At 43.0% G+C, this 52,830-nt stretch overlaps 2 protein-coding genes and 1 long non-coding RNA gene across 4 annotated transcripts; 2 read left to right on the plus strand and 1 right to left on the minus strand.

Annotated features, from left to right (window-relative positions):
• The first annotated feature begins 24,059 nt into the window (after positions 1–24,059).
• On the plus strand, positions 24,060–29,218 carry GTF3A (general transcription factor IIIA). Its single transcript, XM_067290713.1, has 9 exons — positions 24,060–24,322; positions 24,491–24,591; positions 25,149–25,245; positions 25,423–25,511; positions 26,457–26,530; positions 27,845–27,928; positions 28,296–28,525; positions 28,606–28,665; positions 28,932–29,218. Exons 1-9 carry the CDS (start codon positions 24,158–24,160, stop codon positions 29,091–29,093), a joined length of 1,062 nt encoding a protein of 353 aa, XP_067146814.1. The 5' UTR covers positions 24,060–24,157; the 3' UTR covers positions 29,094–29,218.
• On the minus strand, positions 29,146–36,880 carry MTIF3 (mitochondrial translational initiation factor 3). 2 transcript variants are annotated; one of them, XM_067290721.1, is made up of 4 exons: positions 36,778–36,880; positions 32,231–32,703; positions 30,777–30,922; positions 29,146–29,415 (listed from the first exon to the last, which is right to left on the minus strand). In XM_067290721.1, the coding sequence occupies exons 2-4, from the start codon at positions 32,691–32,693 to the stop codon at positions 29,203–29,205; spliced, it is 822 nt and encodes a 273-aa protein (XP_067146822.1). In that variant the 5' UTR covers positions 32,694–32,703; positions 36,778–36,880; the 3' UTR covers positions 29,146–29,202. The 2 variants fall into 2 exon arrangements, with proteins under 2 accessions (XP_067146822.1, XP_013817589.2); XM_013962135.2 differs by lacking the exon at positions 36,778–36,880 and adding an exon at positions 33,412–33,855.
• A 41-nt stretch (positions 36,881–36,921) lies between these two features.
• On the plus strand, positions 36,922–50,330 carry LOC136991265 (uncharacterized). The gene is made up of 3 exons (XR_010883325.1): positions 36,922–36,938; positions 49,387–49,470; positions 49,939–50,330. It is a non-coding gene; the product is annotated as an uncharacterized lncRNA (long non-coding RNA).
• Positions 50,331–52,830: the final 2,500 nt, after the last annotated feature.

Genomic DNA, 52,830 nt, shown 5'->3' on the forward strand with positions numbered 1-52,830 from the left:
AGCTCCAAAAACAGATCATCATGTATCATGCAAAGGAGAAAATAAGCATGGTCTGTCTGATTCACTGCTCCATTTGACTGTATTATTGCTTTTGCGAAGTAACACCAATGTCATTCTGGGATAGTGTAGTGAGTGAATCAAACCCCCAGGAGTAGTACAGATACACTTCATACGAAGATTGTAATAGCAAGTCTTCTGAGCTCTGGTCTTTTGCACATGCTGTGTTTCCTGGTTGAACAGAACATGGCAAACTGCTTCGTGGGCTGCTCCTCCCCTCCTCCTTGCCTGCCTCCTTGCCTGTAAGCAGAGAGGCTAACACCACAGGAGTCTGAATCCTATCCTGGATCCTGCCTTGGAAATGAGTTCCAGAAAATTTCACTGGTTGCAGCAATGCAGGATGAAGCTTTTATAATGTAAGGTATTTGGGCTGATAGGCCTGGAGTTTAAAGGCCTTTGCTGTACCCCATCCTCTCCCATTGACTTCAACGGATGCAGAGTCAAGCCTTTTATCCATGCTGGGTTGCAGCATAGCATCTGGTCCGTCTAACCCACCAGTAACTTTGGCCCAGTCAAAATGACTTTTCTCTGCTCCATCTTGGCTGTAAGAACTCTAAACATAAAGTTATTTTCTTTCCAGACAGTAATTGTTTGAAATGACTTAGCAGTAAATTCAGCAGACTTCTGCAACAGCAAACTTCTGGAGACCTGAGCAGAGCCCGAGAGAAATCTTGCTGAATCCAGCACGTAGTAGGCAAATGCTACCACCCTTTTTAGCTGTGGAGCACACTATTCAAACAGACTTTGTTATTCTAGCATATGTTATGGCAGCATAGGGATAAATACAATTGCCTCCAGTTCTTTCCAATTTGTTTTCTTATTTACCCAAATATTGTTGAGCCATTCAAGTCAAAAAGGCCAGCAGCACTGTTTCAGACTAGAATGGGACACTTGGAATATATTGATCTATCTAGTAAGACATGATAAAATGGAAACTCGCTGAAGCTGGCTGATGTGACAGCCATCTTTTCCTCACGATACATGGTAGATGCAGTTAAACTCCTTTTTATGAGTAAGATAACTGAAGCAATAGGAGCAATCTTCGAAAACATATATATATTGGGAAGCTGGTCAGGAACCAAGTTACGTAAGCAGAGGATTTCTACTGGAGCTGTCTGCAAATACAAGGAAGAAAGTATTGTTTTGATGGAGATTTTACAGATACACCCAGAAACACCAAAGAAGCAGAGAGAAATCCCAGAAGTGCTAGAAAAGCATGAACTGGGGAGAAATCCAGTAGATTGATAGCTAGAAAAAGCACCTGGCATAAGGACCACTGACACAGTTCTAGTTCCCTCAGACACTATAGCACCTGCATTGGTCATTGGTTTTCTTCTTTCAATTAGTCAAGAGCATTACAGCAAAGAATTGCCTAGCTCTTCTCTGTCCGTTCTTCTAACAGACTGAGCATCTGCTCTACTCTGGCCAGAAGTGGTAGCAGGACTCTTTCAGGCTACATTTCACATGCTCATGTGAGAGGTCATGTACAAGTCCAATTCTCTAACTCTATGCTCATGAACATCATATTGCTAGGTAACACGAAGTTTCAAAAGCCTACATGTGACAGATAAAGTGCACTTTAACTTGGTATGTGGATTAAATAATACGCAATCAGTTGCCTCTCCATTCATGCAGATCTGGACCAGTCCCCATATCTGCCCAAAGTGTTATCTCTATTCCCCAATGAGGGTGCTCCCAAGTACTTTCCAGTAACAGGGCTCTAAGGATACTCAATAGCTGGAGGTTGCTGTGGGGTGCATGAAATCAACTTGGTCCCCACCAAGCCATTTTTTAAACTGCTCTGGCCTTTCCTTCAGAGAAACCACAACAGTTGCCCACTATCTGACTTTCTGCCGTTATCAGACTTTCTCACCTAGGACAACACCTCAGAAAACTTAGGTTTCCTCTGATGCAGCCCACTATAGCAAATTTAGCTATTATTTTGCATAAAAAAGACATGTAAAAATCATATAGAGCTATCAAGAAGGAAAGCCTCCAAAATAATCAGCCTTTTTTCAGTGCATTTTATTTTTTCAAAAAAGCAAGTCAGTCCTATGAGCTTACCAAGACCAACCAGCAAGCAAACAGTCCTTGAGCTCCTCTAGCATCCAGGTCAGCAGTTTTGGCCATCAGTCCTGCCAAGCTGGCTGCAGCAGCTGGGGGTTGCTTACGTGGTTTTGCTGATTAAGATCTTGAGAGCAAATAGCTGCCCATAGCTGCTGAAAATAGTGTTTTCACTTAATGATGCTTGAAGCCACTGTCACCTAAAATGTCCAAAACACTATTTTTAAATTTTATTTTGTGCTTGCCAGTTTATACTGTTCTGGCAGCTTCAACTGTTTGCAAAGGCATCAGGGACATTGCCTATGATCTGTGGGATGCATGGTGGTTTCTTCCCCCTTCCACACTCCTGCTACCTCCTCCGATCACAGCACAGTCTGATTTATGCTCCCATAAATGCACCTTTGAGGAAGGGCAGTGGCAAGCGGTTAAATTAATATAATCTTTGTTTACTTGACCCTGCCTATAAACAGGTTAAAAAATGGAGAGGATACAGCATGTCCCCCAAAAGAGGGCATTTGTTTTGAGTAGCCCTTGTAAACCTGGAGGCAGCCCTAACTAAGGTCCTGACAGACACTGAGAAGACTTTTGTTCAACTTTCAGACACTTGCGTACTTGTGCAAAACTGTGGGACTGAAGCAGAAACTGTGGCCAAGATGCTCTGGCCTGTTTCGTGCAGGTCAGACTAGGTGGTCTGCATGATTTGTCTGGCCTTCAAAATCTATTAGTGTATATAAGGCCTGTAGAGAAAGGTGGAATTAGGGTTTGTCAAATTCATTGTATAAAAGCGATGATGATGATAATTGTAATAATACCCCAATTTGCATTTAGTCAGTGTTACTTAGAGCCATTCAGAAGTGCTTATTACGTAAACCCACCATGTGAGCCAGTTAATGCAGAACCAAACCTCAGCCAGCTTACGTGATGGGAGAGAAACTGAGAATGGCCTTGTGCCCCAGGTTTCTTCATTCTGTCTTTTCTTAATCTGCCAGATCAATTTTATCTGAACTGTTTGCTGCTCCTGAATAGTAGTGAGAAGGCAAGAATGCTAAAGATAACTCTGTAAACAGAAAAGGCATGGAAAGGTCAGAGCCCAAGGAAAAGATCAATATGTTGGCTTAGCTGAGGAGATGGATGAATTATATCTGAGAGCCAGATAGACATCCATAAGAGAGAAAGTAAGGTATTTTCTGTCTTTAAGAAAAACTGCAAATGCTATTTGCATATATGATGCAAAGATTCAGATTCCTGGGAAAATCAGGAAATAATAATAGTAATGATAAAAATGATAAAATAACTGAATCCAGACTGTGCCCATGCATGCATGTACAGAAGGGGAGAGGGTAGAGTGGGCACTGGGCTGGGGGTCCCTGCTACCTCTGGAATCAGCTGAAGTTTCAATACAGCATATGTACCAGACCTGCGCACTGGGGACATCGCCTACTGCCAGGAAGGAGTTTGCACAGACATAAATGCTTACTTTCTGCAGTACTTAAGTTACCAGTTCCTTCATCTGCTGCCTTCTAATTGCAGACATGGTCAGTGAAAAAGCAGGCTCTCCCTTCAGCTGTTTCTGGCTTTTCTTTCTCTTCCTTTCATGCCATCCTTTGTCCCCTTCCCCAGCTTTTGTGACCCCCCCTTCCCTTTCTCCTTTTTGTGCATTTCCTTTGCTCTGGCAGCTCTCTCTTCACTGCCCAAGGGTGGTTCCCAGACCCTCCCCCTCAGTTGTAAAGTATCAGTGATTGAATGGTTAATGTGGATGCTGAGGTGGCGAGGCTGTGGGGCCAGGCACTGCCCTGGATCGCCAGCCTGGGCTCGGCAAGGCTGCCCGTGAGAAGCGGGAGAAGGGAAAGCCAAGTGGCTGGGCTGGAGCATCAGCAGGCTCCTCGGGCCCTGGCCTGGCCCATTAACTCCTGGATCGAGACGCAAGGCACCTATTGCTTGGGAGAGTGAGGCACTTTTTCCAGCTTTCCCTCACAGCTAGCTTGTCTTCAAGGAGCTCTGCTTTCCAGTTCTTGGAAATGCTGGATCTACCCCAGCTATTTTTAATTGCGGGTCTCTGCCTTGTGGCTGGGTCTGCTTCCTACAGTGGCTTTCTCAACCAACGAACCATCCCAACCTTTGTTGCAAGCATCCCTAGAGCTTTTCCTTCATAACCTTTCTTTTTTCTCCTGGGTAAAAGGGCCCCGTTGCTTCTGCAGCCAATCTCCCCACTCCCCAGCGGCTCTGCTCCCTGCCCAGCACAAGCACCTTCCTGGAAACCCCCAGCCCCGCTCAGCCCAACCACAATAGCACACGCGCCCTCCAGGGCAGGTGTGTTGGGCCACGGGAGAAGTCAAGGCATGTCCCGTGCCGTGAAGGGAGCAGGTCTGAGCTGGGGATCCCTCAGGGGACTCCAAATGCAACAGTGAGGATCCTGCCACACACAGCTGCAGTGCTGGGTCTGCTCTGATAATTAAGAAATACATTAAGCACTCAACAATTTCTTACACTGACAAGGGTCACTTTCCAGCTTGTTTAGCCACCATCAATGCATGCTGAAATCATCTTTTTATTGCCAAGAGGGTCTGTTCTTTGCATTTTGTATTGAAGAACTTTATGAAATATTAAGGTCTCAAGAGGCAACAAGTGGCTGATTCCTCTCCCCTGTCTAATTTGGCTCACAGACTCAGCTGTGAAGCTTTCACCTATGTTGAGGCCTTTATGACAAGGTTGCTTTGTTCCTGCTGTGCAGTGGTAGATGTCTTAAAATGCAAGCTGCTGTTTCTTTGATCACTGGGCCTGCTGCTAGATTTTCAGCTGCTTCTTCATCTTCTCCTCCTGACCCTGCTACATAATGCAACAACTAGTGAGATTTTCCATCAGGGCTTTCTCCTGTCCAGTGGATCCTCCCTCTCCTGTCTTGCTTGCTTAATAAGTGAGCAGACATATGCAGCTGTAGACACCTGACCTACTGACGCAAGTGCTTTATTTTTCCATCCTCACCACTGTAGTATGACACTGATTAAACAATTGTGTATATAAACCCAGGTTAAGGCTCCTTTGAGATAACAACGCACTGCTTTGCCTTCCACCATAAAACTATGTGGGAGGGGACCCACTAAAACAGCTCTGTGTGGTTCGGAGATGGGTTGTGAAAGGAGGGACAGTCTTGTTTTCAAGGTACTAAACTAATACTCAGTCTGAGTTCATCAGCTCTCTAGTGTTGGCTTAGAGAGTCACCACGGGCACATGGCTCTGCCTGTCCCAGTTCCAGTTCCCCAGTAGTTTTGGGGGGGACAATAGTTTTTCCCCAAACTCATACCTCACCTAAACTGGGAGCTAAATTGGGAGCTCAGTGGTGTGGGTGCTGTCTGCCCTGAGCTCCAGCCGGGCCGGAGAGCCCTGTCCTGCTTTGCACTGAATGCTGTACTGCAGGGTAAGGAGGAGGGTGCTCTGAACCTCTGTGGGTGCAGACTGAGCCCTCCACTTCAGCGCGCCCCCGTTTGGGAGCACCCTCTCCTCCCTGCAACCCCTCTCTCACCCCATCTGCCTGCAAATTCAAGAAGAGGGAGACAGCTGCAGGGAGCCTGTGTCTTCTCAGTGCAGGGGCTCTGCTCCGGCACAGGTGGTCTCAAATCCTTCTTGAAGTGAAGCACGGCAAGGTTGTGTGTCCAGTGGTGCCCCTCTCAGAGACCAGAGGATTAAAAGCCCTGCGACCACATCATGGGGATTGTTGCAGCCCATGTAGTGACTGCTTGGCTAATCCTTAACTCCCAGCTTGGGGGGGTGCTTTGCGATTCCCTGAATAAGAAAAGCATGCCATAGATGCATGTGTCCGAGGAGATCTATGCACCATCCTCACACAGCCAGAGGGTGTAAGGCTTAATTCAAACATCTGATATCACTTCTCTAGGGGAGAATCACAAAATACAGGGATGTTTTACATTAGGTGCTTGTTTCCTCTCTTAAAAAACTGTGGGTCTTCCTCTCTTGTAAAAGATCGTATGCTGGGGGTTAAAAACATTCCTACCACTTTTAAGGTCATTTGGAGGCAATTGATGACACAAGAAACCAAGAAAATATTGAGGGCAAAGGGTCTAAAGAAAAAAACAGCCCTCCATAAACCCCAGCGAGATGTGCGGACGTTTGTGTCCGTGATGGCAAAAGCGCAGCGTCTCTGAGAGCATCCAGGTGATTCCAGCCCTGGGAAAATGGGAATGTTATAAGCTTCTGTGTAAAAGTAGCGTCTGTCTTTGCTTCCCTTTTAACAAGATTAGTCTTGCTTTTCTCTCTCTCTTTATTTTGCTGTCTACTGGCCACCTTCTTACTCTCAAGCTAATGTGATTAGCTGTGCATGTGGACCATACTGGCAGCAACTGTCACAAAGATCTCTGCTTACTTGAGTGCACCTCTTTCCTGAATGAAACATCTTGTGTTTATGGTCACAGGGGGTATTGTTAACTCCTGGATTCGAATAGAAGGGGATATTTATGACCCTCCCATAAAAGTTGATTCAGGGAGACATTTAGGAAAGAAATGGACAGAAGACAGATGTGTTTCCTACCACAGATGCTGAGGAGGTTCAATTGTTCTGCATATGTAATGACTTTTTATGGTTCCTCACAAATGCTTTTTACACTGCTAAAAAGGTGCCGAAGTCAAATATGCATAGTCACTTACTGAAGACTATTTAGTGACCATACAGGACACTACAACTTTATATCTTGTTAAATATGTTAGAGATGGACATCTCTAAATATACAACATGAAGGGGAATCTGCACTGAGCCACTGCTGTCTTACTGCCTTCCCCACTGGGAGTTCTGGTTTCACCTAGCATTTCCTGAACCTTTCATAGCTTATTTGCTATCATGTCCATATGCTTAACACTTAAAGTAACTATGGATTTTTTTCCAAGTGAAACACAACACTGGTGTTAAGTCACCAGCAAAACTGCCTGCAGTTTAAGTCTTTTCAAATGATCAGAAAAATAAGTTTAAATCTTTCTAACTGTGCAAACAAGTAAGTACTTGTAGACGACAGAACCAGAAAGGTTGCTAGATTATAGGTCTAAAGAGAACAGATGACCAGTGAATAAAACAGGCATAATTATAGGCAAGAGACAAGAAGAAAGATTGCAAATTGCTATGTTATCCTAAAAGCAGCCAGAGAAAGAATGCTTGGCTACGTGATGCTTTTGCCCCTTTATGGCCATTCTTACATTTTCCTGTTAGCTTCAGAGTCATGACAAGAGGTTTAGGGTGAGTGTACTGGAGGAAATATATATCTCAGCTGGTGAAATGGGCCTATGAACGTTTACATCAGCTGAAGTTCTGGTCTAAGCTGCTGAATGTGGAAAATGAAACACATCCTGTACCCTGTGATCCCCAAACACTCACTGAAACCAAAGATGGGCCTTGCTGAGTAGTAATTTCTGCCCAGAAATCCCTGGGTTGTTTATAGGAAAGATGACCATATTTCTTTTTCAATGGGACCAGGAGAGGCCCATCATCCTTGCAGTCCTTGGTTGGAAGTCATCAGAGATGAATGTATTTATACAATGCATAATAAATGGACTTGTCCCTTCCTACTCTGATTCTCCATGCATGAAGTTCCTCTTTTCTTAGTTAGGGCTACCTATTCCTTTGAAAGAAGCAAAACCATTTCCTAAGACTTCTGATGCCAAAAATGTGCAAGAAATGGCTGCTCACTGTGATGTGTGCTGAGAAATGCTCAGTGCATTGCATAGCTCGTCTCAACTGCACCCAGCACAGTGGCACTGGAATATGCCTACAGTTCCCACTGTGACCTGAGGAATTAAAAATAACATTGATGGAGAACAAAGTCCTCCTACCCATATGCACAATAAAGAAAGGGGAAAGATGGATTGTTGTGATAGTCAAGGAGCTTCTGCACCTCTCTTTGTGCACAAAGATGGATATTTCTGACTGGCCCACAGTCTTGCAGTATAACAGAGCTAAGGAGGGTTTCATCATGACTGGCTCATGCTCTTACCAAGTTATCTATGAATTTAAAGCTCAGCCAGCAGCCTCCCCACTAGCAGTCAGTTCCCTCAACTCCTGTATCACATCCTGCAGGCTCAAATCATGATTGAATGGACAATTTTCAAATGCCCAGGTCAAGTCAAACTTGTTATTACTTGGGCACAGCCATCAGGACGGCTATAGCTTGCAGCCTGTCTTCCTGCAGCATGTGATTCTGCATAGGAACAGCACAAAAAGGGTTGTAACTGGATGCCCTCTGTGGCAAAGTGGTAAAGTGATTTCCTAGTGAGTTTGTACCAGTGGACATATCAGGAAGATACAGTCTGACACCGTGCTGCATCTTAAACAGTCTAATGCAGCTTGTACAATACAACACATTGTAGTCTTCCCAAATGAGTGTCTACTGGGCTCAACTATACTAGCAAAAAATTCAGGTCCTGCTGTTCTGTGGCTGCTCTCAGATTACACACGGGGGAAGCAGCATTCACAAAACGCAAATGTACTACAGATAACTGTGGATATAGGTGCCAGCTCTTTCAGCTGAGTTAATGCAGAGGCAGTATGCAGTGATGTTATGATCCTGCAGTCACTAATCAGGCAAAACTCTCACTAATTTCAGCCCAGCTATAGGAACATGGGGATTGGGAATAACTGTACATGTTTGTACCTTTGTCTAAACATGTGTGATACCAGAAAGAGCCATTCCTGCATTCTCATGTCAAGAACCAGCCATTCATTACCCATATCATCTCCTGTCCACAAAGAAAATAAAATGTTCCTAGATGGGGAAGTTTTCTTTCACTGGGTAAAAAATTGATAATGAAATAACAAACTGCTGCTTGTCTAATGCACACATACAACAAATGGTACTTTCTTTGCTGTGAAAGAGCCTGGTAAAAGTCTCATGGGAAAGAGAGCATGTCTTCAAAAGCCAGACCTCTCTTGTTAGAAAAACCTGGGCTAAAACAAAAGAGGAATGGCCAAGTTTGACTCCAAGGCTGGAGTCAAAAAAACATTATGACTGACAGAAGTCACTACTTGGGGGAAGCTGAGTTCAGCCACGGCAGTTTCCTCTCAGGAAAGCTTAAATGTGCTCAGTTCAGATTTCCTCTGACATGTTCAGCTGGCATCCACGTTGGCCTGGAAATTACCCAAACATCTGGAGTAGTGAGGGCAAGAGCACGGGATTCACAGCCTGCTGACTGCATCAAGCTGAAGTGACAAAACTGTGAACCCTGGAAAAATGGGAAGGCCCCCTGCACCTGAGCATCAGGCTCTCCCTCCTGCCAGCAGCACAGCATTGCATTTAATGTAGGCTTCGTTAATGTTCAACTGGCTTAGGAGAAAATATGCTCTGATGTGTGTTTCTGGTTTCTGAGGTTCTTGCATTATTCCCAGAACTGTGGGGTCTTACCTTGTTCTCCAAAATGCTGCATTTTCTTTGTCAGTCACTTTCACCATATGCTCTGCAGGCCAGATCCTGCCCTTAGGTCATGTACCAATCTCACTAACTTCTTAGAGACAAATGCTTTCTTTGAGGATGTGTTTATGTATTTCTTCCCCTTTGATGTGAACAGGGCTATCACATTATAAAATGTGTCTGTTTATAAGGAAAAATCCCTCACTACCAGCCCAGGAAATTTGACATTAGCAATATTAGTGACAGGAGCTTTACATGCATCTGCAGATCATGACTTTTGTACAGATGGGCCGAAGGAGAGGGCCACAGAGTGCAGTGCTGCGCGGAGATAATCAAGATGGTCCCAGGCGAGCTAGCTCAAGCAGTGGAAGCATTAGGGCCATGGTGTTTCTCTGTATCTGTCCATGTTCCCAGCTCAGCACTGATGGAGCCCTTCTTGCCACCCGTCTCAAAGTCATTGGAGCCCTGCCTAGGCAATAGGGATGTGTCTCAATGATGCTCGTTGTAAGAGCAGGCTATCAGTTGTTACCTAGCCCCCCTCATGCTTGTTTTAATTCACATAGGTCTTCCAGTTCAAGCTCTCCACTTCTCCAGCCCTTTGCTGCCTCTTGTCTGAACTGCCTCCCACTGCTGCCCTTGCTGCAGCGTGCCCAAGGGTTGCACAGGACAGGACAGGCTCCATCCCCAGCCTGCCCCACGTGTCGGGGGGCACAGCCCTGCCATAAATGGGAACTGCTGGGAGCGCTTAGGAAATGAAGACAGAAACGCTGTGAGTTCTCGGCCATAAAAAACATGCTCCAGGCTGTGTCTTGCTGGGCAATGTTAGTTCCCAAAGCTGTTTTCCCTAGCTGTTGTCATAAAACTTCAGCCTAACCACCTATAAGCCTCAGAAGTTGCATGGGGGAGGGGGTGGACATTGAGAGTCCATTGTTAAAGTCTATAGATGCTTTTTGTATTTAAACTGGCTTTGTACTGGTACAGTTTTGCTGGGCTCAGTGGACCAGTCAGAGAATCAGATCCGAGGAATCAGTTAATCATCATTTTCTTCCTTAAAAACAGATGACTCAGACAACAGATTTTTTTTAATAAAGATATTTGTGCTGGGCTCCTAAACCTTGTTCTTTCATCCATCTAATTAGAGACCAGACAGTCTATTTAGGAAGACTGTTTCAAGTGCTAGGTAGATCTGGAAGTTGTTTGTTAGCCAGTGTGCTGAAATACAGAAAATGACTGAATGAACTCAATATGAGCAGTTTTATGAGGGCAATTACAAGCTTTATCATCGTAAACCATCATAACAAAACTCTATGTACAAGTGCAGCAGCATGATACTTTCAAAGTACGACAAATATGTAAGTGTGTGGCTAAATGAATTCTTAATGAACTGATTCTCAAAGAAACAGGGAGTAAGCCTACTCAAATAAATTGCAGGACTCCCTGCATATTATTAGCTAATTAATGTAATCTCTCCTTCCACCTGCAAATTGTCCCTGAATTGATTGCTGTTCTCCGTACTTACTCTTTGTTTGGATGTAGTCAATACCTGCCAGCCCCCTGTGGCTTATAGCTTGTTAAGTGTTGGACACTTTATGTTCAAATTATGGACAGTGTTGGTCAGTTCTGACAGACACAGAAATCACCCAGAGAGATCTGCGTTTTCTGATGGGGCAAGCAGAAAGAGTAAGGAGGACTGAGGGGCAGCACGACATAAGGGACAGATGAATGAAATAAAGGATGTGCTCCAGACCACACTAATTATGACTAAAAGCTATTAAAGAAACTTATTTCTCCTAATGAAGAAAGAAGGCTTTTCCTAAGAGCCTGAGTTGAGTGATTCAGTCCTGTTCCCCCACAAAATCTGTTACATCAGGAAAAAGCAGTGGCCTGCTGAGGCATGCTCTATGTATTTAAAAGAGTTGGCATAACATGTACCAAAATGGGTGGTAGATGCTCTCTGAGGGGCTAGAGCAACAGCTTGCAGGTGGGCAGGAAAGACGGAGTAAAGAGAGTAGAGAGCCAGAGAGTTTGATGAATAACACTGGTTGATGACTTATCATCCAAGTCTGTTGTAAACATGGTCATATTTATTAGTATAAAGTAGAACTGTGAAAAGTGTTTGTTTTTGTCAGCTTGATGCAAAGCTGATGAAGGGCTTCATATTTTCTCTTTACACTGTTGGAGAGATGGAAACTTTTCAAATAAAACAGAAAGCTGTTTTGCTTGGAGTCCTTTGCAGAAAGTATACAGTATGCCTGTCCAGCTTCCAGTACTTGGAGAGTCTGGTGGAATAAATCTTCACAGAGAGCTTTCTGTTTAAATACATTAAGAATTAGGCCTTTAAAAGAAGAACTGATCCTGGCTATGCCATGTGCTACCCAGCACTGTGTACCAACTAGTTTTTGGACCTGACTGTAAACTGATTTAAGCTACTTGAGTAGTTAAGTTGAGTAACTTGTTGCTCCCAAGTTCATACCCGATTAACTAAGACCATAGTGACACCTTGAGATATGAAGGTAAGCGAGAATCATGCATTGTTATGATACCTACTTGCACCATATTCATGGTAGCCCAATAATGGCCTGGAAATTTTGCTAGGTACTGTGCAAACACATAGCACAGTCTCTTGCCCCATATTTTAGAATACAGATTTATGAATAGGCACAAAATTTGGCTGAAATTTTCATCCACAAATGGCCAAATGGAAGTGAGAAGATCTGGGGAAAAGAATTAATAACAAAATGAACAAAACTAAATGTGGCAAAGTCTCAACCATTATCAGATAATTGTTGCGGAGAATCACTCTTTCATCAGAAGGGATTTTTCTTTTAATTATAAGCCCATGCAAATATATTTTTGTTCCTTTGATGATGTAGCTCCCTTTTTGCCTTCCACACCCTTCATAGCATTTCACCTTGGCTTAATTAGGGATGTGCAAAATGACTAGGACACTGGTGCTGAACTTCTGCCTGGGATTGCAGGGTATATGAACAAATTATTAAGTAGAGCTGGTCAGAAATGCCCTGCTATGGTGAATCTCCAAAGAACTGTGGCAGCTGGTAGAAATAAAACATCTCTGTGGAATGAGGAAAGGAACATTGTGGCCCTTTATTTTGGGGGAGCACTCGGGCTGACTCTCTGACGCTCCAGGGGGCGAGAAAAGAGACAGGGCTACTGCATGGTCCTCCAGTCGCCATGTAATCAGGGTCACAAGTTCTTGGAGCAGGGAGCACAGGGAGTCACTCTTTTGGGGCAGAGCAATCCCAGACCTTCCCTCAGCCTGACCAGCTCTCACTGACTGTATGCCAGACCTTGAGAAACCCGGCACTAGAAACTATTTGGAGCTGTGATGCCTTAATAGCAGGATCAGGCTGTCTGGCATGTTCATTTGGGCTGGGTGACAAATGCTCAGCAGGATTTCTAGCTTTCTGCCCATCAAAATGTCCTAGATGTAGTAATGGCCAGGTACATGTGGACTTTTCCTGTTACTGGGCATTGTAGGGAACAGAGAGGACATCAGACTGCCCAAGGGCATTAGTCTGTATTCAGGAGCATGAATGTGGGTCCCAGATGCAGTCACAGATAGCTGTGTTTAAACTGGTCAATAAAACGGGGCCAGGGCATGGCCCAAAGCACTGTCCAATGCTGTTGAATTGTTAGCACTCTCCCAGGCACAATTTGGCTTGTGCCTGCTACCCTGCTCCCACACAGGCACAGGTCAGGCGAGAGGACGTTCTGGGTAACCAGGGTCTATTCCCAACACAGAGTGGAGCAACATGGAAGAGACTGCAGCGGCTTCTGCTGTGCGTGCCCTTTGTGGCCTTCCCGCGTTGTCCCAGCAGGGTTTGCACCCTCAGGCAGCCTCGTTCCATACTCCAGCAGGTATCTCCAGCTTCATGCTATGAAAGTACCACTCTGATGGGCTGCAGTGCAGCCCTCAAGCTGTTTCAGGTGCTTTGAAGTGGTTTCTACTTCTCACCCATGTGCAAGTTACTAATCTTATCTTTGGGCTACAGGGAAACCCCCTGGGGCAAGGACGAGACCCAGGCCTGCAGGCTGCGTGGTTGGGACACAGCCAGTTTGCCCTAGAGGGCCCAGCCCTGAGCAGTGTGGATACAGCCAGTCCGTACCACTTCGCCTAAAGCCCCCAAAATGATCTTGTAGCATAGATGGGGACAGATTTGACTTTGGCCTCTCTCTGTATCCTGGGGCAAACTGTCTCACCTTGGTGCCTCCATTAGGAGAATTCCTTCCTTCCCAGAAGTGATCTGAGAACTGGATGATGCTTGGGAAGGCTAACATAAAAGCTAATTCTATGCTGTCTACCTTATCTTCCACTTTATAAACTAAAAAGCACTTGGAAATTACCCTAGGAACAAAATCTTTTAAGCAATCTCATTATCCCTTCGTTTGGGGAGTTTACTGTAAAACGGCAGGCTTTGGATCTTAATTTGCTGGGAATTGCAGTGATGCAAATAGTGAGACTGATAACAGACTCAGTTCTGTGGATTCTTTGGAGAAGAGGAGGAATTTGCTGGAGAAAGAGAAGGGAAAGAAATCAGACAAAAAAAAAATTCCCCTGCAAGCAAACCTATGTGCTTAATATTTTAGCAATATAAAATTATGGAAGAGTTTTGTTTTGGGTCAGATGGAATGCAATGCTCAGTCCAAACTAAAATGTTTCATTATTTAAAAAGGACACAATTTCTAGAAACCTTTATTTTTAAAAAAAATTAAATATTTCCATATTTTGAAACACAGTATTTTGATTTTTTTTTTAAAGAAGCATTTCCACTTTCCTGTATTTTTTTCCCTTATTTGGCTAAAGCAGCTCAAAATAGTTTTGGGCAACTCTTTCTCCCCAGAAGCGCGAATGCCTGGTTCACCTCATGAGCACATTATGCAGCTCCGGCTGGACCCTGGTGTGACCCAGCAGTGTGAGGGTGGCACCGACGCTCCTGGGGAGGCACCGTGCTCGTCCGCCTCGCTTGGAGCCCAGAGCCCAGAGCCCTGCCAGCTGCGGGGAGAAGGGCTGCCTGTGCCCTGCCGCTGGGCCTTGCCCCCATGGGATGCGGTGGTGAACACAGCTCTTTTGGGGGCTACGTGAGCGTGAAAGGAAGAAAGTGTTTCTCTTGTCACTAGATGGCTCTATTTGCTTTCACTAAACGCACCTGCTTTTCTTTTTGCAGTGCAAAATAAGCAGCGGCCCCACAGCTGTGCGCTATGGGGTCCCCCGGCGTCCCCGGGGGCTGAGAAAAAGACAGATCTGGTGGGTGGGAAAATTCACCGGGGTTTTGATGATGGTTTTTATTACGCTCTTGCTAATATCCCTAAATAAAATAAACGTTGTTGTGAGGAAACCCCGATGTTTTGAGATTTGAAGGGAACAGTCTCCTCGGGGACAAGCTTCTGGGTTTTCCTCGTCTCAGACTGCTCCGGCAGCCACCGGCCCTCGGCCTCTGTAGGGGCTCCTGCTGAGGGGCGGGAGTTTGGGCAGCTGCCGGGCGTTTAACTGAGGTGCCGGTGGGGAGTCGGGAGCTCTCTTCGTGCTCAGCGGAGGGCAGGAGGCCGAGGGGTGCCCACCGGGGGTAACGGACGGCTGGGCACATCCTTGCCATACAGTGTGCAGAGATGGTGCCCTGAAGCCCTGCGGGTGTTTGCAGTCCCAAATGCTTACAGCGAAAGCCACATTTTCAGGTTTGGATGTCTCTGTGGCTAAAAAGCTACTGCAGGTCTGATTCTGCACAGTAAAGCATGTCAAATTGTTTAAGGAAGGTTGCTTTTCCAAGGAGAAAAACTGTACATTGAAAGAAATAAAATATATTCAGGGGCTCCGCTGTTTGTACTGGCTTAAGGCCGACTGTTTTATCAGTTGACAGATCTCTCAAGTGTATTCAAGAGACGTTTGAAGCAAAATTCCTGCCCGGAAGAAGTTACTATCTGAGCATGTAATCCAAACCCATTAAAGACTGGGCACATCTCTCTACTGATTTCCAAAGGATTTGAATCAGGCCCTGGGGAGCTAGTCTGGCATCTCCTCCTCACACAACAGCCTTCTGCGCTCGGATAAGACAGTCCCTCTGAGTAACAACTACTGGCAGGAATATTTGCAAGATCACACCCTCCACTGCACAAATGATACAAGAGACTAGTGATCATCGTGGTGGGAAAGGAAGCAAATTTGCTTATTTAGATAATTAACAGGCATTTGAGACAAGTGTTGCTGTATAACACATTACTGACAGACTAATAATTCTGTCTGATGAAGCTGCAATTATTATAATAATGTTATGGTCCACTAAAATAACTATCGCTCCTAGCCACTGCTGCCAGCAGAGGATGGGTGAAATTATGCTTCTCCTTCCTCCAAGTAAACAGACTTCATGCCAGAGAAACTCCCTGAGGGATTCAGGCCAGGGGAGGAGGAAAGAGTTCTCCAGCTACTGTGTGGCAACTTCTGCTGTAACTGACCTTCAGAGGACGGCCTGTTTTTATGGCCACAAATAGCCGCAGGCATAATTTTGCACCTGCAATTTTGGTCAGATAGGTAACTGCCTTCCTTATTGACCCATGTAATTGGATGCCTTAAGAGGCCTGTGTTGCAAGCGCAAATAATTGTGACTGATTAAAAAAGGTACCATTTTCAGGGCAAACACAATTCTGGGTACTATGTTGCTTCTGAAAATTGGCTGTGCCATGAGACAGGAAGATTCATATCCCTGTAAATCTCATTTGGGCAGACCAGCTCCTTCCCAGAGTTATGTCAGCGGGACTGAGGAGTAAATTTGTTAACTTCAGGGGATTAGGATGGTGAAATGGAGAAGAGAATCCGGGTCGTTATGTTTTAATGTGGTCTTGTCTGGTCTTGTCTAATGGCTGTTTGAGCTGAATACTTGAGTAGATAAATCCTTCAGAGTTAACTAAGACAGGCGGGGGCAGGAAAGGAGGGAGAAGTTGTTTTTTAGGAGAGGGGTCCTCAGCATGTCACCCATCAGCCCACAGCCCATGAGAGGTTGTGCTCAAGGTGTTTGTCCCACCGTATGGATCAGACACAACTCCTGGGGAACCAGCTCACGCAGGGCACTCATGCAATCTAGTTTAACCTAGTTTCATGCAGGTGGGAAATCCGAAACATGGCCAAGTGTCAGTACTGTCCAACTAGCCTGCTCTCCATGACTGAGAGCTGCCATGAGAGTGCTGTGGAAAGCTCCACGGCAATCTGAGCCCTAGGGAGAGAGGAGGGACGAGTGTCAGCTGGTACAGAAAAGTTTTTGGGATCTTGTCAGAGGGGCTCCACTATAACCCAGGCTGCCCAGAGCTAGTGAAAGCAAGGGGCCTTGTGGTTTCACCCCGCAGCCAAGAGCAGATGCTGGGAACACGCCTACTCCCTGCCGCAGGGCCATACAAAAGAGCTGAGGAGAGGGAGGACTTGCCCAGGCGAGAGCATCCCTGGGAGGGAAGGCTTTGTGACTGCCTTCTGCAGCAGGGTCTTGTGGAGCAGAGGTGCCCCTGGGCAGCTTGGGCTCCCTCTCCCCGCAAGGGATAGCCTAAAGAGGATCTTAGGTTTTTATTCAAGGTCTGTTTCTTCATCAAATAAAATAGGCAGGTTGGGTTAGCTGATGGGCAGGTTGACTGGGATTAGAGACATCTGAGGTCTACTCCACACAGCTCTGCCATGTAACTTTGCCATCGCTTACAGTCCATGCCTTCTGATGGCAAAGTCACTTACAGGTAATGCAAATTCTCTCTGTTTATTCTGTTGTGGTATCAGTCTATCAAGAAATTCACTAAAATCAATTATGTCAGAGACTGAAAAAAAAAATCACTTGACGGGAGAAGGCTGTTATGAAAAACAAGTCTGATAGATTTACATGCTTCTTGAATACAGGGAAAGCCAGTCAATAAAGTTCCTTGTGGCCTAAAAGCAGAAACATCTGTCAGAGTCAGCTTGCTAGGATGAATATAGCAGCAGGAAAGCCCAACTGATTAACTCCATCCCCTTCCTAACATGTTTTTGTGTTTACCAGAAATCCCTAGAAAGGGCTCCTGAGGACACTAGCACTATTACAAGTCATCTATAATTCTGTAAACAGAAAGATCAAGGAAAGATTATACTAACTGCAGTTTACCTCTGGTATCCAATTTACATAATTCATGCATAATCCATCTCCTATCTCTTAGCTGTGGGGACAAACAAGCCTTTCTGTAATTTAAGAAAAGAGGAATAGCCCAGGCTCTGATGAAGAAGAGAATAAAGCTGTTGTTGAGCGGAGGAAAAGAGTGTTGGAGTGCAGGGGTCCATATAACCTTGCAAGTAGGTTGGAACTGAGGAAAACAGCACAGAAGATTAAAGCAATATTGTAAATGCAGGAAGCACTTTCCAGTGTGGCCAAGCTGATCCTCCTCGATGTAAGCAATAATCACAGCTCTTTCTCTGGCCCCTACACTCTTTTCATCCACATTCATTAAGGAAAGAAACCAACTTGCTGGGGTTTTCTCTTGATTGTTTTCGATTTTTGGTCTCCTTTCATTTGTGTTATAGTAATCCCATGGGATGAAAATGCCTAAGGGGAACCACCTTTTCTAGCTACTCCTCTGCACGGACTTTAAGTCTGATATCAAGGGACAAGTAACTTTGTCTCTGACATGTGGGATAGTACTAGGGTGACCACCATTTTGGTGGGAATAAATGATGACCATATGACAAATAAGTCACAACATTTTAAGGACTGTGTGGGAAATATGTATTTCCCTTAATATAGCATGCCTTTTTGCCTCTCAGCCAAGCATTTCTACTACACACACATACATAATTCTATTAGAATAATATCAAATTTACTATTTAAAAGGGTACTAAGCAACTTTGATACCTTTTAATGCATTTTAATCAATTAATATATTTTTTATTTTTATGATTGAAAGTAACTTCAATTTAGAGCTCAGCTTAGCGTAACTTTTTAAAAGTTTCTTCAATCTGCCCATACCTGTATGCACAAAGAAACATTATTTTCACTGCTGCATTTTGGATAGACATAAGTAGTTAATTCCGCAATTTGCAAGAAATTGCAAGAGCTAGAATTTAATTTGTGATGTAGATAATTTCCCAATATGATGCTCCTGAAGACTCCTAAGGTTCACTCAGCATTCAAGAATGACTACATCTCCTATAAGATACCTTTCAATTAATGCATGAAATCATAAAATCGAGGAGCCGCACAATCAGATTGCCCTTGTCTTCAGACTCCATCAGCACCCTGCAAGAATTCCTTCACTGAAAGTGTCTCTTTATCATCTCTCCCTTCGTCAAACGTGAAGGACATAAAGGTTCCAGCAAGGCATTGGCATTAAATGTCTTCAACATTAGTACAAACATCTGGATAATATTTTGACATCCTTTCAACTGAAAAGTAAGGAGATAAACATTTTGTGGGGACATGCCTCAATATTCCTGTGTATTCAGTACTGTCAAAATGAAATATCATCTGCAGTCTTGAAACCTTGTAACTGATGAGGGAAAATCTGAAATCTTCTTTCATAGACTTCAAGGTCAAGTAATGAGTTATCTGCAATGTCTTTTCCTGCAAAATGCCATATATGAGCTGAGCAAATATCTAGAAGCAAATACTTGTTCTGATTTCCCATTAACTTCTAGACAGAATGAAGTCTTGAGTTAATGTTAGCAACATTAGCTGCAAATAGTGATGATACACTGTCACAGTCAAAACATTTGTCTACAGTACATCATTTTTGCTTTTTCAAATATTGATACTGCAGCTTCATTGCGGTCTTGGAAATAATCAAGTAGACAATGGTTATTCCCCTTTCAACTGTATAAAAATGATCAACAATCAAAAACACTTTGTTGTTTCCATGATTTGAGGCATCTGTGGCCTAGTGAGGAAAAAGCCCTTTTCAGCTAAACGTTTGTTTTTTCTGGTGAGAGAGGAGCTAACATATTGTTGGTATACACAGAACTTTCTTCCTAAAAAGATGAATTATCTTACCTGTAGGTGGACCTGGGAAAACTATACTATTTGCTTGCACTATCAAGTAAGACATAGGAATGATTATGGATCATACTACAATAGGTTTCCACCACATCTGCAACAGCAATATTTTCACATTTCTAGTAATGAAATACTAGAATTACTTTTTTGCTCTGTTCCATTTCCATCCTATCTTACATGCCACAGTTCACAAGCACAACCAAGAAACTTTTCCCCAAACTACAGTGAGTTTCCTCACAACTATTGCCATCTTTACTAAGCTGTTCAACACCATTTCTCCACTTATTCTGGGAAGCAGGAAGTCTCTTTTTTTTTAAGACATGTATCTTGATTTGTTGCAGGAGGGTTGAAACTGCAATCATAGTCATGATTGCAAAACTTGCAGGAATATAATTTGACCAGCTAAAGACACATAAATAGTATCTAGAGTCATTCTTAAGTCACAGTCACTCTGCTTCCCACGTCCACTGCACCATGCCAACAGACCTTAGATACAGTACCTCAAACAGCCAATATTTAACCTGCAATAAATCTATAGGAAGAAGTCATCTTTCAGTTTGAAAGACTTTCTTACGTGGGGGAATCCTTCCTGCAGTTCATTTAAGTAGACCGTAACTACTCTGTAAGCCCATTTAGTGCATTTTAGTACATGTTAAAATCATTTCTGTGTAATGTTCACAAAGAAATGTGAGATAATCAGACTAAATATGACTTTGTCTAGAATAGAATGACACGGTGGGAAAAAGACACAGCTTTGGGTAGAAAAAGTGCAGTTCATTCACTCAGAAGTTCTGTGAAAAATGAAGCTTCACAGCATGATATGCAGTCTTTCCTGGATTTTTTTCTTAATTCTGGCTAGATTCTGAAGGCTTAAAGGTATCCTTTTATCAGAGTCTGAGGGATTTATCCACCCTGGTTATTTCTTTTTTTCTAAGGGAGCCTCGTGCCTCAGTTCTTCTGTTTATAGCCCCTTCCCAGATCACAGATTTTTAAAGGTCTCCAGTGGAAGTGTGGATCTCGTGTTGGAAATTTACATCTACTGACTTATTTCTCTCTCTTGCATTTTGTTTACCTCTTAGAGGTTTCCCATGGTGGAATACTGCAAGACCAAATCTCAAAGGGAACCCACTGCTCTTTACAGTTCTACTGCAGAAGTCTCTGAAATGCTCCCTCAGTAGTTGCCTCAAGAGCTCAGAAGACAAAAAAACAGCACAACACAATGAAAATCCGTCAGGCCTGGAGTCTTCCTCTATTTATGTATTTCCAAAGTTGGATGAGAATTCCCAAAGGACTCTGCTGAAATCTCTGCCTAGGACATCCAGGCCCCACCAGAAAGAGGTGGCCTGCTGTCATGTTTCTAAACCTAATGTGCATGCAATGGTCACACAAACTTGCAGCAAAACCCTATGTGATGAATATTTGCTCTCTGTATGGCCAGTGACATTTTCCAGAAGTTTTCTTCCTTGCATACTATTTCCTTACCTGTACTAGAAAGGTCTGAAGCAATATCATCTTTTAAGAGGCAAATTCTTAAAAAGGGAGATTAATCACTTTTTTTCAATTTCAGGTGTGTTTTCTTTTGTAATGCTGAGACAAGAAATCAGAGCAACTTTTTCCTTTTGATTAGTATTTGTCAAAAGCTGAAATTTCTTCAGGTTGACTTCTCCTCTGAAAATAAGATGAAAATAAGCTGCATTTCTTGGCAATGCTTTGCAAGGGTCCAGCTGCTTGATTCAGCGATCCTCTTAATCACACTAAGATTAAGAGATAGATAAGAGATGTCCCTCAGGGCCATGGTGATCTGCTTCTGGCCTGGTGCGATCCTGGTGCTCTGCCTGGCAGCTTCCCTTTCCCCCTCCCCTTCTCTTTGTGTCTTCACCCTCCCTGCAATGCTCCGTGTGCGGTGGCTAGGCACCTTATCCTGTCCTCCTCCTCATATCTCACTCTGCGGGTCCCCTCCTTTCCCTGCCAGCCCCTACATGATTGATTCCTGCTCCTTATCTCCCCCTGCTCCCTCCTCCCGTTTCTCCAGCACCACCGTCTTCTCGGGCTTTTCCAGCTCTTGGGACATATAAAGAAAAGAAGGATGGGAGCTTTTCTCCCAGGGATGGTTCCCTTGCTGCTATCCTGTGCCTGCTTTCTCCTCCTATCCCTCACACTTGCTCTCTGTGGGGAAAATTGCAGCAGGTGGGGAGATCACGGGAGGCTGGAGGCCCACACAGGGGCAGGTACCCGTTGGGTGCCAGGGAAGACCAGGAGGGAAACACCCACAGGGAATACTCCCCAGGAAATACCTGGGGAAGTTTACCCCATTGCAAGGATTAGCCACGCAGATGTGACTGGGGTCCAGAAGCAGGAACACCATTTCCCTTGTCCTACCCTTGCATTTGGACAGACATGTGAAGACGTGATTTCCAGGTCCCTAATGCTGGCTCCACGAGGGCTAGCCAACACCTCCGCACCCCTGCTGGCAGTCTTGGTCAAGCCAGGGGCAAATGGAGGAGGCAAATTTAGAGGATTGTCTGCAAAAATAAAGCACTCAAAATACTGCAAATCAGAGCAGATAATAGGATACCTCTGACATGGCAAATCATGTAACAGGGAGGTGGTGTGCAAGTTATCAGATCCCTCCAGTTCAGTGAAGTACCATGTCCCCTCTCCTGAGTTGTGTCCTCTTGCAGCATGGGGACATGGTGTGATCATAGATCAGGATGACAAGCCGTCTCTGCCATGAAATCCTGGACAGCAGAGGGACCTCAGTCTGGGCTGCAAATGCCTGAATTGCATGTCAGGTCGTAGGGTATGTGTTGCAGAGGCTAATGCGTGGGTCTATGAGATTAGCCCTCATCCGGACCTGTGGCCAGCCAGTGTCATGCGGATCCATCCTCTCCCCTGGCAGGGAAGGACTCAGACCAAGACTATTTGGAAAGACCTTGACCCAGGCAGTGACCTGGCATTTGTGAAACCAGCAGTGATCCAGCAAGTCAGAGCTGCTGAGAAGGTGAATCAGAGAGGAAGGGCTGAGAAACGGCACATGCAGCTGGCCACAGCAGGAGATAGCCAGCTATTGTGGAGCAGGCCATGGCTGTCAGCCCCGTTTGGATCTGTGCAGGGCTTCCTGGGATGCAGTGGAGCCCACATGCCCCTAAAAGCCTGAGAGGGCTGCTCTGCGGGAAGTCCCAGAATTAGGCATAAGTACTTCTTGGTCTTTTCATAGTCATACCTCACCTCATGCATGAGATGGCACCATACCTGGTAGCAATACAGCAGTTGGGTCTGGCGTGTTCGGTAGTGTGATGGAGAAAGGACCACAGAGCTGGGCTGCCACCAGTGTTTAGCTTCCCGTTGGGCTGTTTTTCAGGATCACTCCTCTTGGGTGAGAAGGATGTGACCCTGTGCACCATACACAGCCCTTTAGTGGGTGGTAGATTAGGCCAAGCAAATTGCAGCCGGCACACGGGACCAGAGAAGGGAGAGAGACCACTGCACCACACTATGAAATGAAAGCCAGCCCCATCGGACCAGGTGGGAGCACAATTCCTCTGAGCGTTCATGCAGCTTTGGTGGATGTTCACTGTGAAATGCTAGTTGCTGTAAGTGCTAGGAAAAAGGCAATTCTGTCTGAGAATTACCTGGGAATAATACTCTCCTCTTTTGGTATTTGGTATGTTAGAAGGTTCCTCCAGAGTTTGAACTTCTGTGATTACAAGATGTTTTGAGTGTAAAATCTTTTGCTTCTCTATCAAGGCCATACCTGTATCTTTTGTAGTCTTGAATAAGCAAGTTTTATTTCAACTCATCTCACCTTTGACAGCTTAAAGGAAACAAAATTGGTTTAGTAATTAAAGAAACATGATTGGTTTTTTTGCATGTGCTTTGACAGTTCGGTATCTCTCTGCATCTTGTAGATACTATTATGCTAGTTACTAAATGTGCATACAGTACATCAGCCTTAAGGAACAAACACACTACTTTCAAATTGAGGCACAGAAACGAGATTCCCCCTAAGCCATGCAGAAGATCAAGGGCCAAACAAGGGCCCAGCACTGGGACTCAGGCACGGTCTCAAACACGTGACTTTATAACAATCTTCCAGGAAACCCTGGAAACACCTCTCTCATTTGCACAACGCGACTGCGTGCACTGCGGCAGGCGCGCAGCTTGTGGAGAGAGCCGGGGTCTCTGGGGGCTCAGCCATCGGTGGGGCTGGCTCCCCCCTCGGCCTTCACGCGATCGCCCACAGCGACACACGCCTGAAGGGCTGCGGCTCAGGCGTCCACGTCTGCATCGCAGCAGCACCACCTCAGCGCACAATTACTTGAATAATTGCTTCAGCAGTTAAAACTGCGGGTGGGAAACACTAATGAAACGATCAGGTAAGGACGGGCACAGTCAGCGTTTCAAGCTGTAGATGGGCAAGACAGAGGAGCCGGGTCTCGAACCCGCGGTCCCGCTGGCTGCCCGCCCCCTTTCGCGCCTTGCGGAGCCCGCGAGACCGCGCACGCGCGGAGCCGCTCCTTCCGGGCGCCCGCCCCCGCGCACCGCTCCCGGCGCTTCCGGGCTGGGCGCCGCGGACGGGTGGCGGGAGGGGCAGCATCGTCCGCCGCGGGCGTCACGTGCCTCTGCCGCATGGCCGGGGAGCGGGCGGCGGCGCGCGCGTCCCCACCCGGCGATGGCGGCGGCGGCGGGAGCGCGCTTCCCGCCCGGCCCTTCATCTGCTCCTTCCCCGGCTGCGACGCCTCCTTCAACAAGGCCTGGAGGCTGGACGCGCACCTCTGCCGCCACACGGGCGAGGTGAGCCGCGCGGCGGCGACCCGAGCGGCGGCGCTGCCCCGGGGCCCGGCCCGGCGGCGCCGCTGCGGCAGCCGCAGCCTGAGGCGGCCCCCGGAAGCGCGAGGTACTTGTCACCTCTGAACAAACCTCTTTTTTTTTCTTTCTTTCTTTTTTTCTTTTTTAATGCAGAGACCGTATGTTTGCCATTATGAAGGCTGCGGTAAAGGTTTCACTCGAGATTTCCACCGCACTCGACACTTTCTTACACACACGGGTGAAAAACCGTTCGAGTAAGGCCAGCTTTTTCTTCAGTTCTTAAAATGGGTCGCTCCTGCCGTTATGGAAACAAAGGGGAATTAAAACCGATATGCAGAAAATCCAGATAGTACAGAGCATGCTTGCACAGCTTTGGTATCCTAAATACTGCTGTAATGGTTTGTGCACAGGCTGAGACTTGAGGAATCTTCTTAGTTTAAAACCTTGAATCTGGCACTGACCCATAATAAGTGCTTAAAGGAAGGGGCAAAGCTCTCCCTCGAATACAAAATTAGAAGAAGGGCAGTTATCTCTTGTTACTAAGCACTTAATAGTTGCATGTCATGGATGAGGAGCTAGGAATTCTTACATGTTTTATTAAAAATCTGTGCTCTGACACGTTTCGTCTGGTAGCTTTTGACAGTAACTTAACCTCTGACTTTTCTTACCTTTAAACCAGAAGGTTTTTTTAAGCTGGGTTGTAAGTTTTGGTTATTCTGCATATGGTCTTCTTGTCCAATAATTTATGTATCTGCTTAGGAAGCAAGTTACTGTTTGAGAGTGATAATAAGAAAATATAGTTTATTTGCAGGTGCAGAGCTGATGGATGTGATCAGAAATTTGGAACAAAATCAAACTTAAAGAAGCACGTTGAACGCAAGCATGAGAATCAACAAAAGCAATATGTGGTGAGTAATTACCTTTCATACGGTAAAATGAAACCTAAACAAGCTCCTCTTCATGTATCTAGTGAAATTGTTATGCAATATTTGTACGAGTGCAAATGCTGTGGATTCGGAATTCAAAAAAAACGTGGACTGAGTTCCCTTTTTTGGCCTCTAATGATAACTTAATTTCCTGAACAGTGCGACTTTGAAGGCTGTAACAAGTCTTTTAGGAAACATCATCAACTTAAAGTTCATCAGTGCCAACACACCAATGAACCTCTCTTCAAGTAGGTGAATAATTTTAATAATGAACTTTAGCTATTTCATTTAAACACTGTAGATGAAAACGTGCCCTCTCTCAACCTTTTTGTTGATGTGGCATTTAAAACCCAAAACAAACTTACATGAATTTGTAGACATGGATGTGAGTACATTTATTGTACTGTTGCTCATTAGTCCATTCTGAGCAATGGTCTTGACGTACTGTAACTTCAGAGTTTCAGGCATTTTCGTAGGATTTATTACAGGTTCACAGGGCAAAAAAAAAAAAAAGCTTTCAGTTTGACGCAGTGTGAAACATAAGCATAAAAGCTTGCAGGGTAATGAAATACACAGTTGCCTCTGTTCTCCAGCAAAAAGTAGTGGCTTCGCTAACCCTGAAATAAGCAGTGATTTGAAGGGGGGAAAAAAAAGAAGAAAAAAAAAAAAAGGTGAGTGAGGCTTGGATGGACTAATCTGTTTGAGAAGCTGTGCATTGCAACTCCATTGCTACCATGACAGTAAAGATCTAATGAAAGCAAAGTTAATCTTCTGTTTCTTATAGATGGACTTTCCATGAGTGTTCGACTTGAGAAGTGAAGTGTCTAGTGACCTAGCCTAGTATGGCTAGGTTGCACGCATGGAAATTCTTTGCTTTCAGTGCTCTACCTCTGTTTTCTACTTGTAGACCCTACTGTGTAGGGGGGATGCAAGGCCTGATTCTTTACCAAAAGCTTACCTTGCTGTATACATTGGAAACATTATAGTTGTAACTTGTGGGGAGGCTCGGAGTCCTCTTTTTTGAAACATATTATGGAATTTACTCTTACAAGGAGAAGAAGCAGAACAGATCTCTAGGCAAGGGGAAACTTCGGTTATTTTGCTGACTTTAATGTTGTGTTTGACTTAATGAAGAAAAAACATGTGGAAACAGTGAGGGGAAAAAATCCTAAACCAATGTACTTAATACCTAGATGTAATCATGAGGGATGTGGAAAGCACTTTACTACTCCAAGTCGACTAAAACGGCATGAGAAGATACATGAAGGTAAAGTTTTCCTTTTTTCTTCAGTTATATTTCAGCTAAGGAAAAATGACTTCTTCCAGTGTGAGTAGTATGCACAGATGTATAACAGATGCGCAAGTAGTCTGAATCTCATGATCCAGACAGACAAAACAAGAACACCTGCTCTGAGTAGCCAGCAGCAATACAATTGCAGGGCATGGCATCATTTCGGCAGGCTGAACAGAGCTCAAGACCCCTTTCAGTTGTATTTTTCCTCTCCTAATACACTTCCCTATCAATAACTTATCTTCTGGAGAGAAGATGGGATAATGGTTAAGGCATTAGGCTAGGCCTCCAGAGATTAGGATCACTTGCCAGTTCTGCCATAACCTTCCTATGGAGCCTCGAGCAAACCATGCAGGCTTGAATTTTTAAAATTATTGATGTACCTATGTGAAAGGTATTTAAGTGGAGTTGATGGGAGGTGGGCACATATGTGTTTGAGCTAATCCTGAAAAGAATAGATAGCAGTGTAGCAGCCCTCTTGACAGCTAACTTGCTTTCCAGCACTAGAAAAAATTATGGGACTAAGAAGAGTATCTGAAAAGCTGTGATTGGTACTGTGTCTAGGTTCCTTTCTTAAGATAGGGAGTTGTTCATAGTTCTTTGACCTTTCCTGTCCTGGTATTCAAATAGTATTGGCATTCCTTGTTTCATTTAAAAGCCATCCTATCTGTTTGATAGAATGATAGAGTGTCCTTAGACTCAGGAGTATCACTGTATGGTCAAGTTATTTTCTTTTTTAATATGTAATACAAGTATTTGTATAGAAATAATAAATAATATCACATTGGTTTCATATATTGGAGTGAAAGAAAGTATGTAGGTGGTGAGGATGAGGAAATAGTTTTACTGAAGGCAAGGTGAAGTAGTTTGCTAAAATCACTTAGGTTGGAAAGGACCTCTGAAGGTCATATGGTCCAAGACCCTGCTCAAAGCAGGGTCATTTAAGAAGGTTGCTCATGGCTATGTCCAGGCAAATTTTTAATTTCTCCAGGGTTAGGGATTCCGCAGCCTTTCTGGACAACATGCACCAGTGTTTGTCCAGCCTCATGATAGATTTCTTCCTTATACCTATTATGAGTTTCCCATGTTCCAATTTGGTGCATTGTCTCTTGTCATATTACTGTTTCTTTTGTCATATTGCAGTGTGAGCAGAGATGAGGAGCACTCGCTTCTAGTTTTCAAACACTGAACATGTTGAACAACCATTAAAGCCTGGAATTCAGCCATGTAAAACTAGACTCGGTTTGTCAAAGCCTTTGAGATTGTAAACATCTGTCATGTCTCTAACAGGCTATGCATGCAAGAAAGAAAACTGCTCATTTACAGGAAAAACTTGGACGGAGCTTCTAAAACATACTAAAGAAAGTCATACAGGTAAATGTTAGATGCTTTAGTAAACAGAATTTACTTAACTTTTGATACAGTATTGTTTTACAAATAGGAAACCAAATGCTAATTTCAAGAGGAGTCCTCGCTGAACGCCTTTCCTCAACTTGTGATCATGTCTAGACAGACTTGGTTTCCAGCACCTAATAGGCAAAATGGTTGCCATTCTGGCTAGACTTTTAATTGAAGAAAATGCTACTCTGGATGATTCATACTGCATTATTGTATTCCTAGTTTCCGAATTCCCTGCAGTTCATGTGAATTTTAGCTTTGTTTAAGAGTACTGCTAGAGTTTGATTCTGAACTCTTGTGCAAAGCTGTTAACTTACACTCTGCCTGTCTCTCTTCCATTCAGAGCCAATAGTCTGTGGTGAGTGTTACAAAACTTTTAAACGCAAAGATTACCTCAAGCAGCATCAAAAAACACATGCTGTGGAGAGGGAAGTTTGCCGATGCCCAAGAGAAGGATGTGGGAGAACTTACACAACTATATTTAACCTTCAAAGCCATATTCTCTCTTTCCATGAAGAGAAAAAGCCATTCTCTTGTGATTATCCAGGCTGTGGAAAAGTGTTTGCAATGAAGGTATGTATTTTTATAGTGCCTTAACCTGAATCACATGATCTGAAGGATAAACCTAACTCTTTTTTCTTTGCAACTTGTAGCAGAGCCTAGCAAGGCACACCATTGTACATGACCCTGAGAAGAGAAAGCTGAACTTAAAAGTAAGCCATATGCTAGAGGAAATCCTCCTAAGCATTTCCTGTCACTTCAGAGGAAGATACATGTTAAGTGTTTTAAAATTTGACTTCCAACTGGAAAACAGGCCAGCTATCTATTTAATTTGGGGGGGATCTTAATTTCTGAAACTACTTTAAATAATGAAGTGCAGGCCTTTTCATTGATATCCCCCTCCCTGCCCCCAACATACATGAGCAGTCTTTGCTCCATAGATATGTTAGGTTGCTAATGCTGGATTTATTTCTGCCAGACAAAGCGTTCCCGTCTTAAGAGGAGCTTAGCCTCTCGTCTGAGTGGGTACATTCCTCCTAAAACACAGCCAGGAAATGCTGCAATTTTGACAGAAGGCAAGACGATGGATAAGCCCATGGAAAATGAAATACCAGCTGTTGAAATTCTGACTCTGCAGTAAGGGTTAATTGAGACAACTTTCTTTATGGAATGACCAGTGCAGAGCTTGACAATAACTTTACAGTTTTTTTTATTAAGAAATTAATATTGTTTACACCTCTTCATTAAAGTCACTGATTCAGCTCACTTGATTTTGGAGCTTCATTCTCATCTGCCTTTGCTATACTGTTTTTCTGTTCTTCCAATTTCTGGTGTGCTTTCAACTCTTTTTCAGACATGTGTCTCAAAATACAGGTACTCACTCCTTCTTTAATAGCTTTTGGCTTGGAAAGGTAAGTGGCTTTTTCAGACCCAGTCTTCAAAATCTGATCAAAAAGCATGAACTGAAAGAAGGAAAAAAAAATAAAAACAGGGCTAGATGCACAAACACAGGTAGAAAAATATTTCAAGCTGCTCTGTAATTACATGCCCTCCTCCCTGTGGTTCTGCTATCACCTAAAGCCAGCTAGCTGCTAGTCCTGGTTTAAGTGGTTCAACATGTCTTGTCCTAACAATTTGTTCTTTACTTGTAAGTTGGTGTAAAAAAGTGATTAAGCCTTTTCCTAACTTTTAGGCTAATTTCCTGACTCATTCTGTTTAAAGGCTTCACTGCAAGTGCTTGCAACCCTGCATCCCACTCCCCACCTTTGTCAGTAGAATCAGTCATATTACTGTTTCTTGCCTTTTAAGGGGAAGTATTGTTATAAATTTAGCAGAAAAATGATAGGATTGAGCTGTCTGAACCACTGTGTTCATAAAACAAGCTGACTTCTCAACACATTATTTTTCTATTTTTCCTCTTAATTATGCATTTAAGGGAAACCTAAATCTGGACTGCAGCATGATATACTCTGCTCCCTCCCATATCCAGTTCTTCCTCCTCCCCGTTCCCTGTAGATTCACCTTTTTACAGAAAAATTTTGTTCCCTTCATATGAAGTAACACTGCAAATCTGTTCCAGCACTTTAGTAGAATCAAGGAAAACTAATTCATTGCAACAAAAACGCATTAAAAGAATAAAAAATAGTATTACCTTATGCAGTGAATTTCTAGAAAAAGACATTTGTGTAGGTGACAATAAAGACAAATCTCAAGGCCATGCAACTACTACCCTAGCTGGTAAGTAGCCAACAAATCCCTAACATCTGTATAGATATGTTCACTTTGGCAGTCTTGGAATGCAGTATTTTGGCAGCTTTCAACAAAGCAGTGGAAAATTAACCTATGCCACAGTTGCATAGATGTATTTTCCAGAAGAACAGTTAGGTTATTAAAATAATCCAGGTAAAACAACTGATTTTTGTTTTTTTTTAAACCTTACTGCTAAACTTTAAAACCATGACTTCTTCAGTGAGTAAACTGGCTTAAGGCATAGATGGCAGAGTTCCATCAGCCCAATTAATCAGCTGGTGCAGCAAAGGGGTAGGAACTGCTTAGACTTTGCTGTCAAAGCCAACAGTTGTAACTGCATTTTTAAGCAAACATTATTCAGATTGTCTCTCTGGGACTGCTTTTCCAGAACTGCAGTGTTTGAACAGATACAGCTTCAGGTAGGGCAACCATTACTTTAATTGGACCTAGACCTTCAGTCATTTTAGCAATGAGTGATACATTCAAAAAAGAAAGCAGTACCATCTGGGGAAAGTTAACATGGGTACACCTATTTAATGAACTTGATCGGTCCAGCTCTCAGAAGTCCACTTACCATGTCTGTATTACTATCTTTTGTTTGTCGGATGGTAATTTTAACATGGTATTTCTTCTCAATCCACTGTGCTATCTGTTTAGTCTTGGTCTCTAGGTCATTCTTGGCAATAGTTGAAGAAAAGGATAACTCCTTCTGAACCAGCCCTGTTTAAAACAGAACTAAAACAGTGTTGGCTTAACATCTGACAAACTTTTATTAGTTGTGCTTTTTTAGCAGCCTATGGTGCTTTGTCTACTTCCCTCCCTTCCTTCATGCTACTTTCTCATACACAGAGCACCCTGACCTCCTTGTGTCAGCATGTATCACTCTCGCCTTAGAAGGTGGCTAACTGGCATCTTGCAGTCATTGCCACAACTGAAAACCTGACTGTATGTTTGGGGTACAGAGGGAGGTCCCTTGAGGGTTGGAAGGCTCAAAGTATTTTTATTTTAACTGCAAATTTGTTCATACCACCCATAATGCAGGTCTAACAAAGATAAGCAGGTATAAGCACCCTTGTGGATCTGGACTTAAAAACAGTGTGTGAATTCTTAAATTTTGCACATAACATAGCTAAATGGAAAAGCTTTAAAATTAGACATCTCAGGCACGTTTTCTTTGGGAACAGTGAAATGCAGTATTCAACTGGCAATAAGATGCCTTATGATATGTTTGAACAAGCTATGGTCTCCCCCTCTTTAAAGATTCTCTGAAGTAGTTACTATTTGAATAATCTTTTTGTAGGTTCTTGAACAGAAAACTCACTACCACAGTAGCTCTCTTCTAAAATCAGAACTCCAGCCAAAGCACAGATACCTTATTTAGCCTGAGGATAAGAAAGGAGGATACAGGGTCAGATGCCTTCTAGATCTTCCTTGCCAAACTCTCAATTTGTTAAGCCACTGGAGCAGAGTGATTTTAAAAAATGAAACTGAAAAGTGTTTAATACTGAAAAAATTGTTCTCCTAGTCTGTAAAAGAATAGGCCTCTTCGGAGCATTATAAATGAGCAGCTGTCAAGGGCCTCAAACTCCCTCTACCTAGCACTGTGCTGTCTCATGACTACTTGTGACAAAATACAATTTTTGTATATCTAGTGCACAAAGTTTGTAAAAACTGCCTGTCACTTATGCCTTAATAAGAGAATAGAAATTCAGTAGGTCTTATAGAACCAGAATCTGGTTATATTCTCTTAAATAAAAATAGATTTTTTAAAAAACGAACAAAACAGCAGATGCCAAAATAGTAAATCCTGAGAAAGCAACAGAAAGCTTCTGTGCAGAAGACTAGACTAATCCAAAATTTTATTTTCACCATTGCAAATCCTTAATAGCATAGACTGCAATGACACTGCTTTGGATTTACACAAATGCAAGTAAGATGATTTAATCTGCTGAAACCACTTTTAATGCAGCATTTTAATGCAGTATTTTAATGCAGTGCTCAGTGTTACAATATTAACAATGCACATACCTGGTTTGGAACTTGCTTTTTTCTTCTCTGCGCGTTTAAGCTGCTCTTCATGAATCTGCTTCCCACTCATTAGTCTGTATACAGGAGGTTCTGCATTCTCACGAAGCAGAACTAGTTTCAGGTTGTGTTGATCCATAAGTCTGAGTGCCTCTGCTCGGTGCATATTTCCTAAGCTCTCTCCATCCTCATTGATTACATGCAAAATCCGATATGGAATTCTCCTCCCAACACTTCCAAATGCTGCTTTCCTTTTTGGTTCTGTATCAGATTTTTCAGCTGTACAAAATGGTTTCGTAAGTCCAAACACACTTGTCTTTCTAGGGTCAGGCACCACTGCTGAAGATTGAGAAAAGACTCTCTTTTGTGTTGTTGTTGCTAAGAGAGTGCCATAGAATCTTCTTGTGAATCTGTTCTCATTTCTGGTTGCTTGATGTAAAAGTTTCATCAGACAAAAGGTAGTCATCCTGAGGAAGCTGGGGAGAAGGAAAAGTTACCTCTATCAGCTGATTTCTTCTAGCCACGATTATTACAAAGGCTTGACTCTAGTACAGAAAAGCTCAATCCTTAAAACTACTCTTTCTATTATTTTCCAAAGATATGTACTGTAAGTATACAGACTGAGTGGTCATCAGTATTTTTACAATAGCAAAGAGGGCTTTAACCCAGAGAGAAAATCTGCCAGTGGAACAAAATTTATGAAGAGTTGATGTTATCTTCAGTAGTTTAAAATTTGAGCCTGAACTCCTTTAGAGAATGCAAAGCTTCTGGTTCATTTCTTCTCATAAGAGCATCTTCTCTGGTACCGCTCGTGTGTATAGAGAGATTAACCAATGGGTAAGAGGGGGGATTTGCAGTCAAATAAAAAGGCATGTCACACTTTTAAAGTCACATATATTTTGTGAGAAAAAAAATGGACTGAAAATATAACACTAGTACTTGCTTCCTGTTTCTGGTACTCTTCTTTGGAAAGTGTTTCACTTAAGGCATGCTCATTTAGACTCACCCTAGTCACTCGGTGAGGGAAGCCGATGCAGCATCTGCCAGCAGCCATCCCAACAGCTACAGTCTGACTCTCCCATGCTTTGTAAGGTTTTAGAATTTCAAAGCCTCAACCACACAGAGCAAGACCCCCATGCAAAACCTTGGCCTTGGTATTAAAATATGTGCTTGAAAATACTTACCATCTTCCATAGCTTGCATGCAACTTCTTCTCACAGCACTGACCCTAAATAGTTTTATTTTTCTCAAACTACAAGTTTCCCAAATGTCATTTCATGTAAGTAATCCAGCTACTTGGTTTTATATGGCTTATGCACCAATGTTATTTCAGTAACCAAAAAAAGTTTCTGCTGTCTCTACATGCAAAGAAATTCCAGATTCAGCCATGCTTAAGAGCTAAAGTAATGCCTTAATTTTAAACCTATTTTATCTGAAATTTAAAATATTGACTTTTTTCAAATTTTCAAATGTGAAATTAAGAGGCATAATCTTATTTACAATAAGCTGATTTTTTTCCACTTTTCAAAACTATTTAGATTTCTTGCATAGAATGTGTGCAACTACACAACATTGTTTGGAAATCGCTATTGTAGAAATATCACCAAAACCATCTGGTAAAAACACAGATATTGATTATTTTTCTTCTGCTAGAATGTTACTGAAAAAGAGGTGGAAGAAAGAAGAGAAAAATATAAGCATAAGTAAGACTTTTCTGCAATATGTGGAATGGAAAACAAACAACAGATTCACCTGCCTAAGACCCCCCACTTGCAAATTAAAATTTAAATAAATTGTTATATAGGAAGCTACCTGGCACAGTGGTCATGAAGCTATATAATTCCAAAACAGGCCTGGAAATACACTGAGTGCCTGGTATTTGAAGACCAATGAAACTGATCTTTCAGACATTTTTCTTCCATTAGCATTTTTTCCCAATTCCTCCCTGCTTTATGGAAATTCCCTGGCAATTTTGGTGCACCTGACCGTTATTTGTTTCGAGACCTCGGAAATAACTTTTCTTTAACAGGTGCAAGAACTTTACAAATAAAGAGCAAACTGAGGAGTATTATCTGCAGCTTTGGTATTCCATGTTTAAAATGCAGCAAGTACAGAGAAAGCTAAAGATGATATAGGAAACGGCGAGCATGTCTTACCAAATGAGTTGGCAAGAGTGTTACTTGTTTGGTTTAGGAAGGAATATGATTGCATTCTATACAAATATATACATGCATAAATATATACATATATGACTGTGTAAACATGTATACATGTGTATGTGTGTATACACACACACACACACACATATATATATATATATGTGCAGAAGGTGCAAATAATCAGGAGCAGAAGGAACTATTTATAATTAAAAGCAATGTTGGCACAGGAACAAGTGAAATAGCCTGCCTGCAAATAAACTTAGTGGGGCAAATTTTGGAGTCTGGGAGAGGCTTCCAATTTCAGCAATAGGGACAAAGCCAATACAAAGTATTTTAAGACAGCACTGAATTAGTCCATAAATAGGACTGTGTGACTTGGCTATGTGCTCTAGCAGGATCCTGAACTCAACCAGCCACAAGAGCACAAAAGAGAAATACCAGGATGTTCATACCAGAGTCTAAAAAGCAGCTGGTAGAGCTGGAGTCTCTTCCTGCCCTGGGTCCTGTTTTTGCTGTGTCCCAGACCAAAACTGGGGCTCTCAGGAGACAGCTTTTTCTCTGCTGTGGTGACTTCCCTACAACTGAACCTAGCAACCGCTGCCACAATGCCACAATCTCTGTGCAGGGTGTAGCCAAACAAAAGCTGAGAAGTCCTTATTTTTAATATCGTTTCATAAACCAGCTGCAGTACAGACCTACAGACTATAATCCAGGTATCAACTTTGGTATAACATATTATAATTAAGCTTACATTCATATGAATCTGGCCTTGGTCTTTTTTCAGTTATTGACTTCTAAACCTAAGTTAACAGTATCACAGCAATGGAATGGTAGTGTATTTTAAAGAAATGTTACTCCTCCTCTGCCAAACGTGTATTTTTGCCTTTACCCTCCTTGATTATTTGTTACTATTTAGATCTACTAAATCCTGCCTCAGTTGTTCTCTTCCTTCTCTTTTTAGATACTTTTTATGGGAGGATTTTTCTTTATATAACTTGGTATGGAAGTGTATTTTGCCTTATGCATTTCTGTCGCTTTCATGGACTGTACGTTAGCTAGGAAAGCTGACTTTGTCGGGAGTTTTAGTGATTAGATAGGCCACATGCACACTTAGAGCTGCAGGAGTGACAGTTTTTTTGTGCACTTGGAGGACATGTTCTGCTGCGTGGAAAAGTGCTTCAGTGTCTGCAGTTATGTGCATGTGTTACAAGAGAAGATATTACGCATCTTGTATATGTTGCTTGCATGTGTTTTTCTGTCCATGCATCATGTAAACCCATGCCAAAAAGATGCTATTTTAATTTTGTACATGAATTTGTGTATGGGGGTGTGTGGCTGTATGCGGGTGTGACTGTGTGGGTGTGCACCTGTGACCTGATGCATGTATGTGTGTACACCCATGTGTGCTGGGCCGTGTGACCTGGGGGTGGGGGGTGAGGGAGGGTGTGACTGTGTGTGGCCATGAGACCTACGCGTGTGTGCGTGTGGGGACAATGACTGCGTGTCTGGCAGTGTCACCTGGTACGCATTTGTCAGTGTGGCCATTTGTGTATGGGGGGTTACCATGTGTGTTGTGCATGTGTGGGGCGACTGTGTGTGCAAGTACTTGCCCTGGGAGGGCTGCGGGGGTTGGGAAGGCTGACTGTGCATGCGTGTGTGTGACCATGTGTGCAAGTACATGACCTGGGGTGGGGGGAAGGGTGACCGTGTGTGTGCATGTGCATCTGTATGACCTGGTGTGGCCATGTGTGTAAGTGTGTGTGTGTATGCAGTGGGGGTGACCATGTGTGCATGTGTGTGTGTGTGTGCAGCTGTGTGACCTGGTGTGCATGTGTGTGATGGGGTGGCTGTGTGCATGTGTACATGTGTGTGTGTGCAGCTGTGTGACCTGGTGTGCATGTGTGTGATGGGGTGGTTGTGTGCGTGTGTACGTGTGTGTGTGCAGCTGTGTGACCTGGTGTGCATGTGTGTGTGGTGGGTGTGTCTGTGTGCATGTGTACGTGTGTGCAGCTGTATGACCTAGTGTGCGTGCATGTGTGTGCAGTGGGGGTGGCTGTGTGCGTGTGTATGTGTGTGCGGCTGTGTGACCTGGTGTGCGTGCGTGTGTGTGCGTACGTGTGCGTGGCGGTGTGAGGGGGGAGGGGTAGCTCCGTGGGGCTGTGACCTGCTGTGTGTGCGGTGACCGGGCGCGGGCGACCGCGTGCGCGGCTGCGTGACCTGGCGCGTGCGGGGGGCCCGGTGCCCCCGTGGGCGCCCCCGCGGGTGCCCCCGTGCGCCGGGCGCGCAGGCGGCCCCGGGCGGGCGGCGCTGCCCCGAGCGCGGCCCCTTGCGCCGCCGCGGCCGCCCCGGTCCCGCCCGGTCCCGCCCGGCGCGGCGCGGGGCCGCTCTTACCTGCCGGCTCGGCCGCCACCGGCCGGGCTGAGCCAGGGGCCCCGGCGGCGCCGGAGCAGCCGAGGGAGCGGCCTGGGCGGCCGGAAAGGCGGAGCCTCTCCCCGCTCCGCTTCCTCCCCCTCCTCTTCCTCTTCCTCTTCCTCTTCCTCCTCCTCCTGCGGGTGCGTGTGTGTGTATCTGCGCGTCCCCGCGCGGAAGTCCTTTCCTCCGCGCGTGCGCGGCTGCGCCGTGCGCGCGCTGCGTGCGGGCGCGTGTGCGTGTGTTTTTGGGTAGGGACGCGGCAGCGGGCAGGAGCTCCCCGCCTCGCTGTGGGCGCGCGCGTGTCTGTGCGCGCTGCTCTCGCTGTGCTCGTGCCCGCGTGAGCCGCGCGTCTCTGTGCGTGTGCCTGCGCCTGCGTGTGCGGGGTGGTGGCGTTTCCCTGGGTGCGCCAGCCCGGAGCTGGGCCTCTCTTCGTTCTCCTTCTCGGGTGCCCATTTCCCTGGGTGCCGGTTGTGGGCCCCCGGGACGGGCAGTGTGCGGGGGCGAGCGTGGCGTGCCGGGTGTTGTGCATGGGGTGAGCGTGGTTTGCGGAGTGTTGTGCGTGGGGGGGGCGAGCGTGGCGTGCCGGGTGTTGTGCACGTGTGTCGCAAGCCTGTACCCCAAGCGGCTGTCTGACCTGGCTGGCTGGCTGTACGTCACACCACGTCTCCAGCTGTGAGGCTGCGCGCTGCCGGTGTGGCGGTGTGTCCAGGGGTGTGCGCTAGTGCCCTGGGGGAGCCTGCGGGGTGTTTTGCGGTTGTGAGCCGTGTCAGCGGGACAGTTTGCCTCTGTGCAAGGTGTGTGCATGTGGCATGGTAAGGATGTGTCTGTAGGGGTCAGCAGCGTGTGTGTTTATGGCATTATATGAGTCAGTTGGAAAGTCTTTCCAGGGCCTGCATTATTTGTGTTTATCGAGGGATGCCTTCTGGCAGCCAGGCTGGAGCTGGAGGCTGTGCTCTGGCTGCAAGTGTGCTTAGAACTGGTGCAGAACGAGTCCTTAGAAAGCGGCTGGGAGGGAGGCCTGGTCTGTTGTCCTTTCTACTAAAAAAAAAAAAAAAAAAAGTACAGAACTTTTTAGCTTATTTGCTTTGGCCCACCACTAAGTGACCCCTCTTCCTCCCCTCCTCCTTCCTGCCCTGGAAAAGGAAATGTCACACAAGTCTGAGCCTTCATCTTTTTAGTCTGAATGCTTTCCACCCAAAACTCTCTTCTGAGAATGGTTTGATTCCACATGCAGGTTATTTTGGTGTAGTCATTTTGGTACACACTCACAAAAAAATAAGCCAGTCATTTCTGTGTGTTATTCATCTTCATAGAAAGTGTAATATGGTAGTTCTGTGCAAAACCAGAACACTTTACTAAACCAATTTGTGATCTGAAATTCATTCATATCACCTTATTCTCTCCTTGTCTGCTGTAATCAATATGGAAAACTGCCATTAATAGAATTAGCAAAGTACGTGGTGAATTGTGCTTACAGCCTGGCTGAGAATTGTAGGCTCACCTATTCTATGCAAATGGAGCCTGTTCTTTTCCATCCTGCCCTTTTGTTCAGTTCACTCAGGCTTTATGCTTTTACAGTTTTAAGCTCTTTGGGAACAGGGATTGCCATCTATTATGTCAGTGGAGTGGCTAACATAACAAGATCTCAGTTTGATGCTCTTAATACATAAATTACTGAAATTCTGCCAGAATCTGGTTGTGAAGAGTGAAATATTCCATAGCAAGAAAAAGGAGAGACAAAAATATCTGTTACTGCTTTTTTCCTGGTCTGGAAATCAAGTGTGGAATTTGAATAACCATGAAGAAAAGTTTTGGCAGAGCTGAATCCTGGAAAGATTTTGTTTTCAACTTAAGAATCTGTAGTATATATTAGAGGACAGCTTTTCAAAGGCATAGGTTGTAGTTGGTTACTATTGCCTCTCTGAGAACCTTACCTGTAAGACAGAAAATTTTTAGTGGTGTTAGTGGGAGCAATAAAGCTAATAATCCTCTTTGCTGTGATTAAAAACTACCTGCGTGAAAGCAGGGTATTTCAATGCATAGACCTTGTATTCCTTCTCTCTGCATTTTATTTAATTCTGTTAAGTTTAAACTTTATGCTTGTTTTACTTGGTGCCTTTCTCATTAAATTTAGTGTGCCAAGAAATAGTGCAGCCTTCTCATGCTGTTTGTTCTCAATTAACTTGATCTTTCTGGGAATTCATTGCACTCTTTTTCCTTATCCTTTGTCTCTTGCCCGTTTACACGGTGATTGCCTAGGGGTTGTGTTTTTATGCGTGCCTCTCACAGTGGGAGTCCAATCTTAATTACTTAAAAGACACTACTGTAATAAATGTATTTAATGATAACTTTATCCCTTCTATTTTGTCTCATGCATATCATCCTCTGCCAGTCCAATCCACCCTGACAAGATTCTCAGTCATTTGTTTGTTCTTTTGTTCCTGAATCTATATCTGTCTTCTTTTTCATTTGACATAGCTTCACAAGCTGGTTAGCAAAGTCACTGTTTTCGCATTATTATTTTTTTATGCCATCTCAAGGCCTATTCTGCCAGGCCCTACGCCAAATGGTAGATAATTTGTTTCACAAAGAATTTAAAGTGAGGCTATACAAGAAGGAAAAAGGGGGGTAGAAAGAGATCTCCTCTGTGAGCAAGTCTTCCCCCACATTCGCATCCCATCTCCAGGGACCGAGGGTTTGGTTGTCCCCTGGGGACGCTGGAAACTGGTTCCAGTGCTCTGTGCTGGGTGAGGGGGGTTTCAGGGTGGATCTCCTGCTGACGCTGATCCCTTCAGTGGACAGTCAGCTGTTTGTAGTGTCCAGCAGAGGTGGGAATGCCCCTCGCTGGATGATAAAGGGCTTGCCTGGGGCCCCAAGGCTCTGGTATCTGCTTCCGTTGAAACTCCATCATTCGTTTTATGGGAGGAAGAATCGAGCTGTTGAAGAGCTGTCTGCAAGGAGCTTGTGCCTGCTGGCTCTGGGTGGAGGAGGGTCTCCCTTTGTCCCATGGCGAACATCCTGCTCCTTTCGAAACTGGAGCTCTAGTTCTTAATACCTAGTCCAGAAATTTCAAGTGCCAAACAAGATCATCAGGAATTTGCTATTGACGTTGTTGGTTTTATGCAACACCAGGAAGTCTTGGTCATGGGCCAAAGCTGGAGGGTGGGACAGCAATTTTTCCAGAGTCATTCTCCTAAATCCATGTTTAGTCTCCTGCACAGCTGTGCTTGCAAAGGTACTGTGCATCTGGAGGGCCCACTTAGATTGTGCACCTCTGTTTTCCTCACCTGTAAGACCGTATAGTTCCTTCCTTTGGAGGGCATTTGGGCAGGGAAGCTTTGGGGAAGCCTTGGAGAGAGGCTCTTCCACTGTTGCCCTTGCTCTTTAGCACCAACTGGCATGGCTTGCCTCCACCTTCCTGCCGTGCTGTACCCATAACCGTGTGGTTGTGCAGGCCCCTGATTCAGAGAGGGGCTGTGGCTGCCCCTGCGCGCTCCTTAGTATTCATTTCCCTGTTGGTGTTTATAAAAGATTTTCTCAGATTACCGAGATGAAAAACTCCCTTGTGCTGAGCTGAGCATTGCTGTATGTCGCTTAACGCTTCAGAGCAAACAGAGATTTAAAAATACAGAAATTTGGGGTACTTAGCGGGTACAGGTTCTTGCATTCTGCAGTAACTCATTTACTCCTTTTGAAAATTGCTTAATGCACACATTTCTCTATTTTTATTTTAACAAGCGACAGCAAAAAATTAGAGCAAAACCAGCAACTCTGTGGGGTGGAAAATGATCACTGTTAACTGAGCCCCTGCACAGAATGCAAGAATCCAGTTGAAATGGCTCAACCTTTGTTTGGTTTCTGAAATTGGCCTCTGTTATATGAATTAAAACAAATCTTTTGAAGATGCATGCTCTGCCATTAAATCGCTTAGACTGATTTACTGAATCCTGGCAAAGAACTGATTTTGCTCCCTGAAAAGCAAGGCTGACTGAATATATTAAAATGTTAATCATAAAGCGAGTCTGTGGGTCCCTGTGGTGAGATACAATTAAAGTTAAAACTTCCCAGTTTTAAATGTCTAGTTTTACATCTTGACTGTAGGGAGAGGAGTTTCCACTGTACATCTAAGACATTGTTCTGCAGCCTTTGCAAGTTGCTGGGTTCAGCTGCAAAGATTTTAAAAGCTGCTTTTGTTGGCAGCCTAGGACACATCCATGACCTTATTAAAGTGGAAGTGAAAGCCCTCTCTCTCTCTCTTTTTTTTTTTTTTTTTTGCAACAGTAAATCTACTAATTTTACAGTCAGTTGAACAGCAATAGATTAATTTGTTTAAAGTCTGCATTCACAAAGAAAACGTGAACTTCGCTGCCTTGAATACCCAAAACTACAGTGAGATATTTAAAGGGTAGAAACTATTACAACTCACCCTCGAATGGTCCCGGCAGCTCCCTGTCACCTGCTTCCCAGCACAGGTGCTGACCTCCGCATCTATTCTGTCCCTCCCGGCAGCCTCGCAGCCCGGCCGAGCCTTTGTGTGCCTCAGAGAAGGCTTTCCCAATGGCCCGGCCAGTTTTCTTCAGCAACCACAGGAAGCAGAATAAAGAAGAGGTTAAGGGCCACCGTAAGGGTCAGAATGGGTTAAATTTAGTTAACATCAGAGGTTATAGCTTTTAACAAGAGCATGAAGGAAACTTATTCGAAGATGCAATTTGTTTCTTCTTTGTCAACCATTATTTTTTCTTACTCTATTGATAGTGACAGCTTAACAAAGTTTTTATATGCCAGGGTTTTCATCCTTTAGAGGATAAAGAACTGCGATGCAAAAAAGAGATGCAGGTGGAAGACTTTATAAAGCCTCCATGATTTTCAGACTGAGGGTTGAAAGTAGGCTCCCTGCTTGGCTAAGTCAAAAATAATTTGTAAATGTTAAAAAAAATACACATTAGGGACAGAGGAGCTGCTTTTTTTTTTCCCCCCCTTTCCCCAAAGTAACTTGCCAGGAGAAGTGTTTTGTCAGAAGTATTACAATCAGACTGCTTTGCATGTATTTTTTCCCAAGGTAATCTTGTTTTCTTTTTTGTCCATCACTAAAGATGATTGGAGCCAAATACCCTTAACAACAGTCCTGATCATCTCCCTTCAACATTTTTTAGTGTATAGCACATGATAATGATACTAGTTCTTCGACTTTTTTCCTCCAGTTTAGTAAAGCAGCACAAACTACAAAATGCTCTCCATGGACAGCTCCACCAAGAAGTTCTCATTCAGCTTCTTGAACTGCAAAGATTAGAAAACAGTTTAAATCTTTTTGAAAACTATTCAATTAAAAATGTTCAGTAGGATTTTTTGTATGTCCGTACAGAATAGTTTATCTTCTGCTAATCTTTTCTTCAAAATTAATCCGTAAGACTACAGCAATTTTGTGTCTTATTCTAATGCAAAATAAAGAACTGAAGTCTGAAAATAGAATTTAATTAAATCTGATAGAAATTCATCAGGACAAACACACATTTTAATAGTTGTTTTTTTTTTCTCCTCATGTTTTCCTAAAGAAAAAAAGCTCATGCGATCATTCTGTCTGCATATCCATCAGTCTTTCTGCACGTTCTCTCAGTACAGTTTCATTCCCGTCGACACTTCAGCCCAGTTTGGCAGAGAGGTAGTGCCCTCAGAGATACTGTATATTTATATTAACCATACATATTTATGTATTTCTACAAGTTTTATGAAAATCAGAGATTAAATAGAGGAGACACCCTCAAATTAATGATTCCTTCAGGCAAAAGAGTTCAGCCAGTTGACCAGACGGTGTACATGTATGGGCTGCCCAGTTACCACGTACGTATTATCAGACTAGTTACAGCACGTGCTGTCTTTTGCCAAGCCAGCTGGCCAAAGGAGTGTATAGGGGATGGTGAAGGATGAAGGAGCACTGCAGTGAAGGGAAGGATTTAGATGGGAAAAGGAACTGTTGGAGCTAGGACATTTTGAGGACACGAGAGACAGAGGGGACATGGTGGAGTGGACTTTGATACTATGTGGTCTGTTGTAAGAGACGCAAAGGACAGCGGGGATGATTACGGGGGAACTAAGAGACAACGCAAACCTTGACGAACCAAGTGCCATTTACTTCACTGCTCATAGGACAAACTTTGTTTAAAGCAGAAATTTCATCCGATTTGCGCTGTCATTGTGATCTGTGTGACCAAGGCCTGAAACTTCAAATTAACTTGCTTTTTTATTAATTGAGATTTGCCCTGGGTTCACAGCTGTATATGTGAAAGCTGCTTTTGCTCTCTGGAGACTAGGTTACGCCTTTGAGAAGTACATAATCAGTTTGACACTTCCGGGATAAATCTCTTTGAAACCAGTTAGTGTGCACGGTCTTGTTAGTGTAGGCTAAATTTTTCTCTGAGGTACAGATAGAAAACTGGGAGAAACCCAGTTCAGCTCACAGATATGTGTATTTGTACTGGCCTGACACCAGCTGAACGTGCTTGATGCCAGGGCTGGAGCTGCGAGGCACATTGTATAGACACAGATATAGACACCTGGCTAGTGAAGGATGGGAGAAGGACAGAAGAAGGGCAGTAGGGACCTGGGGAAAGGTTGGACTTTCTCTGTCCCCAGAGCTGGGGAAAAGGGCACAGACCAGCCAAAAGGGCCCAGTCCTGTGTGTCGTCTCTTTTTGGTGCACGCATGCACAGGGCTGGCCTCCACCAAGGAGGTGACTTCCTAGTGACCTACCTGCAGCCAAAAATGATCAGGAAAAAGTATAGCTTTCAACAACGCGGACAAACTGGCCTGGGAAAACTCAACAAAAAGTCCCACTTACTATTCTGCTCACAAGCTGCAGCCAAAACTCAGCTGTGAGTAGAATAAGAACATCTTTTTAAAAATGTAAAACTGCCATTTTTTTTTTCCTTCTGAGCTGCTTTTAGAGGCTTTAAAGCATTCATTTCAAAAGCTTCACAAAGGCAGCAGGCATCAAACAGCTGAGGCTGAGTGCAAGCTTGGGGAGGAGAATTGCTAAGTAAGTTGCGTGGGTGACGGCTGCAGACGCGTGTGCCGCAGCAAGGTTATCTGTTCACCAGCAGACACTGCTCATGGCTTTTTTTTTTAATGCTGGAGTATCAGGGCAGAAGGCTTAGAACAAGCCAAAGAGCCCTGGTTCATGTGGCCTAAATTTCACCTACACTTTGTGTTTCTGTTGGCTGAATGATTCTTGGCTTTGAAGTCAGGAGATGTGAGTTTTGATTGCAATTCTGTCACTTACTTACCCTATGGTCTTGAATAAGTTATTTCATCTCTGTGCTTTCCTCTCATCTTTTTGTCCATTTAGACTGAATCTCTTTGTTGTAGGGTCTTTCCCTAATTATATGTCTGGACTATGCCTAGCACAATGGAGCTGTGCTCTCAGGTTAGGTGCCGCTATAATCTAAATGAACAATAAAGAAAACTGCTGAGCTGCACCAGGACCCCCCTGTTATCTCAGGGCTTTTGCTGACAGCCTTAATAAAATAAAAATCTTTCAAAAGACTGAGCATTCCTGCCTACTGCTCAATTGCTCGCTTTTTGTGTGGTATCTAGAACATGAAAAAGCATCAATTATGGTATCTGGGTTGTCAGAAAATAATGATTTATAGTGTATTGTGGTTTCTGAGTTATTAGTAACATGTTTTTTCTTTCTGAAATCTCAGTGGTAGCTTCAGTACTTCACTATGCAAGATTTTTGTCAAACTGAATTATAAAACAACATGCCACTATATACCTCATTTATTTTGATTTTTTTTTCTTAGCTTTGCTCTTTTGTGTAGGTGCAGTTCGTATGCCTGAGATTAGGACAGAGCCTCTTCTGGTATTAATTACACAGCACTCCTGAAACCTGTTGTATCTTATCCCCACAAGGATGGGGCCCATTGTCAGAATTACTGGCTCTGCTCTGTGATCTCAGCAAAACTGTATATATTCTCTAAGATCATCCTCCTCTGTAGATCTAAAAGACCAAAATCTAAAATCTAAAAAAATGTACTATACCCTAGAAAAAAAATCTCCATCCTTAAAGACTGAAGCATCATACCAACCTATACCCACCCTTGCAGCTCCTGCTGTTCCACCCAGAATTCAGGCTGGATTCTCCTGGGACATGTGTATGGAGAACTCATCTTCAAGAATTTTGCATTTCACCAATTCCTACAGTCCTACAGTTTTGTCTTGTCTTTTAGAAAGTTGTCTCTCAGACAGCATCTACAACAAACTGTTCCCAGCTAGGTCAACTTTCAGTATCCCATGGAAGTCATCTGTTCCTGGATTTTGTACACTGGGGGCTTCTTCCAAACCCCACAGTTTGCTATCAACTTCTTGTAGTTTAATTGCAATAGTCTCTCTCCCCCTTCCCTTCTGTCCTCCCTCCACATGCTATAAGGTTAGAAGAAACCAATTCTATGAGCATAATTTCTTTTTTTTTTTCTTGAACAAAGTTTTTGGCTCCAGGAGGAAGGGCAATCTAAAAGAATTTACTGCTTTGTGATAGAATTGTAAAATCATAGAATAATTCAGGTCGGAAGGAACCTCAGGGGATCATCTGCTCCAATGAAATATCCAGAATTTTGGATTGTGTTCTCAACTTTGAGGGATAAAACCCCCCTTATTTATTTGTGGATCATTGCAGAAATCACCAGGACTCTAAGTGATTATCAGGTTCTGCCCTTTGCAATTCTGTTGGGGGCCCTTAAGTGTATATTTTTTCAGAAGCAATTACATTCCTACAAGCTCAGTCCATATAAAATTAGTTATTTTGTATTTGAGTAGGAGTTTGAGAATTTATTTGTTAATAATTTTAAAGCACTTTAATTGTACTGAGGAGCCTTTAAATTCTAAGCATTTTATTATTTGGTTGGATTCATATACCACTGATACTTACATGGTATCAAACCTTAAGTTAGTTACATAAATTAAGCATGGATGTTGGAGCCACAAGAAATGAGTAATATTTTTTTTCTATAAAGAGCAGAGAGAGGTAATTGTTTAGATATAAGAAGTTCAGAAACCAGCTCTGCATTAACACATGGGATTCTGCTCAGAAATGAACTGAATCATTCCCATATGCAACTAAGATCAAGTAACTCACAAACATAGGTAGTATTAGAAAGATGCTAGCGGGAATTTATTCATACCGGAAAGGTTCAGATGCATTCATTCTATTAAAGTTTGTCAAAGGAAAAGCCTTCTGTAAAATGTACTAGTAAGCACCTCTAAAAGTATTATTTATCATAACAAGATCTTAAAATGTCTCAAAAATCTTAATTTAGGTATCTGCACCTTTATAGTATTTTTCCATGTTCACAAAGTAGTGTAAAATTGGTGACTGATTCTGACAAGTGAGGGAATTGGCATTATCCCTCCTTATACCTAGAGGAACTAGAGGAACTAGAGCAACAGATCTGGAATTAAATCTTTTTAACATCCAAATCTAATACTTTTTTCTCTGAACCAATATGTCTCTGAACAACATGCCACTGAAAAAGATAAGAGTTAGTATTAGCTGTTTCATGGCTGGGTAAAAAAGAAGTGGAAAAATTGCAGTATCTTTCCTTAAATGACTAAAAAAGGGAAAAAGTTAAAAGTAGGCCTAGAAACCAGGCCAGTCGGTGCCTTATTTAGTGGTTCTTTTTCCATGATCTCACACTGCTTTTGAAAACTTTGAAGGGGAATGCCATGTTAAAACAGAAACATTTGCTTTGGTCTTACAGTTACATACATGAGTAATGAAAAACAACTGTACTTCATAAGCCTGAAATATAATTAAATAATGCTCTAAAAGGTAAATGATTTCTTCTAATTATTTGTAAAAAACAGTCATGACTCATGCAGAGGGATGTATACCGAGTAACTATAACAAACGTCTGAGTAAATATGTAGGGACTGTCCCGCTGTTTGCTTTTGTTACTTTCAAAAGTATTTTTAATGGACCCTTTGGAATATTTTCATTAAAATGAAATTTTGGAAAAAATGTAGCATTTCATCAAAGCCAAAGACTTTACTCTGGGATCCTGGCTCAAGAGGAGGGAAAGGCAGGTTCAAGTTTTCACTACATCAAATTCATGTCAAAATTTTTCATCTCACATCACTCCAGGCTAGATATGTAAACCTAGTTTTCCACATTCCCATGCAGTTCTTCCCAACCACTAATAAACAGACTGCAAGAAAGGCAGAAAAACATGCAAAGTTTCCAAATTTGGAAAATTTCCATGAAATACAATTACTGAATTTTGTTTGGCACTGAGATATTTTTGCACAATGAACATTTAGGGGAAAAAAATCTACTGATATTTTCCTCTTTTTTTTTTTTTTTTTAGATTTTGTCAAATTATAACCCAAATGCTTTCATTTGGAAATGCTCTGAGGTGCTTCATAGCCTCATTACCCTCTCCAGTCTGGGCTTTCTAGGCAGACTATGTTTCCCAAAGGTGCATCAATTACTTATTTTAGTAAATGTGTCTCAACAGTTAAGCTGAGCCCAGAAAAGGACTCCAAATTTGAATTCTTCTGAATATTCAGAATGGCACATCCAAATTGAAATGTGCTTTGTTTGGAACATACCGTATTCAGACAAAAGGGTCAGAATATGCCACAAAAAGAAGAAATGAAAAGTTGTTCAGCTGAAAATTGAGGTTTTCATGAAAACCATTTCAGTGGAAAATTTGGGGACTAGCTCTGCATAATAAATACTCCCAAAGTTTGCCAGGAGAAAGGACTGAACAACACTATTTATTATTTCAGCATTTATCTTAGTTGAAGTCTATATGGGCTGGAAGCATCTACTTTATGCTGGGCAAGCACAGAGTCTCAGTGCAGGCATGAGTTCAGTCACTAAAATTGCATAATGCCATGTGCATAATCACTCCCGTATTAGTAACTACTTGATACCTCTGCAGTTACAAAGGTAGTTTTGTTGAATGCATGAAAGAGAAATTACAGAATCTGCTTTTCCTCCCTCCTTGGCTTGCTGTCAATATGGAAAGGGCTATTATCTGGGGCAGGCACAGAGGGATGCGCACTTCAGCAGAAGGTTACGGTCTGCGTTCATTATATGCAAATCTGCCAGAGCATTTCTCTGCTACTCATTAACATAATATCAGTTGGTGCATCAGGGTAATTCTTATCTGATCCAAAACATGCCTCATGTAGGCAAAACAGTTTAGCCACATAAAGAAATGATGAGCTAATTCAGTCTTGATATAACCATATCAAAGTCAACAAATATGCACCAGAGTGGTACATGACTTGATTATATCTGCAGAAACCCTGCCTCACAGACAGTTTATTCATTTAAATAATCAAATTAAACAAGATAGTCCTAAATGCATCTTGTTTAACTTGATTATTTAAATAAGCAACCATCTGGCATGAATGACACAGATTAAGTTCTCTTTTCAATTTTCCTTTTTTTCATTCTTTAACACCAGAACTATTTTACATCCTGTGTTTATTTCATGTTACTTCTCTGCTAGAGTATCTTTACGTAGGGATTGGGGGAAGAAATTAATAGAAATTATAATACAATCACAAGCTGAACTCTCTATCTCCACAACTTGATACTAATCAACTAAAGGGACTACATTAGCATCACTGTACAACTATTTTAGCCACAGGAGAATACATTTATTGTTAGAGGAATACAGCTAAAATCTATCAGTATTAAAAGGCAAGGAAGAATATGGTAAAAAGGTTGAATATGAACCTTAGAAAGCTGAAATAATCCAGTTCTCCATTTGTGGTCAGGGTCCTAATTTCATTAAAAGTATTTTTTGTCTTTTTGAAGAAGAAACACTTTTTAGTACTCTTTATTAAAAACAGAATATCCTTGGGTTTACAAAGCATTTCTTAGGGTCTGATTCTGAAGACACGTGCGTGCAAGAGCTGCTTTACACATGAGAATAGTCCTACTGTTGCTGAAGGGATAAAAGGCTTGAGAAAAGTTATGTATGCAGTAGGACACTTAAGAATTGGAATTGCTGATGTGCTCATTGCTAAGTACCTGTGCATATCTTTGCTTTTAGAACTTTAGATAATTATATTTACAGGAATTGTACCACACTAAAATTAGTAAGAGCGAATCATGTTTAACTGGGGAGGAATGTTTTTTCACAATGACCTCACGTATAGCCTCTTGCTTACAAAATCTATTGTGCGCTCTGTAGTATCTAGAGAAGAGATGACCTTCGATTTTGATGGCCACATAATACAGGTACCAGTACGGTGACCAGAAGTTGATTCCTTTCCCTTGAGGATGAAGGCTTCCGGAGCTTTGCCTAGTTTTAACGCTATTAGAAAGATTAACACGTATCAATGGTGACCTCTGAATCTTTAAGACATTCCCAATATTCACTTCTACCGCACACTCTCAAATCCCACCGTCTTTACTAGGTGATTCGGGAAAGCCCGCATGTATGGGTGTCGCTGTGGTATTCACACCATTCATGTCCTGGCACTGTCAGTTGGTTAATGTGCATGTCTACCATGTGTATTTTGCTGTTTGTGATCTGACTATTCCCATTCACCTCCCTGACTGCTCCCATTTTGCAGGTGGAGGACTGCCCATGTGGGAAGGTGCAGCAGCTTATGTGGGAAGTATTGGCAGTAATGGATATATCTTCCTGTGAGCTACAAGTATGTGATGAAGGAGGAGAGCATTAAAATAATAAATTCTTCTCTACATCTCTGCAGTTTGGGGAAAATTTTGTAAGATGCTCAGTGAAGGCCACTGTGTCTGCAGGCAAGGTGACCTGAGGAGTGGTTAGGCTTCCTGAACTTAGTATTTGCTTCCTTCTGCCCTAAGATCTCTAAAAGTCTCTTCATTTCTCTGTGCTTCCATTTGCCCTCCAACCTGCTATTTTGTCAGGTTGGTCAGCAGGCTCCTTGAGGAATTATCTCTGCTTTTCACTTGGTGTTCATACAGTGACAATCATCATGGGGATAAGGTTATGGTGGCATGAAAAAGGACTGCCCATCAACTGAGCCATTGTCAGAGACTGCTCACCTGCTCCTAACCTGTGGGATGCAGGAGGGAAATGTTTTAACATAGACCACAATGAAAACAGTTCATGTTAACACAGTTTATCATTTTTCGTACACCAGAATCTTGCCACATTCACCTTGGCTCATGCGATCTGAAGAAACCTGATGCGTCAAGATAACTTGGTTGTGTGTCCTGGCCCCCCTGTCCAGTTGGGACCTCTAGCTGCTACTGTCATACAAGCAACTAAGAAAACATCCTGAGCAAGGAGAAGCTGTAGAAAAGGAACTGGGAATTATTGTTACACAAATGCATTTTCCTTTTCCTAATTCAAAATACACTTAATAGCACAGTACTATATAGGAATAAATAACTAGAAGAATATTGCATTCCTTCTAGCTTATAAGCTTCAAAAATGTCTGTCATATTTTGAGCATGTTTTACTTCCTGCAGCAAACAAAGATTCCAATATGAAAGCAAAATAAAATGACAAGCTTATCCTGTTCCAAAGTTATTCTGATTTTGTCCATTTGATTTTATTGTAAATGTAAGAATGAGGTATCCTTTCTATTATTATGTTAAAATAACGGTTCCTCCTCCCCACTCTACACATACACACACACCCTAGTGCTGCTAGTTGCAGTAATTAGCTCAATGTGCTAATGAGAGTTTCCAGGGAGAATGCTGACAGAATTAATTAATGGGTGAATTTCACTTTAATAAATGTATAGGCAATTTTCTAAATGCAGATGGCACAGTCCACTCTGATGGGGGCTCAGCCTTGAGCTACTTAATACAGTAAGTGTCTGGGGAAAGTGGTTAATTTGTAAAATGCTTCATGATACTGATTAGAAGAGAAATAATGCTTATGTTTTCTTCCCAATGCATTATTCATTTCTCAACAGTTTGAGAATATGGCATCCTTTTAACTGTCCACTGTTTCCAGACCTCCGCAGTGAATCATGAGAAAGGAACAAACATGCACTGTCATCTGTTCAGAGCAGGTTCACCCGTGGGTTTTTCCTGCAAGCCTGCTCTTTCCTTGAGTCACAAGGTTTATTTTATATCATGAAAGTGAAGGACAGCAACAGGAGCCTCAATTTGGCTATAACACCAGCTAAGCAGTGTGCCATACACTACAAGATTGGGGTTGCAAGCACCAATCCAGCTCTTGCACGTATGATCAACACAGCTCTTCCAAGCCATGCAGCTGGGCCATGAGGAGGGACATGTGGTGGCCCCCTGTGTTCACTGATTCTGGAGGCAGTCAGGATCCAGCAGTCCTGGGAAAGAGAGGGGGCAAATCCCTTGTTATTCTCATGAAGTTACACATTGGAATATGGTGGCTGAACACTCAAAAGCAGGATGCCATAAAGCATGCATAAGAACTAGCTAAAAGAACAGGAGGGTCCAAGCTCCTGAGTAAACATGGTATTTATTAACTCAACTTTGTTGTGCAACATTTCCCATCTTAACATGAGGTCACAAAAATATATTTGTTCTTGTCCATCTGATGCCAGTAGCTTTCAGGGTTTTGCAATTTAGCTTACTTCTGACAGAGAAATCACTGATATAAACTCTGGATATTTTTGCCATGCCTTTCTCATTTACACAGAGATGCTATTCCCTGAACAGAGATGGTCATATGCAAACACACCTTCTCTTCCAAAAAGCTCAAGGCAACTGCCAGTGTCCAAGTGCCAGGTAACGGTTGTGTGTGAAGTATCAACTTCAGTCAGCGACCTGAAAGCAGAGAATAATACTTGACATCTGCAACAGTGATCCTAAAATGAAGCGAGAAACATATGAATGGGTTTTGGGTCAGTGCTGGGATAGACTGACCCCTGACAGTGACAGGTGATGGATACTTAGAGAAGGACGTATGATCAGGGCAAGCAGAGAGATGCTTTCTTGGTGTACCCTTTTACCCTTTTGGCTTTTGAACAGTTGTGTTTGTGCATGTCCATGCATTTGTTTAGATGTCCATACTTGTTTATATATTCATGTTTAACATGTATTTCCATCTTCTTCAGCTGGAAGTTGCATTTCCATCTTTGTTTTTAACAGCACTTCGTGTTTTTTTTCTTATGCTGTTTGTGTCTAAATCCTTTTGGAACTCATCTGTGCCTTTATGTCTCTCATATCTTTTGACAATGATTTCCACAGTTTTTCTTAAGTAAGAAAGTACTTTCCTGTTTCTTTTAAAAGTTATGCCACCTAATTATCCTATTGTAAGAAATAGCAAATAACCATTCTCTTTCATTTTCCCCATGTCATTAATAATTTAAGAGATCACTATCTTATCCCCTCTCATTCATCCCTGTTGTAAACTGCAGTGTCCTAATATATGCAGGCACTCCCCAAAGAAGTCATTGCACGCCTTTAGTCTCCTTCTCTTTCTTTGTCAGTTCTAAGCACCTGCTTTTGAGATGGTGAGACCAGAACTGCCTGAAGTATTCAAGGTTTGAGTACATCTACACTATGGCATAATGGTGTTTTCTATTTTGCTCTCTATTCTTTTCCTAATAACTCCTGACATCCTGTTTACCTTCTTGACCACCACTGAGTAATGAGCTGATATTTTCAGAGAGCTGTTCATAAAGATCCCTTCCCTGGTGATAATAGCTAATTTAGAGTCCATCACTGAGTATACATAGTTAGGATTGTTTCCTCCCATGCACATTGCTTAGCATTTATCAATGTTGAATTTCATCTTCTGTTTTATCCTCAAAGTCACTCCAGAGCATAAAATCCTTCTGTAACTCTTCATAGACAATTGTCATTGTTACTCCTTGACAATTCTGCAACATCAGCAAACTTGGTGAAGTGACCACTCACCCCTTGTCCAAATCACTTACAAAAATGTTGGCACACACGGCTCCCCAGTTGTTATATCTCCTTCATTGAGGAAAGCTGTCTTATCTTTTCTACCCTTTCTTTCATATCTTTTAACCACTTTAGATTAGTTATTAATCCTCACAGGAGAGTTATTCATGACAGCTTCATTTCTATAA

This window comes from Apteryx mantelli, chromosome 1 (assembly GCF_036417845.1).
Source record: "Apteryx mantelli isolate bAptMan1 chromosome 1, bAptMan1.hap1, whole genome shotgun sequence".
NCBI classification, from domain to species: Eukaryota; Metazoa; Chordata; class Aves; order Apterygiformes; family Apterygidae; genus Apteryx; species Apteryx mantelli.

Coding starts and splice junctions, on each gene's coding strand:
- GTF3A (XM_067290713.1), top strand. CDS start 24,158: ATGGCCGGGGAGCGGGCGGCGGCGCGCGCGTCCCCACCCGGCGATGGC. Junction 24,592..25,148: donor ACGGGTGAAAAACCGTTCGA/GTAAGGCCAGCT, acceptor GTTTATTTGCAG/GTGCAGAGCTGATGGATGTG. Junction 25,246..25,422: donor ATCAACAAAAGCAATATGTG/GTGAGTAATTAC, acceptor TTTCCTGAACAG/TGCGACTTTGAAGGCTGTAA.
- MTIF3 (XM_067290721.1), bottom strand. CDS start 32,693: ATGACTACCTTTTGTCTGATGAAACTTTTACATCAAGCAACCAGAAAT. Junction 30,923..32,230: donor AAAAGCAAGTTCCAAACCAG/GTATGTGCATTG, acceptor TGTTTTAAACAG/GGCTGGTTCAGAAGGAGTTA. Junction 29,416..30,776: donor AAGATAGTAATACAGACATG/GTAAGTGGACTT, acceptor TCCTTCTTTCAG/TTCATGCTTTTTGATCAGAT.